The sequence below is a fragment of the Dendrobates tinctorius genome, unplaced genomic scaffold (assembly GCF_039654945.1).
Source record: "Dendrobates tinctorius isolate UK_male_01 unplaced genomic scaffold, ASM3965494v1 ptg000007l, whole genome shotgun sequence".
Taxonomy (NCBI): Eukaryota; Metazoa; Chordata; class Amphibia; order Anura; family Dendrobatidae; genus Dendrobates; species Dendrobates tinctorius.
The window spans coordinates 23,066,590-23,138,678 of NW_027361675.1; the positions used below are offsets into that span (position 1 = coordinate 23,066,590).

The 72,089-nt window shown below is 43.7% G+C and overlaps 1 protein-coding gene across 1 annotated transcript; it reads right to left on the reverse strand.

Annotated features, from left to right (window-relative positions):
* Nucleotides 1-1,692: 1,692 nt before the first annotated feature.
* On the reverse strand, nt 1,693-18,423 carry GRHL3 (grainyhead like transcription factor 3). The gene is made up of 16 exons (XM_073572605.1): nt 18,162-18,423; nt 12,698-12,884; nt 12,320-12,381; nt 11,460-11,793; nt 11,284-11,363; nt 10,818-10,971; nt 9,394-9,505; nt 9,162-9,256; nt 7,595-7,753; nt 7,343-7,418; nt 6,985-7,118; nt 6,190-6,221; nt 5,965-6,053; nt 5,459-5,544; nt 5,198-5,262; nt 1,693-2,770 (listed from the first exon to the last, which is right to left on the reverse strand). Exons 1-16 carry the CDS (start codon nt 18,176-18,178, stop codon nt 2,656-2,658), a joined length of 1,797 nt encoding a protein of 598 aa, XP_073428706.1. The 5' UTR covers nt 18,179-18,423; the 3' UTR covers nt 1,693-2,655.
* Between the last annotated feature and the right edge of the window lie 53,666 nt (nt 18,424-72,089).

Sequence of the window (72,089 nt, forward strand, 5' to 3'; positions counted from 1 at the left end):
CAATGATGAGTCGGCATGACAAACAGGTCTCCTGCAGACCTTTATGGCTGTTAATGCCAGATTGCTATGAGCACCGCCTGGTGGTTGACGCTGATAGCAAGTCAGCAATTCTGCTACATACAGGTGATCTGATCATCATTTGTATGTAGCAGAGCCTATCAGGTTATGGCAGCTTCTAATCTCCCATGTAGACTATTGAAGCATGCCAAAACTAAAAAAAAAATGTTATTTATAAATATTAAAAAAATAAAAATTCAAATCAACCCCCTTTCGCCCCATTAAAAAAAACAATAAAAAAAGTCAAACATACATATGTGTATCGCCACGTTCAGAATCGCCCAATCTATTGATACAAAAAAAGAATTAACCTGATCGCTAAACGGCGTAAGGAGAAAAAAAAATTCAAAACATCAGAATTACTCTTTTTGATCACCACAACATTGCATTAAAATACAATAATGGGTGATCAAAAGATTGTATCTGCACCAAAATGGTATAATTAAAAATGTCAGCTTGGCATACAAAAAATAAGTCCTCACCTAACCCGAGATCACGGAAAATGGAGACGCTATGGGTCTCGGAAAATGGCCCAATTTTTTTCTAACAAACTTTGTATTTTTTTCACCCCTTAAATATAAAAGAACCTAGATATGTTTGCTGTCTATGAACTCGTAATGACCTGGACAATCATAATGGCAGGTCTGTTTTAGCATTTGGTGAATTTGGTAAAAAAAACTCCCCAAAAAAGTAGTGGAATTGCACTTTTTTTGCAATTTCACAGCACTTGGAATTTGTTTCCTGTTTTTGAGTACACAATATGGTAAAACTAATGCTGTCGTTCAAGAGTACAACTTGTCCTGCAAAAAACAAGCCCTCGCATGGACATATTGTCGGAAAAATCAAAAAGTTATGGCTCTGGGAAAAAGATGAGTGATAAACAGAAGTGCAAAAATGAAAAACGGCTCTTTCATGAAGGGGTTTCATTCGAATGGAGAGCCAATGGCCAATGCACAACAGAAATCTGATTTATATCTGCAGATTTTATTTTATTTTCAAACTCCCTGGATGATTTGCTCAGGTTTAATTTCAGACCGTATAAACGTGTAGTGACCCCAAATAGTACATTGGCATCTCATTTGAGCCTACGGTAAGGCATGTGAATTTCTCTCTTATTGCTGTAAGAGAAATACTTGAAATTCCCCATCACATGTCACTGTTTTTCTTTTTTTATTCTGGTTTTATCAAAAATCTTGTGCTCTAAAATACCAGACATTGTGGCATTTTTGTGTATCATGAGACAATAATGCCACTGAACAACAGACAATTATACTGGCTGGGGAACTGTGCTATTCCGAACATAACTCATAACCTTATTTATGATGGATTCTCTTTCTCATGTACTTTGTATACCAATTTCAGGATTTCTAGATGCTGTCAGTGCATGGTAACTTTCCTGTTTGCAGCCACAAGTAGTTAGGTTACATAACTTTCCATGATGCAATTCACAGATAAAATTACACAAAACTTGAAAACCCCTATCCTTTCCTAGCATTTTTGACATCTCCCTCTTGACTGCACCGGCAACATGCATGTAACATGCAATTTATGCAATCATCCATAGACAGAACCTTGAGTGCATACCGTTTTTTTGGTATCTTCATGTTGTTCATGGACACATATGTTAAATGACACTACTTTCAAGGCATATTTATTTGCCCTTTTATCTAAATCTAAGTTATAAAATAGCTAGAACAAATATACAAAGACAGAGAAATGTGATAAGACATGGTGTTGAAATGGTAAAAATGCATTTCTGCATCTTAAAATACAAATAACATAAAACAGCAAATATATACATATATAGTCTTGTAAAAACAATATAAACCAGCAATGAGAAATGTATAAAACAGAATTTGTTTTTGATATTTGAAGGCCATTTAAGACAAAACTGGCAGCTGTTTAGCATATAAAAGTGGTAAAAATGTAATAATATTAATATCAGCAGCAAGGCAAAATGTAGACTGATGTAACAAATTGATGAGCTTCTTGACTTCTACATAAGCAGCAGTACGGTGTCAAATTAGTTTGTATGTGAACCCCAAAGTATTGAGTATGCACAAATATTGGAGTATCGCTGGTAGATCTGCTTAGATGAATAGCCAGGTGGCTTGTATAAAAGCAGCATATAGATGTAAATGGTATTGTTATCTGCTACCCAAGCAGGCGTACAATATGTTGTAAAGAGTTAAAAGACCACACCACAGTAGTGCCAGAGACTTGGCAGTTACTTAAAACTTTCTGTTCATGAGGCATCAACTAAAATAAGCATTCATCTCCATTCTCAATCTAGGTGCACATGTGGCCAAAGTCCATTCAGTTGTCTTTTCAAGCCTTAAATCCACCAGAGTTATGGATACCATAAATCAATATTTCCATATTTTACAAAGTCTAATGTCATAACACAGTATTTTTTTTTTTTTTTTACACAGAAGTCCCATGTCAATGTTCCCAAGAAGCGCTGGCTTCACAATACTTGGTGGTATGATGCACTGCTCACTTGGGTCTAGTGCAAGCATTGAGCAATGTTTTGAGGTTGGATTTGCTGAGGCCTTATCCCTTGGCTCACAAGTCTTTAATAAGTATCCAAAAAGAATGCTATAACTCTTTAAGCGTAACTTGAAAATTCCCATTTATGTCTACTAAGTCAAACAGGAAAGCCATATGGTTGCTATAATGCTGGATGATGTTATTGTCCATGTTCACCAGGATTCTAAAGGAGAAAAAAATTCGATAATTATTTAAAAATTCTAATCATTATAACAATTATCATAGTAATGTAACATCTAAAACATAAAAAATGAAGCCACAGAAGATTTAATAAGGGACATAACTATTGTGAGTGCAGAGGTTACAGAGGTTGCAACAGGGCTTAAAGGGAATCTTTCACCACATTTGACCTATCAAAAGTATTAATATGGGCTTACGGGTTATAGGCTGCTGAAAAAAGTCCTACCTGTGTTTCTCATATCAGATGTCTTGTTGTTTATAAATAATATTTTATCACTTTACAGGGATGACTTTTTTCATCATTCTATAATCAGTATGCCTATATCAATAGTTTAGGTATGTTAAATTTGGATACAGATTCCCTTTAAGGGGTCCAAAGAGTATCTTACGCCAACACAAGAAGTCCAGTAGTATTAAAGGGCATTGGTCAGTATGGTCAACCCTCTTAAGCTGTCTACATGGGCAAGCAGGTCATAGTAATATCTTATTCTAGAAAAATTGAAGGTTTTCTTATGGATAAATGAGCTTTCCAGGTTATGGACTGGACACTGATCCACATGACAATCAGCATCCAGAGCTTATTTTAAATAGAAGGGGGCATTACCAATGTGATGTGTAATGGCTGCTTTCTGCTCTCCTAATCTCACTGCAGAGCTGTGTGTGATTATAACGGACACATCTGCTGGTTCCTCTCAGTGCTTCAGCTTCCATCTCATAGGCAGACAGTGTTTTAATAGTATTAAAATACAGCAGTACTGTGAGAGCTGCAGCATATGTGTTTGTAAGACGACAAAGCTCAGTTCTACTGTTTCGTGTTAGTTACATGTTTCATACTGGTAACACCTCCTTTTATTAAAAAATAAGATCCTAAGGCAGATACTCATGCAGATTAATGTTCGACCCATAGTTCTGAACAGCTCATTTATGTATTAGAAAAATGTGGCTGTCTCTGGAATAAGACTTCAGATCACAGATATCACGGATATCATTTTATTCAGCTTTCTATGGCCTACATGCCAATATAGATGGCTTAGGAGGGTTGATCTTACTGACAGGTTCCGTTTAAAGAACCGTGATAGATGTTTCATGTTACGCCATTGGGTAAAATGTAAACTAAATAAAATCATTGACCTTAAAAAGACCATGCTAAAACCAAAATGACGCTTCATATTTAAAGAGAACCGGTGACCAGATCAAGAGGAGCCAGCTCTTAATTTATTTCCTCTGTTCCTTTGACTACTGAACTTCTTCTTTTTTTTTTATAACTCAGTCATACAGTTAATACAGAGATACGGACCTTTTAAATAGTAGTATTTTTTTGGCCATTACTAAGGGTTCATTGCTCACAGGTAATAATACAGAGCAGATCAAGGACACAATCCCAAAGAATTCTAGGAGTAATGCCCCCTTGGCAAAGAATAGATCATTAAAATTATGACTAACGGCTTATATCTCGAAAAACTTATGGCAATTATTATTATTTTTTTTTAAAACAAAAGACAAAAAGCAAAACCTTGAATATACAGCAGGAATATAAGAAGAAGAAAAGCTGGCCACTTCTGACCTGGTTACAGCCCCTCTTTAAGCTATCGCTAATCCTGTCTAGAAGAATGTAATGTCTTCAAGATATCTTTAGGATGCGTGACTTTTCTCGTGAAGCCAATTGTGTAACATAAGGAGCAAACTACTTTATTTCATCCGTCAATCTCATACTATTGGGAAGCAGACCTTTGGCTGGTGGCCAGTAACAACATTGCCTTAGCTGTTCTTACAAAGTCAGCAGGGCTTGCAACCCGATTATATCTTTAACAAATGTTCATATTTTTAAGAATTCTTTACTTCCTGGTGTTGCAATTTTTGGTAGTTAACCTTTGCTTTCCTGGATATTCATATTTGTCTACATCTTTCTATGTAGCATAAGAAATGATATCTTGATCCAATCTAGCTAACATATCATACAAACATATAATATTTTTATTAGTTTTGTGCATTTATAATAACTACACAGAAATAAATGTATTTGTCCCCTTTTAGTGCACATTTACAAGAAGCCGCTAAGTTAATATATTGCAGAAGGAATGACGTTCTCAAAGACAGTGCAATACTTGCCAGTACGATATGAGCTTTTTATGGGTTAAACATTCTTAAAACTCCACCTGACTCAAACATAACCTTTGATTTTCAAACACATATATCTCATCTGCCAAAAACATTGGCAATACAGTATTTCAGTTTATATAAAGTTTCCTTATTAAAGTTTGCTTGTTTCTACCTGCCCTTATCTGTTTGGAAGGTCTAAGCTGACAATTACAGAGTAGTTCTACTGAGAAAAAAAGTACAGCTTTCTAATAGGAAGCCACTATGTCTGTACAAGTAAGAGAAATGTGATGAAAGAAAAAAAAAGTCTTACCCTCGTTTACATCTCTTGTAGACCCTGGAAATCCTTTCTTCTGGTACACCGTACTTTTCTGAAATCTGTAAAAATTAATGGGGCAGTGCTTTCTTAAGACAGTAAAATAATCTATGGATGTTGTAGGGTAAGGGACAGGATTTAATATGTTTACTTAATAAAGTAATAGTAAAAGTGAAAATGACCTTCAAGACAAGACCAAGGCAACCAAATAGTCTTGATGATCTCTATTTAATGTCAGTTTAAAAAAAGTATGCTTACTGCTTTCCGTAAACCTGGGAGATCTGGCGTTTTCAACATAAGGGCATCAAAAACTTCTTCTGTTTCCCTTCGTACATATAATAACACTACACAAAGCATAAAAAAATACAATAAACTACAAAAGAAGGCAATTTTGTTGTTTTCATATCAGTTTACTGCAGTTATGGTTACTGTAAATTGGTATAAGACCATGTATTCTTTATAGAAAATAAAGAGAAAAAATATACTAAAATGTAATATATTATATACATATATTTCTTTGATCATCCAATGATGGCCAATTAATACATTATTGGTAAGGGTCCTAATTCTGGCATCATTGATCACCAGTACTGGACACAATCACACATATGGATGATCCCCTCTGAATAAACATTGCCTCTGCTGTCAGGTGAGGAACCAGGGGTAAAACCCTCAAAGATCCTAAAGTTATTCATTGAAAATCATTATGTTAACAAGGATGAAAAATTATTTTATGTATTTGGTCTAAAAAAAGATATATATACCTCTTTGAGAGTCCTCTGTTGCCTGCTGCTTGGAAGGTGGTACATCAAAAGCATCTGTGAATGACGGACAGCTTCTCTTCAATGCTAACCTTTAAAAGACAAGTCAACAGGAATTCTACTTTAGCTACTTGTTAGGTATCAATAACTCTAATAATTCCACTTTATAATTTAGTCTTAGAATTATTATAAATTGACAAGAAAAGTGACAGATGAAGAATTCCTTACCTGTCATTATTATCTGCAACAGTGGGAAGAACCTGTGGTCAATAGATAAGGAAAATGTGTCAACTCAAGTCACCTTTATGAAAATGTTGAAATAATCTGAGAATTATAACACATTCTCTAGTGCTTCCATGCTGTCTGTGTTTAAAAGGGCAGCCATTGTGTTTTGTCCATAACTCTCCTAGCTAAATCCTACATTGAAAGATGTGTTTGTCTTGTTGAATTCCTGTGACTGCTATTGACTTGGAAGATGGTTTAACACGAGTGGTCGACATTCTAAACATAACATAGATGAACGGACTAAAACTACCACAATTGAGAGAGCCTTCTGTCATGGCTGCATAAATGACACTAGTAACATTTCTATAGATATTACTAGTATAACAACTTTTATACAATCCCTATCAGGCAAAACAGTGGCTCAATGGTTTTACCTTTTGTTTTGCAGCGCTGGGGTCCTGGGTTCTGATCCCACCAAGGACAACATTTGCAATTTTCTAGCTTCTCAATGTTTCTGTGTGGGTTCTCCCACACTCAAAAGATATACTGATAGGGAATTTAGGTTTTGAACCCCAATAGGGTCATAATAATAATATTATCAGGTGTAACTTGTTCCTAGATCTTTTGTTCAAAATCTGTGATAGTACCCTGTATCCTGCACCTGGGCATAGTACATTTTTAATATTTATGTATAGCGGGTGCCTCAAGCTCCTTCTCTGATGGTAGTGCATAAAATTATAGCTATAACTCTAATACCTATGCAAAAAATATAAATTTTTGAAGCAGAAAGATACTTACAATTCCACATCTTTGAAGATTGGAAAAGTGAACATTTGGAATGAACAAGACTGGTTGGCTTTCCAATTCCGTCACCGGTCTGAAATATGTAATATCTGTCCCTCTATATCCAGGGAGCACATTTGTTTTAATATCTATAAAATTAAGGCAGTAATTAGTATTACAGCATGGCTCATATGGCAATATCATTGCACTCTCATTTATTAGTTATCGTGAAATTATCGGACTAATAAAAACTCTATATTTATTATGTTTCCATACATCTGGTTCTCACAGAACACTACTAATCCTATCACAATAAAAAATGTCAAGTTTTTAACACATTTTATTTGTATTTTCATTTTTTATGTGTATATACCTTTGTTTGCCTCTACACCCTTTCCTTTCCTTCTAAACTGCTTCCGCTCCTCATCCCGCATCTTTCGTTCAGCCCCCTGAAAAATTAAGGAGTAGGGATGACCTTTTCACTGAACTGCGAAACATCAGCATTTATTCTTACAGAGGTCACCAAATTATATTTTTAATTCTGGTGGACAGATCATCATTCTATTTGCATACCGTACTCGTGAACATAACTACTATTATAGGCTTCATTTGCTGCTAGTCATACCTTATCGCAGAATATTTTGATCTGGCAGACAGCCCGGTGAACGAGTCTCTTCACTCCAGTGTCGTAGTCATAAGTGTCAATCTGGAGGTTTAGAGGAACGCCCTTGACTCCCTTCTGAGATGAAAAGTCTGTACTTAGACAATTGATGCCAATAAATATCTGAAAGCAAGCATGAATTGACATGTTAATTCAATTTAATAAAGATTTATATATTTATATCATTATTTATTTTTCATGTCTTAGACATTTGGTAGCCAAATATATAGTTCGGCATTACTATTCCCAGACTTGATAGCCCGGGAATTACTCCTGCCTTGTTGCTAAGAGACGCTAAACACAGTTCACCTGTGCATATGCCAATGTTTCCAACTGTTTCCACCCTTAGAGATAATCCTGACGAATCCTAACAATTCTCTTTGCCTGAGGCATCAAACCCACCCAGAGAGAACCTCTCCCCACCGTGGGAACAAAGATTGTATGAAAAACGGTTTTCACTGATCTTTTTTCATCGCCAAGTAACTGTCTCTTTACCTTAACTTCAGAGTAAGTGCACCAACAACACCTTTCCTAGGACAAACAATATTCTAATATTGAAAGTGCAAGTCAGTGATGCATGAATCCTACATTTATCCAGATGCAATGAATGTAAATGCATTTGTTTTGGAAATTCGTTAGACTTAAAGAGGACCTGTTAGCAGGTCAAAAGTGGTTAGTTTTTCTCCTTTTTTTAATTCCTGAGAAATCAGTTTCTTGATTTTATTAAGATCCACTTTACAGCTTCATAGATATGGGCCTTTTTATGGTCTTTACCAAGTGGACGGCACTCATTGCATTCTCCAGGCAGCATTGCATATCTCTGCTCTGTGAGCAATGTACCCTTGCTAAACACAATAAAAATTAGCACTTAATAAAAAGATGCATAAAAATGCAATACCTAATGGCGCAGTGGAAATAAAATAAGTAAATAACAGCAAAAGCTGGACACTTTTGACCAGGTAGTATCTCCTTTACAGGCATATTGATAATGTAAGGCATTAACAGCATTTTTGAAGGCTTTCTAGTTAGTCTATTATGGTCAAAGGCTTCACCCCATTCATCAGACTTTCATAGACCATGGGCAGATCGGTGGCTTAGTGATTAACGATGAAGCTATGCAGTGCTGGGGTCTTGGGTTTAAATCCCGTCAAGAGCAATATCTGCAAGATATTTGTATGTTCTCCCCATGTTTGCATGGTTTTACGCCCACACTCCATAGACATTATGATAGGGAATTAAGATTGTGAGCCCCATTGGCACCATTGATGATGATGTCTGTAAAGTCCTATGGAATTAATGGTGCTATATAAACTTGTACATAAAATAAATTTGTATCATTAGAGTCTCCTTAATTGAGAAAAACATTTTGGTTTACTATGATATACCCTCAGTAACGTCATCTAAGCTTTTGATAGAATGTGTTTAGGCCTTTCATGAGTTTGCTATGCACTTATTTTACGAAACAATGGACACCTTTATTCAAATTTTAATGCTACTAATGGTTCTACTATAAACAAAACCATGGCTATACCTTAGCTTCTTCATTAATGTTCCACACAAAGGACAAAGCGTTGTATGCTACTTCTTCAATATTCTCTACAGTGTTGCAGTTTTCTTTGTAGTCAGCTGAAAGGAATACCATTTAACAGATGTCAGATGTCAATGCCGTATGTCCATACTATAGTATCATCAATCCAATACATTTGGAGGTATTTTGATCAGAAAGTGTATATATAACGTTACAAAATATTAGATTAACCTACCAACATCAATAACCCTTTGCTTAGCCGTTGGCTGCCTAGAATGCCAATGCTTCCAACGTTTTAGCTGTTCTTCTGGGTTCTTCTCATTGTCAAACACAATCATTACAACACTCTAATAAAAAAGGGATATGTTGTTAGCTACACAATAAACCATGTGATCTAAACAAATCATGTTATTTCTGTGACTAACTAACCCTGTTGGAAGGTGGAGGGGCATGTTTTGAAAAATTAACTGTGCGTCGGTGGATTTACTTGGTGTTTTCTACTATATTTGTAAAGTACATGTAAGCCGACTTATACATTTGTATGCTTTCCAAATTCTTAAGTGCTCAAGAAGTCGCCTACAATCTCCTTCCTGGCTTTCATTGGCATGTTAATAAAGAAAAAAAAGAACATTTTATGGGAGAAGGTTTATCATGAGCTGAGATTCAGATTCCGTAGTCAGATCCCACTTGGACAATATGCCTAGTTTGCTGGGTACATGTAAGTAGCGATTGATATTCATTAGTCTTTCTTTATAGATTGTTTTAACGTCTAAAAGGTTTTTTTACAGAGGCTGAAAAGCAAGTAGTTTGTCAGGGGAGACACGTCTGTGTATGTAAACGCCACTTGTGGACTCATTCTGTTTGCCTTGGAGAATAAAGCTTGTATTCTCAATGACTCATGTCATTTACTAGACTTTCAGAAATAGATGCATTTGTTCTATTCCATAATGTCTTTTTTGTCCCTCAGTTTGTTTATTGTGTGGTCCTATTTGTCAATGTCCACTATATTTCTACCCAAGCATTATACCTTCAATGTATTTTAATATATTTGCTTGAACTGTTTAGACTCATAGTATACCATCTAACATATATTCCCAGATGAACATCAGTATTAGGCCTCATACCCATTGGCGATTAAATCGGACGATTGCAATCAGATTTTTAATTGGATTGCACTCAGACCCATGTTAGTGAATGGGTGACATCTCACTTGCAATTTTTTTCTCAGCCAAAATCGGTCTGAGAAAAAATTGCAGCATGCAGCGATTTGCAGCGATTTTCCCCAATAGAAGTCAATGGGTGCGATTAAAAAAAGGACCAAAAATGGACCATCAGTTTTCCATCCGTTTTTAACGGATACATCACCATTCTGTGGTATAGAACACTGTTAATGCTCCTGTAAATGACTGTAGAAAAAGAGTGGCTGGGAAAAAAAACGGATGGAAAACGGATGGAAAACGGATGGAAAAATAAAAAATCGCATAGAAATCGCATGACACTGGCATAACACTCCACCCTTTTTTCCAGTCCAGAAATTGGACCTTTTTTTAATCGCCAATGGGTATGAGGCCTTAGCAGCGTCTTGCATCTTGAATTGTGAAATATCTTAAATTCTGAATTGATAACAGGCACTAACCCAAATTTGATCTGGAGACATACCTTGACTTTATTGGAAGACAACTGCAAACATTTCCTGGTGTCTTTCATTCTCAGGTTGACAGGGTAAAATTGACCTTTGTTGAGATATGCCATTGGAGAATCTCCAGACTTCACATGAATCGCTTTGGGGGATTCCAGTGTGTACTCAAAGTCACTGCAAAAATAACACAAGCATTCATACGTTCAATCAAGATGTCCATTTCTTAAGCAATATGAAGCTATAAAGGGTAAACAGAAGGTTCTTTTTCAAAATGTGAGCAGTCATATTATGCTTATTATTTACACAGATGGCTGGTGGCCATTCTCCAACCAACTGGACTTAGGAAATTGATTGGAAGATAAGTCACCTAAATGTCTGCACAATGGTTAGTTCTTACAGCATGTGCTCTGTAGAATCTGGGCAAAGTTGTCCAGATGGCATTTAGTTGTAATGCAGAGTAGTGGTATTCTAAAACTCGAGACTTACTGATTTGCTTCTCCAGGTAGGTAGTCTTCAGAGCAGGTGGACTCTGTTTGACTTCTAAGAATATCACTGAACATAAGAGGCTGGAAACGAAAAAGAAAGGATATTCCATAGAACAGATGAAGACTTTTATATTTGTTATATATAGCTCTATAATGAACATATCGTATTATATGTACCTCTGGTGAGTCCTCTTTGAAGGTGCTGTCTGGCTGCCATCTCTGTTGAGGTGGTGGTACATGTAGGGGTTCAAAAAGAGTGTTCAGTGGATTCTTTTCATACACGTCACATGATGTAGTCATAAAATTGTCATGTGTGCTGCTGGCTAGTTTGCTGCTATTTGCTGATACAGTCAGTTTGTTGGGGTTAATGAGACAGTCCAACGTTAGATAGTTGTTCTTTTTGTTCACTTCTGTATATTCTTGAGCAGAGGATGAACTGTCAGTTAGAAATTTCAGAAGCTGTGTGGAATTTTCAAAAGATGAAATGTCTGTATCATATTCAATGCAGTTCCTATGGAGAATAAGAAAAATATAAAATTAAGCTTTAATGTTTTAAGATACTTATAAATATTGTGCACATGGTCCAGGTCTATAGTCTCTGGTCATGGACAGGAGCTGTGCGTATCCTGAGCTTCCAAGTTTCCCAGCACAACATTTGATTTGCCAGCCTGGCATGAAGTCATTTGGCATCATGAGGCGCACAGGTCATGTGTCACCAGCCTGGCTAGTCACAAGCCAAGCCACGGATCATGGAGGGGTTGAAAAATCGCAGGGCTCCCATCCTTGGCCAGAGACTGCAGACATTGACCATGGATCAGAGTTGCACAAAGCAATCCGCTCATCTCCAACTACTATACTAAAAATGCCATCACTAAGAAAGATTCTTACAACTTGTTCCTGTAGCGAAACTGAATTTGTGATGACTGTTTAGTGCGTTTGAGACAAATGTGAGTCACAACTTCTGAGAATTCACATTAATGTATGCAAATGATGTTACGCTCAAGCTATTTATTATAATTATTATTATTTAGCCTCACCTTTTTACTTGTTCACAACGTTCTGTTGAACTGGGTGAAATTATTCTTTTTTCTTTTGGTACCTAGGAAATATAGTAATGATTAGTATATGATGCCAATGCTTTCAGGTACTAAATATTCTGCACTCATGATGTAAAATTTACCACCAATGAATAGTAACCATTATATAGCTCTTCTGTAGAAGATGTTTTAGATTAAAAAACAACTAAACGCGTCAGTAGCGCTACCAGACAAGACATGGATTAGACATGTCTCAGACTTATATACAGAAAGTAACAGAGCTTAAATGTTCTCTCAATCATGGATGAGCGTTCAGTCTAGCCAGAGGATAACAGGTTTTGTTCACACTGAATATAAAAGAACAATGAAACTAATTACCCTGTAGTAATCATAGAGAAGACTGAGTGCAGCAACTCCATCATCGTCCCCATTTGCTCTCATCATTGCTTTGGTAGCAGCTGTCATAGGGTTGTCCAAATACTTTGACCAAGCTTCGTCTTCACTAGAGTAGGGATACTTTTGAAGGTTTATGGTCTCATTCTGTAGAAGCATAACTGGCCGATAACTGATAACAAGAGACAAATAGTGTTGTTAATATTACAAATATGTTGTTATACATATTGTGAAAAATATATAACTGTATGCCATTACTTAGCCACGTTCAATCACGATGGAGCCTTCATGTCTCTGTTATACCTGATCCGCAGGAGGGGAATATGGTTACCACACACCCTCAAGTCAGACACTTGCTGATGAGGGTGACAGGCTAGCATTGTTACTAATTCTCCTTCTTTCAGACCACAAGCTGAAGCTTTATGATAAAGCAAACATAGGTTGCTCAGGGCTGCCAGCTCTGCTTAGGGAGGTTACAAGTTTAACCAAGTGGAAAGGCACCTGCCTGTGTTATTTTAATGCCTTAGCTTCAATCTTCAATCATTCTTCTTTTCATATGTGTTTTATAGATTGTTCTCGCCTGTCATTTCTGTACTTTTTGCCGCTCCTAACTTGCTCCCTTTGTTTTCCAGGAAAACACTATTTTCAGTCCCTCCAGCATAATGCATTGGATAAATATGTACTCTGTACACATGCCTATAGTTCAACCAACTTGGAAATCTGGAAATCATGATAAGCTTTAATGTACAGCATAACCATGCGAAGGTGGATACAGACAGAACAGAGCTCCCTGTGCAAGAACCGTGTATGGGCTCTTTGCAGTCCAATAGTTCATTATAATGGACCAATCTATGTGTCTGAAGCTGTTTGCCGATTAGGAGGTGGAAATGGACCTCCTGACCTCTTGACCACCAAGGTGCATCAATGCTATATCCACCTCTGTACCCATCCTTCTGCCCAGTGCACAGTTTAGTAAAAAAAACAAAAACTAAGTTTATTCAGTTAAATTAACATAGATATAAGCACATGTATTACCATTTATTCCTAATAAATAATCCAATCACTTGCATCACAGAGAATTAAACCCAAACCATACAATGGGTAAATACTGTAGGTATGATTATGCGTCGATAATTTGTTTTGTATTGTGATTGGGAGATACATATTTCGAGTCAGACTCAAAAGCAATATAATGCTATTTCCCACTAAATGGCCATCACTGGATCTAAAATAAGCCAAAATGTCATTTTATGGAACCTATATCATGCGCAGTTAGAAAGAGTTAGCAATCACACTTGTGTCTGGTGTCAACAAAGGCAGGCAATGAAGTCACTGAATATTTGATGGACTACTGAAGGTGTGGGCCAGGAGCTGAGGGTGTGTGTTCCCTCAAGAAAATTGTGTAGGTGGGCTAAACAACTGAAATGTTCATTTATGCAGGGCTGGGTGTATCTACTCTTTTCTCACTTGCGGAAGAAGCTCGCTATTCTTGGCTTACATGACTTAGTGTCAATCTACAGCTTACTTCTGTTAAACAAGCTACCTCCTGGGTATTTGAAAGGTTCTGAAGACCTTGTATTCCAGAAAGCCCTCAAGATAAAGACCTCTGTTTTTCAGAACCTCCATAGTCCATCAAATTTAGTTATTTTAGGCAGGTACTCACGCTTCTTAGTACTTGCTGAATCACATCATATGCTAAATCATGCAGAAATATTTATCACGTATGGCTCCACGAGTACATTTAATAGATAGTGACACATGATAAAACAATTGAAATAATAACTTTTAAAGTGACGCTGCTCTTTGGTTTTCACTTGGGTCCAGTTGTCTGTTACTAGGGAAACAATTCATGTCCATGCACTTGCCCGATCTGACAGGTGTTCTCTCATGGTATGCTTGCTGACCAAACATTAATTTCTGGATTAAGGTGATATGTAGGCTAGACTAGGTTAGAGCTACGCAGTGAGTTTTCTCACGAGACATTAAGTCTGAAGTTGAGCAACCAAAAAATTTGTTCTAGTTGTCTACAACTTGTTGTTGTCCGACTGTTACAGAGCTGTGATTCAGCTGTAAAAAAAGCCCAAACCAATTTGTAGTCAGGTTGCAAGCAAGTCACTGTCCCAAGTGACTTATGGCTTGTTTGCAGTGGTCGATGCCAGTAACAAACGCCGATGGGCAATGTGCAAGCTGTTTGTTGCTCATTTACCAGTCAGATTACATGGATGACAACCAAAGTTGAGGACAGAAAGATCACCAATATGATAGTTCTGTGCATGTTATTGGCCTATTTACAAGTGGTGATGCGCTGCCAATAACAGTGATTTTTTATGCCTACAAAACACCCATTCACTGATTATCGGCTAATCTAAAAAGGCCTTCACAGTGTGGTCTGTAGTTGCTGTGTAGCTCTAGTATAATATGTGCAGTATACAGTAGTTATAAGTGCAGTGATGTGACAAGCATTGCCTTCATGACTATTCTCACGAAATGGAAAATTCATCTATATCTCTGGTTGCATATTTACATGTTTTTTGTATATTTCCTACCCATACAAGTATAGACTAGCGCAGTCTTGGATCTTTATAAGCGATCACCACGTATATTTCTTTGTATCAATCATTATGAAGGTATGAGTTAGAACTACTTTGATAGTCTGGTCAGTAGTCCAGGTGTAAAGCATTGGTATACTACTGCAGTATATTAGCTCTTGCCTGCCTTGAATTTACAGTCCATGATAAAATATATGCAGACTTGCATCCCATTTTTTGTATTTCAAATTGATTACTAATTATCCTTAGTAAACTGACTACTTCCATGTGTTCAGTGGATTTTTTATTAATACCACATGTCACACTACTTTAATTGTATTTTATTTATCAATTTTTAATATTTTTCAGCTTTAGTCTTCCAACATATCATATTTTCCATATTTTCAGAATTTCCCCACTATTGCAGACATATTATAATTGTAAATGCACCAGGAATAGGTACTCTCCAATAGGGCTATGCTGAAATCATGACCTTTTTGAGGTACCTGAAGACTGGTTCAGTTACTCCAATCATTATACCAGTTTATAAATGGAGAAAAACTCGTCGCTCAGGGATTTAACAGTAGAATGGTGAAAAGCTTTTATTTAGACAATCCAATCGCAATATATATATATATATATATATATGTATTATATATATATATAACGTTTCGGTCTCCAGTTCCGGACCTTCATCAGAAAGCAACGGACTGCCATAGACAGGGTATTTCCATGAGACGTGGCGCACCTGCAGTGGCATTTTTTCTCTATGTTACGGATTGCGTCCCTACTCAGGCACTGCCACTCCAACAGAGTGACGTAGGGTACTATAAAATAACATTACACTAGTTTATTTATCCCAATCATAACGTATCTTATCTTACGCTAGGGATACACGGTGATGCGTCAACACTGAAATAGCCTTGCACAATTAGATGGAATTTTTTCCTATGGTGTCGTGTTGTAACCAGTCTCATATTTTTCCAAATAAGTTGGATTTTCTGTCGTTGGGCACAAGTCACAGATGACACACTTGCCACAGACTTTAATGCAAGTGGCCTATGACATGCAACTCTTGTGCGACCCCAAGCTGCAGATGAGTTACACAAGTCTTTGTGATGCAACCTTTCACAGCATTGCTGTCACGCGACACATAGCCCCAGTCTTAGTTGAAATATTTAGAACTGGAAATTTGGCAATAATATATATCATAGATGTCTTCTCTGTGAGGTGAGTGGACATGCATGTAAAAAAATAGGACACCACTAAGCAGCAAATGATCTAACTGGGGCCAATTATGGCCTTCCACGAGAACTGAGCAGTGATTCAGTCATGGTCCTATAATGCCACATTGATTCAAAAAGGGATCTGTGTTACGTTACAATAAAACCAATTAGAGCAACAAGGGACTAATTATACATGTATTGCACATTAAAGCCCCCTTAGAGGGGTTCCAGAAGTCACTTTTATCAGCATGTGAATGTACAAAGCTTTGTTAACATATGCAAATGAGCACAACCTTTATAATAATGGAAATAAAGGTAAAAAATTTGTAAGATGTTTAGAGTGAAACTCTGTTCAGCAAGACTGAAACATAGCACAGAGACACCCAAACTTTTGTATTCCTGGTGCCAGCTTGTCTCACACCTTCTAAATGCTTTTGTCTTAAGGACACACACATATGCCTACTAGAATCTTATTTTTTTTGTCTCTTGAAGTTCAGAAAATATTGAAAAAACACAAGTTAATTCCCTTCCAAAAGAGCCACGCCAAAGAGTTTAATTGTTGCATGCGTCCTTTTAAGAGGCTCCAATTAGATGGATTACGCTCTCTTTATTTTATTAGGATTTCTTTTATTGCTGGAATTCAAATAAATTTCCAGTTGAGTACAAGTAACTGCAAATAAAAATTCTTTGCAACGCAGGTCATCCTTTGAGCAATCTGTGTTATCAGCCATGGACATCACTTGGTCAATACTATCGCTAGACATCCAGCTTTTCCACTAGATTTTCCTGCACTCTGCTACAGTCCCAGGTACAGCAGACAGTCCAGTGGAACTACAGCTACAGATGTGGCAGCAGCGTACATTTTGACATTTTCCTGAATGGTACTGCCATTTTTGTGCCTAGATGAAGACTTACTTGCTTGCCTATATAAAATCACAAATAATACATTGGGAGGTAACATTCACGGTGTACATCGATAAACTGCAACATCTTATCACGTGCAGTGCAATAACATCCGAAAATGCATTTTTTAACCCCCCATATCTGTGTTCTATTCTTTTATAAAGCCCATATGCAGACTATATGACTCAAAATCATTTCATGCACACGAGGAACAATAATTATTTTTGACTACAACAATTTTACAAACACCAATTAACTCCAGCTACCGGAAAAAAAATGTAATTTTTTCTTTACTGCCAAACGTAGGAAAACCATATTACTGATATTTCCAATTATATTATTTATTCCCCACATTTTCAATACTCTCTTCTACTGTATACCTGATTTAAATAAAACACGATACACTTAATTTAGAGTACATAACACATTATATCAGTAGGTCACATTATGGTACATTGGGAGATGTGTATATGTATATATATATATATATTATGTATATATATTTATTTTACTCATGTATATAGCGCCATTAATATTATTGGTACTGTCCCCAATGGGGCTCACAATCTAAATTATATATATATACACATACACATACACATATATACACATACGTTGTGATTTCTTCTTTCTTCCCACACTCCAGTGACATACTGATGGGAAATTTGGATTGTTTAGATTGTTTTCAATGTCTGTAAAGTGCTGTGAAATATGATGGCGCTATACAAATAAGTAAAACATATCTATACACAGACACAAACATGTATATAGTGAGACAGGCACAATACTTACTCGAGTTCATTAGACATTGTCTCCCAAAGCTCAGCAGCGACAACGATACGAGTTCTTACGACTTGTAGACTCTCTTCTATCTAATAGTGCTTAGGCTTAGACATCCCCAGTAGAATGAAGTGTTGGATTTATGCTCCAGGATTTGTGTACAGGTATTTTCTTTAACAGGTGGGCTCTTGTACAGCGATGGACCTCATTGGCTGATGAAACAGGTGCCTTAAGACAGGCACACCTCAGCAGGTGCAGTGCTTAACTCTTTGGAAGCCAGGATACATATGAATGAACCATAGCTAAGCAAACACCTCCCCCAACACAGGTAGATAAAAAAAAGTCTTAAAGAAACTCAGCCTTCAGACGAAACTTAACCAAAACTCCAGGCATGTCTTTGCACGCTGTAGGCTTGTGGTTGAATAATAAAAAGATTTAGCAACAGCCGAATACTTACTCTCTGAGTTGGTGATCTATGAAAGCTTATGTTAAACTAAGAGGCATATATTCTTACAGTTTACTTACACATTGTAATACTGGGCAGAATAGGTTTAGTAATGTGGCATTGATTTTACAGCAGGGGCATAAGATATTAGTTTTCTCTCCCGGGATGACATAATTATGATCCTCCCTGTATGCGCATATTATGCACATTTACCAACTTATGATCCACTCAATTATTTGGCTTTGTTGAAAATAAATAGAAAATGGTGATTTTTATCAAATTGAAAATATAAATTATTTTCTCCAAAATAGATATTTTTTTGTTTAAATTTCAATAAAACAATCGCTGATGCTTAAAAAACAACACAGAGCCACCCCCCAATTCATTGAAACAAATATTAACAAAAAATGAATGCAAATGCAAAATGAGCCAATGACCCAGTTGTTTCATGTTCCATAAACATGCATTAACATGTTTTGCTTTTTATTTCATGAGTCTCTATTTGCATTAATCCATGTGTATGCAACTGGTCCATAAAAATACTGTATGTATAAATATACTGTGACATGGTGGTCCGACAGTTACCACATTATTCTGATCTCACTCAGTGTACTTTTGTTGGAAATTTGCACAATTTGTACAAAATTTGCAGAAAAACACATTGAAAAAGTCAATGGCCCAAAGACTGTTGTTCACGTACTGTACCCTGGCTTGGTAGGTTGCTTGACTAATTTTTAGGACAAGTAGATTATCTGTGTCATCACTAAGGTGATCTCGTTGCCCAGCATGAAATAAAACCTTACCAATTTGTTCACTTTATCCATAAAATTGTCACTTAGTCCATAAAATTGGAGCATGGCGAAAATGGGGCGGAACAGTTAATCCCTTCACACCATGTAAAAAGCAATATCTTTGATTTATTCGCTTGTTAGGTTAGCCAAGTCTTATTGTCACATTTTTTTTTTATTTTAAGGGTATATGCCTCAGCAAAACATAAGATTTGGACCAATGATATCAATGTAGTCAGTTTCAGGAAAATTATTAATATGCTTTATTTTTCTTTTTCATTAAATGTATTCATATCCGATATGAATACACCTTAGCTGGACAGAAGAGTAACTTCAGAAATAGGGAATATCTGTAATATAATGCCACTTTCTCTCTATGTCTGGTTGCATAACAAATATTCTGAGGAGTCATGACATGAAATAAAGTATTTTAAGATGAATAAATACTTTATTTTCTTGTTAGTAAAAGCTGCATACAAACTCTTGTCTGTAGTGCCCTAAGGTCCTATCACAACTTCTATTATGGAAAAGAAGGATTGTGTAAGCTACCTTTAACCTCTTGGATTCTGATTACCCTTCTAGAATTTCCTGGTAGAATTTTCCTTGCAGTGACAATTTGTATGGATGGCTTACCAATTATATTCAAGCAATCTAGTTATACCCAATCCAGATTATCACATATTAATGTCAGCCCCATAGGAATTAAATGATGAAGTGGCAGCACACGTGCAAGACATCTTCTCCATTCAAATTGAAGTTACAGTGGTTGGACCATTGTTATACAAAATTAAGGGTATGTGCACAAGTTGCGGATTTGCTGAGAATCCGCAGCGGATTTGACGATGCAGATCCGCTGCAGATTTCCTAGTGTCTTACTGTACAATGTAAATCTATGGGGAAAAAACACTGTGCACATGCTGCGGAAAAATCCGTCCGGAAACACAGCGGTTTATTTTTCATAGATTTACATTGTACAGTAAATCACTAGGATATCCGCTGCAGATCCGCGGCAAATCCGCAACGTGTGCACATACCCTAAGACTGGTGGGAAACTGGCTTTTTTGATCCCAAGATTCATAGAAACAAAAAGACTGGGATCAGAAAACTGCAACACAGCCATATTCAAGTCAATTGCTACGTAGTTCTGGGCAGAGGACAGGAGAAAGAGAATCTCTGTACAGGGAAATTTCTAGAAGGAACACAACACTTAACCACTGATGTAACACCAAAAATCCCATGATAATTAGGGACACAACTGTTGAAACCACTATCAGTAGATGATGTCATAACCTAGTGAAATACCATTGTTCCACAAAGGTATTTCACAGTAAATTCAGTTGCTTTTAAAAATGCAGCCCTGAAGCATATGATTGTTCAGTGCTTACTGTAAGTAGTGGGGGTTTCCTCGGAGGTAGGGCTAAGCGATGGTTGAATGGGAATCATTAACATAGAATGTAAGATTTTTCCTGACCTGTATTTTGTCATGATCAGAACACTTCTCCTGTGAAAACTCTTAGCTGCTTCTTGTGAGCTAAAGAAGAGGTTTGGATGGAGTACAAAATCCTACAAATGTCACCACCCTGCCCTTGGTTCTAAATATTCATTATAATAGTCAACCACTCTACCACTCCAAATCTGATCTAATTTAAAAAAAAAATCCATTCTTAAACTAAATGTTCGCCCCTGTTGAAATAATGATAATAAAGCCTATTCTTACCTCCCGTGCTGGTGACGTTCCAGCGGTGTTGGCACTTGCAGCCCCAGGGCTGTGATGTGGAATGACATGTGATGCCTGGAGCCCAATCAGGGCTGGCATCACTGTCTCTGCCTTCAGACAAACTGAACATAAAGAGGAAGTCCAGTTCAGTTCAGTTCAGTTCGTGCAAAGGCGGACTTAGTAATGCCAGCGCTGATTGGGCGCCGGTGTCATGTGTCACAACACCGCATCACAGCCCCGTGTGAACGGCTCTGGCACGAGAGATGAGTTTAGGCTTTAGTATTTTGTTGTCGCTGAACATTTAGTTTAAGAAAGGGTTGTCCTAGTGTAACGGGAAGGAACTAACTAGGCATGTCTCCTCCGTGAAGTGTCCGGAACCGTCGGGGCTGTCACCTATATTGCAGGGTAGAAAGCTTGAGACTCTAGACCGTACTCTGTTTGCGAAAAGGGGGCATGGCTAAGCGGACAGTGCTGCAGCGCGCGAGTGATCAGACAGTTTGGGCGGGAACTTCGGGTGCATGGGACACTTTTGAGGTAAAATCAGCTGAAAGGCGTCTGGGCAGAGCAGAGCCTGGGATGGCAGAGCGCTTTGACAGGAGACTGTCGACTGAGTACTGCTCAGACACCGCTGTCCCAGCTGACATCACTGCCCTCGCTGAGATAGCTGACACAGCCGACAACGCTGCAACAGCTGCCCCCGCTGACATTAATGACTGTAAAGACAAGGTCTGTGAACGGGACCTAGGCGTGTGTCGATTCGGCACAGTGAATTGGGATGACCATTGTAAGCTGTGTTTGGGCAGTGCTGCAAATCTCTGTAGTGTTGGGACACTCACTGCTGAGGATAAGGATGTATCCCTCTTCATCTCCTCATCTTCTGAACCTAAGACCCGCATCAGGATCCTGAGGATTCGCTGTCATTGACAGGACCACGGGAGGACACTGCCAATGTCAAAAGATACTACATCATTTACCTCAGGATTGTGACAGACCCCCACTGCAACACAATCTAGGCAGCACCAGTCACAGACAGAAGCTCAGCCGTGACTGGCGCCTGAGTGATAAGTTATATTTTATTGTAGTGTTGGCTTTACTTGTCCCTGTTCTTTAAGTTATCCCCATTAACCTTTTGCTGTGTTAGGGAATATTATCCCTCCGTATTCTCCCTGCATTTATTTCCTACTGTATAATAAACCCCTTTCACCCTTGGTCTGTGTATAGTCTGTCACTGCATCCTACGTGCCTGCAGTCTCCTCACACTTGGCGTAGTCGGAAGGATGCAGTCCACACGTACGGACATGGCAGACCAATCGTCTGGGGAGGGCCGTAGATCCAGTATCTCTTTGGGGGCAATATTAAATAACCTTCCAAAGTTTAAATGGGAATAACACCATGCTATGGAGCTGGACTGAGCGTATAAAGGAAATGATGAGAATTCACCCTATGGTACCCGCCTCGCAGGCAGAGGTCGTCGTGATGGCTTTAGACAGATTCAGTTATGTTGCGCCCCCCCCCGGGATCGAGATACCCTTGACAAAGTATTGCAAAAACTGGAGGAGACTCACGGGGACCACTACGGACGTAGGAGAATTACATAAGCATCTGTTCAGGCGTATTCAAAGAGAGGGGGAGACGGTGACCCAGTATATGACGCGCTGCATGAAATTCACACTGCCATAGTCAGAAAAGACGGCTTGGGAGTAGGGCCGACTGATGTGGTTTTACGAGACCAATCAGTGACCGGGATGAGAAATGCGTTTGATAACTCTCTTCTCGACCCTCTACAATCCGGTTTCTGCTCTTTACACTCTACTGAAACTGCCCTCACTAAAGTCTCTAATGATCTACTAACAGCTAAATCAAATGGTTATTACTCCATGCTAATTCTCTTGGATCTCTCTGCTGCATTCGACACTGTGGATCATCAGCTTCTCCTCACTATGCTCCGTTCCATTGGCCTTAAGGACACCGTTCTCTCCTGGTTTTCCTCTTATCTCTCTGACCGCTCCTTTACTGTATCTTTTGCCGGTTCCTCCTCCTCTCACCTTCCCCTTACTGTTGGGGTTCCTCAAGGATCGGTTCTAGGCCTCCTCCTCTTCTCCTTGTACACTGCCCCTATTGGTCAAACAATCAGTAGATTTGGTTTCCAGTACCATCTCTATGCTATTATACACTTCTTCTCCTGACATCACGCCAGCCTTTCTAGAAAACACCGGCGATTGTCTAAACGCTGTGTCTAACATTATGTCCTCACTATATCTGAAACTGATCCTGTCAAAGACTGAGCACCTTGTGTTTCCTCCCTCTACTAATGTACCTATACCCGACATTGCCATTTCTGTGTGTGGTTCCACTATTACTCCCCAGCAACATGCCTGCTGTCTTGGGGTCATACTTGACTTCGAGCTTTCCTTCGCCCACCACATTCGATCACTGGCTCGCTCTTGTCATCTGCATTTCAAAAACATTTCTAAAATTCGACCTTTTCTTACTTTTGACTCTGCAAAAACTCTTACTGTTTCTCTTATTCATTCTCGTCTCGACTATTGCAACTCTCTTCTAATTGGTCTCCCTCTTACCAAACTCTCCCCCCTCCAATCTGTCTTGAATGCTGCAGCCAGGATCATATTCCTCACCAATCGTTACATCGATGCCTCTACCTTGTGCCGGTCATTACACTGGCTACCCATCCACTCCAGAATTCAGTATAAAACTATTACTCTCACCCACAAAGCCCTCCATGGCTCAGCACCACCCTACATCTCCTCCCTTGTTTCAGTATACCACCCTACCCGCGCCCTCCGTTCTGCTGATGACCTGAGGTTAGCATCCTCAATAATCAGAACCTCCCACTCCCGTCTCCAAGACTTTACACGTGCTGCACCAATTCTTTGGAATGCACGTCTCAGGTCAATACGATTAGTTCCTAATCCCCACAATTTTAAGCGTGCCCTGAAAACGCATATATTCAACACATTAACCTAATCTATCCCTGTGTGGCACAGCCAAAAGTTTTACCATAACCAGGTTCCCCGCATCATGTTCTCACATGCTTTATGCATCCATTAGCCCTCTGTGTCTGTACTGTTACACACTTAACATTATGGCTGGTCCATACAATCAGGGCAACTGTTACCACCCACCTTTCGTGTCTACCTCTTTCCTCATAGACTGTAAGCTTGCGAGCAGGGCCCTCCTTCCTCTTGGTATCTGTTATGATGTATGTGTTTATTGTTATGCTGTAATGTCTATTGTCTGTACAAATCCCCTCTGAAATGTAAAGTGCTGCGGAATTTGTTGGCGCTATAGAAATTAAATTTATTATTATGCACTGCTTAAGCAGGCCCTGCGAGAACGTTTGCGAGTGAACCCACATATGACTTTTGCAGAGGTGGGAAGCGAGGTCCGGGCCTGCCGCAGTTTGGAAGTTTCCTTATTAACGAGTCTCCGAACGCGTTCCTGAAACAATGGAGCCCAAGTACGCCACAAAGGAGAGTGTTTCAGCAATTGATCTGGACGACCCAGGCACAAGAGGTCTCCTGTGAAGGAAAGGTATTGGAAAAAGTGATCTTTTTCCAGCTATAATCAAACTAGACTTACCTCCAGGTCAAAGTGTGCTGTCTTTACCTGTCCGAGCTTGCATCCCGCTGGAGGGGGTCGAAGTACAACAAGAACCAGCTACAGTGGAAAATCTACCATCAGGGCTCTTAGTAGCCAGGACGTTAGCTACAGTGCATGATGGAAAGATACCTGTTCGGTGTGTGAACTTAAGGGAAGACACTCTGACTCTTAACCCCAGAAGTGAAATCGGGCAAATTGTAGGCATGCCAGAGGAGTTGATACCCTCACAGGCCGTCCAATTAAAGGTAAAAAGGGAAGATCCTTGGACATTAGCTGTGGAGACAGCCCCTGTGTTCGAGCCCCAATCACAGAGAAAGGGGCATCACATCTTAGGACAAGCCCAGGCTGAGTTGATAGAGTTTACACCGCAGCAGGTGGAGCAGGGGAAGGCCTTACTGGGATATTACCAGGACGTGTTCACTCGACATGAGGATGATTGCGGCTGTACGATTGCCATCGCACATAAGATTCCAATGGGTAATGCTGCGCCTATGAGAGAGCGTTATCGACAGATTCCTCCGCAAATGTACCAGGAGGTAAAAGGAATGCTCACACAAATGCTCGGTGCCATCCGAGAGAACGAAAGCCCATGGGCTGAACCCATTGTCCTAGTGCGAAAAAAAGATGGTACGGTTCTGTGTGGACTATCGCAAATTAAATGTCTGCACGGTCCTAGATTCATATCCACTACCCCATATTGAAGAGACCTTGGACGCTCTGGGGAACGCAAGATACTTCTCCACTCTAGACCTGGCTAGCGGGTACGTGGTGTTCGGATTGGCTAATGCTCCCGGTACTTTTTAGCGACTCATGGAACGATGTTTGGAAGATCTAAACTTTGAGGCCACTCTCATCTACCTGGATGATATAATTGTGTTCGCTCCCACGTTCTAAGAGCACTTACTTTGCCTTGAGCAAGTACTCAGCCGACTCCAGAAACATGGGCTGCAAATGAAACCATCTAAATGTCACCTGTTCCTCCCCCAGATTGAATACCTGGGGCATGTGGTCTCTGCAGAAGGCGTACGTCCAACCCGTGAGAAGATTGCGGCAGTGCAATTCTGGCCTACCCCGAGAACCGAAAAAAAAGAACGTTTGAGCCTTCTTAGGGCTGACTGGGTATTAACGACGGTTCGTGAAAGACTTCACCTACATTGTGAATCCGTTATTAGAACTGTTGAAAGGAGTATCGGCAGGAGCAAAAACTCTGAAGATTCAGTGGGTAGAGTGCCAGGAGAAAGCATTCCAAGCCTTGAAAATGGCTCTGACAGAAGCCCCGTTCCTGGCCTATGCTGATTTTTCTCAACCCCTCATTCGCCATACAGATGGGAGCTTACAGGGCTCGGAGCCGTACTGTAGCAGATCCAAGGTGGAAAAGAGAGGGTGATTGCCTATGCGAGTCGTTCCCTCCATGACTCTGAATGGAATCCAAACAACTACAGCTCGTTCAAACTAGAATTGTTGGCACTGTTATGGGCCATGACAGAAAAGTTTGCGAAATACCTATCCAGGTCTGAGGTACTAGTGCGCACAGACAACAACCCACTGGCCCACTTGGAGAACATGAAGATAGGGGCTCTTGAGCAACACTGGGTCGCTAGAATGGCCAAATACCGGTACAAAATAGCCTGCAAATGGGGGGCTGAAAACACCCATGCAGATACGTTATCCAGGTTTCCATATAAGCAGCTCGGCCCTAACCGAGATGAAGAGCTGGAGGCCGATAAAGTGCCGGAGTTCCAAGGATCTGCCAGGATGTTGGCAGCTATGGGGGATCAAAATTGGGCAGAATCTCAGAAAGGTGTGCTGGGACAGCCTCATGATGAGTGGGTACGAATTCAGCAGGAGGATGGAGAGCTCTCCCGACTTCGGCAGTGGGTGGCCCTCAAACAACTGCCTAGCCGGGAGTAGAGAGAAAACCTATCTCCTGGTACGAAACAAATCCTACTGCAATGGGAGAGGCTCCACCTGAATGTCCATTCAGCCTGATTCTATTACTCAAGTAGAACCAACTGATATTCCCAGTTTATGATGTTCGGAACGTTCGACAGCAGGAAAACCCAATCACTGATTTGATCAGGATAGTTTAGTTTGGCAACAAGTTGATCGAAAGATAGAAGAATATCAACGCATACTTTATGAACTCTTACCCATGGAATGGCAAGCACAAAGAGAGGGGGAATGTAAGGGAAAGGAACTAACTAGGCATGTCTCCTCAATGAAGGGTCCGGAACCGTAGGGGCTGTCACCTATATTGCGGGGTAGAAAGCTTGAGACTTCAGACCGTACTCTGTGTTTGACAAAAGGGGCGTGGCTAAGAGGACAGAGCTGCAGCGCGCGAGTGACCAGACAGTTTGGGTGGGAACTTTGGGTGCACAGGACACCTTTGAGGTAAAATCAGCTGAGAGGCATCTGGGCAGAGCAGAGCCTTGGACGGCAGAGCGCTTTGACAGGAGACTATCAACTGAGTACCGCTCAGACACCTCTATCCCAGCCGAGATCACTGCCCTCGCTGACACCACTGACACAGCTGACAACGCTGCCACAGCTGCCCCCGCTGACAGTACTGACCATGAGAGACAAGGCCTGTGAACGGGACTTAGGCGTGTGTCAATTCGGTACAGCGAACCGGGCTGACCATTGTAAGCTGTGTTTGGGCAGTGCTGCAAATCTCCGTAGTGTTGGGACACTCACTGCTGAGGATAAGGACGTATCCCTCTTCATCACCTCATCTTCTGGACCCAAGACCTGCATCAGGATCCTGAGGATTCGCAGCCATCATGAGGACCACGGGAGGACACCGCCAACGTCAAAAGATACTACATCATTTACCTCAGGACTGTGACAGACCCCCACTGTGACACAATCTAGGCAGCACCAGTCACAGAAGTTCAACCGTGACTGGCGCCTGAGTGATAAGTTATATTTTATTGTATTGTCGGCTTTACTTGTCCCTGTTCCTTAAGTTATCCCCATTAGCCTTTTGCTGTATTAGGGAATATTATCCCTTCGTTTTCTCCCTGCGTGGAGTTTCTACTGTATAATAAACCCCTTTCACTCTTGGTCTGTGTAGAGTCCGCTACTGCATCCTACGTGCCTGCAGTCTCCTCACATTAGTTGATCAGCGGTTTTTTATTAACCTGTTTACACAGGCAGATCTTTCTTAATGATGCACACTAAAGGGCCTGTCACACTAAGTGATATCGCTAGCAATATCGCTATAACGTCACTGGTTTTTGTGACGTTATAGCAATATTGCTAGCGATATCGCTATGTCTGATACTTACCTCTGACCGCTCCCCCGCTGGTTTTCGCTGATCGCGCGAGAACGTCCTGGACCGTTTCTCGTCGTCAGCTTCCTGCTGGGCTTCCTGTGGCACCGACGAGCGACGCGTGGACGTGGGCGGGAGGACGTCAGGATCGCCTCGTCTGACAGGTAAGTAGCGACCCCCGACCCCTGCGATGTCGCTGGTGAGATCTGCCTGTGTGGCAGCTCACTAGCGACCACTTAGCGATGCACCAGCGATCCTGACCACGTCATATCGCTGGTTGGGATCGCTGGTGCATCGCTAAGTGTGACAGTACCTTAATGATCGGTAATAGATAGTTTGGTGCCATTGCTATCACCAAAACATGTCTTATTTAGACAGGATGATGTGCTGTCGGGAAACAATGATCTTTTGTCTAGCACAAAAGATAATTTCAATTGATGATCAAGCATTTGCTCCTTCATTGGGTGATCGGCAGCCTGTATAAACTGCAAGGTTATTGGGATAGGAGTATCCTAGTAATGCTTGGTCACAATAATCTTGCAGTATGAATCGACCCTAACTGTGAATTCACTTAGTGTGATGTAATATGGAATAGTCATAGTGAGAAGCAAGTGAAATGATAAAATTTAGCACATGAGCATAACTTGTACTCTGTGCTTGATGCAATAGAGAAGGGCAGAGTCTGTGAGTCAGCCAGCAGCTGGGTTATCTTGGGCAGGATGAGTTTCTGTAGGACACACAAGCTCAGGCTTGCAGTGAGTTTGTTGCACTGACTGTTCACCTGACCGATTTTTCTGTTCCTTTTTTCTCAGAATGTATTTTTCTGTTTTGATCGGGAAGATTTGTATACACAGTGGTCATCAAACAATGTGATGTGTATACATGTTTACTGATACACACAGCCTGCTGTCTATATACAGAGACCCTGGGACCAAATGACATTAACATATACAGTCTCACACTGGATTCACAGCAACTTGCATTTCTTTGCAGCGTTTTTCTTGAAAATGTTATGCTTTTTTTTTTTTTTATCAAAAATGCTGCGGCCAAGTGTTTTAGAGTGCACCATATATAAAGCATTTTTTGTGGCATTTTGGGTGAAAGTGTTATTATTTTAGAAACAGAACATGCAATGAGTATAATTTTATTCATGGCATTTCTTATATGGGCTTCTTCATAGGGCATGTCAGAAACAAATGCAGGAGTTAGAGCTTGGGGCAGAGGAGCGGCGCTGGTAAATATAGATTGAATAGACAGTGTAATATAGAGGCTACAGAAGGCAAACAGTGCATCACTTTTAATGAAGCCCAACTGCAAAAATGATTTTTACCCCAATTACATGCATTTAGGTAAGAAAAAAAGAATTTCGCATTGAGTTGAAGAGCTTATTATTTTGTTTTTCTTGAAGATAAGCGCCTGGCAGAGGTAAAAACATGTTCATACCCAGCGGAGTGCGCATTATACTGGTTCTTACTTCCAAAAGTGTTTTCTTCAATAGGTGCAGCTCCCCCTAGGGCCAGGGTACTCTGTACCAGGCCAGTCCGTTATTAAAGGGGATGTGTCACGGCATCAGTGACCCAGTCCATAGCCCTGGACGTGCAATGAAAAAGATGACAAAGGGATGATAAAGTTTATGAAAGATATAGTTTGTTACGCCACCTGTGGTATTCGGCAAGTAAAGGTGTTAGCCGACGCTGCAGGTTCAGTCTGCTGGGGTAGCTGTTAATGCAGCAGAGTTAGATCAGCTCTCCACTGGTAAAGCTATTTCCCCAGGGCAGTTATAGTGTAAGGGATGGTGATGATGGTGGTTGTAGTGCAGGGCATGTGACGAAGCAATAAATTGTAGGACACAGCAAAGTGCAGTCTTCACAAGTTTTATTCACAGTTCAGATGGTACAACCCCCCCAAGCCAGGGATGCTGTGTAGTGGTCCAGACAGCTCTCAGGTAGCTTGGGGTGCACGTTGCCAGGGCTCCCTTAGATGTTCCTTTCCTGGCCGTCTCACTATGCTGGCTACCACCTCTCCTGCCCTGCATCTTCATACACAGTGTCCTGAGCCAACAGACTCGTATCTTGCCATTGACATTGGTCAGACCCCTGGATCCTATATGTCTGCCTTTTCAGCAAATATGCATGGATGTGGCATGAAATTCCCACCACACAATCTGTAACAATCCGTTGAGGAAGGAAGTATTGTAAACATTTAAAGAGACCAGGCTGGATGAACACAGAACTTAATCACTTGTTTAAAAGGAAAAAAGCAAATGTGTATCAAATGGAAAGAGGGTGGCATATCTAAAGAAGAATATAATGCTGTTTTCAGGGAATGCAGGGCCAGAGTTAAAAAGCTAAAGCCAAAAATGAAGTAAGGCTTGCAAGGGAGACCAAAAGCAACGAAAAAGGATTTTGGAGGCATGTCAAAAAGGAAAAGAAAAGTCAAAGATGCTATAGAATTTTTACAGGATGAAAAGGGTGAAATGGTCAAAAATGATGTTGATAAGGGTAAACTTTGAAATACCTATTTTGCATCTGTGTTCTCTAAGAAAGCAAATGTAACATGAACTGAACTTCACGGTGCCATCAAAGGAATAAAAGAGAGATGGTGAGGGAACACTTAGCTAGTTAAATTAATTTAAAGCTCCTTGTCCAGATGAATTACATCCTAGGGTGCTGAAAGAGTTAGCAGAGGAAATTGCAGAACCACTAGCCAGAATCTTTGAAAAATCCTGGAAACAGGAGAAGTCCCATTCTCCCATTGGAGAAGGGCAAATGTCCCTATCTTCAAAAAAGGAAAGAAGACAGAGCCAGGAAATTACAGGCCAGTGAGCCTTACTGCTATACCAAGAAAGATATTTTAACAAATTATTAACCCCTTAATGACCTGGCCAAATTTTTTAAATCTGACCAGTGTCTCTTTATGTGGTAATAACTCTGGAACGCTTCAACATATCCCATTGACTTGGATATAGTTTTTTCGTGACACATTATACCTTATGATAATGGTAAACTTAGGTTGATATATTTTGTTTATTTATAAAAATATTTTTGACAAAAATATTAAAAAATAGCAATTTTCAAACTTTGAATGATTATCCCTTTAATCCAGGTGGTCATACCTCACAAAAACATTAATAAATAACATTTCCCTCATGTCTGTTTTACATCAGCATCATTTGTAAAAAAAATTTTATTTTGTTAACATTCTAGAACGTTTAAAAATCTAGCAGTAATTTTTCCATTTTTTTCAAGGAAATTTACAAAACTTGTTTTTTCAGGGACCAATTCAATTGTGAAGAGACTTTGGGGGTCCAATATATTGGAATCCCCCAAAAATGATACCATTTTAAAAACAGCGCCCCTCAACAAGTTCAAAATTGCCTTCACGTAATTTATTAACCTTTCAGGTGCTTTTCAGGAATTAATGAAAAGTGAAATTACAGGGATGAAAAAATGTATTTTTACCACCTAAATGTTTCTAACTTCTGAACAGGCCTCTATAGGTGAAAGACTTTAAGGCTGTTATTAGGCCATGAATTGCCATTGCAAACACCAGGGTCACATGATCAAGATCTCAGAGTGATGATGTGGTTAAAGAGGGAGCCCCCACACTCTGTGAATCATATAGATGCTGTAGTCACTGTTTACAGCAGTATTTAAGGGGTCAACTGGCCATGGTCGGTGCCAACACTGACCGTCGCTGATGCAGCAAGTTGTCAGCTATAGCAGCCAGCTGATAGCTGCTGAATTGTCACACGCAGGGGGTTTCTATTTTCTTATATCACAGGTCAGACTTAAGTTGTATTAGTGGTCATTAAGGGGTTAAGCAGCATGTATGTAAACACTTTGATAAGAATACAGTAAATAACCAGAGCCAGCATGGGTCTGTAGCAAACAAGTCATGCCAGACTAATCTAATTCCCTTCTATGATGGAATCACTGACTCAGTGGATCAGGGATATGCAGTAGATATAGTATATCTTGACTTCAGAAAAGCAATTGATAAAGTATCTCATACTATCCTTATTGAAAAAATGTCCAAGTATGGGATTGACAAGGCTACGGTTACATGAATTCATAGCTGGCTCAGTGATCACACTCAAAGAGTGGTAATAAATGGTTGCACATCCAATTGGGGTACCACTAGGCTCTGTCCTGACCCCGGTGTTGTTCAACATTTTTATAAATGATCTAGATAAGGGAACTGACAAATTTGCAGGAGATACAAAGTTAGGAGGGATGGTTAACACTAGTGAAGACAGAAAGAATACAGAAGGCTCTAGGTAAGCTTGAACAATGGGCAGCGACTAACTGAATGGTATTTAACAGGGAGAAATTCAAGATTCTACACGTGGGCAAGAAAAATGAAAATGACATCTATAGAATGGGAGGAATAGAACTAAGCAACAGCACATGTCGAAATGACTTGTGTATACTAATAAATCACATACTGCACATGAGTCACAACAATGTGATGCAGCAGCAAAAATGCATAGTTCTAGGATGTATTAAGAGAAGCATAGAGTCTAAATCATGTGAAATAATTATCCCCTTCTACTCCTCCTTGGTCAGGCCTCATCTGGAATACTGTGTCCATTTCTGTGCACCACATTTTAGAAAAGACATTGAAAAACTGGAGCAAGTTCAGAGAAGAGCTACTAGGATGGTAAGCGGACTATAAAGTATGTCCTACGAGGAACGGTTAAAGGAACTATGAATGTATAGACTGCACAAAAGAAGGCTAAAAGGAGACTTAATAGCTGTCTAGAAATAACTGAAGGGATGTCACCGCGTAGAGGGTTCATTATTCTTCTCATTTGCCCATGATAACACAACAAGCAATGGAATGAAGCTGAAAGAGAGAAGATACAGTTTAGATATTAGAGAAAACTTTTTGACCGTGAGACGGGTGATCAATGAGTGGAACAGGCTGCCACCAGAAGTGGTGAATTCTCTTTCCATGAGCCCTTAAAACAATGACTGGACAGACATTTGTCTGAAAAACCTAAAAACTGGGAGATGGTTCAAGAAAAAACTGGGAAATAAAATGCATCTATATATAAATAAATAAATAGATAAATATACAGACAGGGAAATTTGATTGATTAAAAAATGCCTTTATTGGAAGTATTGGCAGCAAAAAAGTGCTATAAAAAGGTACACCACACATATGACATAAAAATTCATAAAACACAGAAAAATAGATAAAATATAACCGGGACTAATATTAAAAATTCAAAATTAAATCTACAGTGGCGCATGCATGATTGGGAGAAAGCCGGGAGGACCTGCGACGCACGGCGTCATGTGGCCAATTACATAGGGATCAGCTAACCCGATGCATTAGACACATAGAGACGCCGGCGGTGGAGGAATCCCGGTCTCCAGACGGCGCATGCGCTCCAGCCTGAATGAGTGCATGGCATGTAGAAACGTCCCGAAAGAGTTCAAAATTGACAATGATGAAATGTGAACTCAACCCACAACAGAGAAATATACACTGCTCAAAAAAATAAAGGGAACACTTAAACAACAGAATATAACTCCAAGTAAATCAAACTTCTGTGAAATCAAACTGTCCACTTAGGAGGCAACACTGTTTGACAATCAATTTCACATGCTGTTGTGCAAATGGAATAGACAACATATAGAATCATAGAATAGAATCATAGAATCGTAGAGTTGGAAGGGACCTCCTGGGCCATCTGGTCCAACCCCCTGCTCAAAGCAGGAGTCACTAAATCATCCCAGACAGATGTCTGTCCAGCCTCTGTTTGAAGACTTCTATTGAAGGAGAACTCACCACCTCTTGTGGCAGCCTGTTCCACTCATTGATCACTCTAACTGTCAAAAAGTGTCAGGCGTCAGGTTTCTGCGTCTGCTCTGCAGGAATCCAGAGCCTCACATTCTGCGATCTCCTGCTGTCCATCTACTGCAGAGAAGATTACTTTGCAGCAGACCGCTCCAGTTCCTCTGTGCTCCTTCTGGGCATGCTCACGAGACAATCTCCCATTGGAAATCGGGAGTCATGTGCCCAGGTCCTGTTCAAGATCTCATTGGTCCATCTTGGAGATCTGGAAGGTCCCGCACGGCTATAAAAAGCGCAAAAAATAATAAGAAATAAATATTAACAAATATCCATGCACTGCAAACACCGCATCATAATTAAAACCATACGATTATAACTGCTTAAAGGAAAATGGACATGTCTATCTTTTCATTTAGACCTAACAGACCTGTGGCTTTTGTACGAAGGATCCATTTGGCTTCTACTTGTAGGAGACGTTTGCTATGATTCCCTCCATGCTGCGGTACAAAAACCCGTTCAATACCAGTAAACCGCAATGCCTCCGCATTCCCCCCATGAAATTTTCTCATATGTTCTATGAGTCTAGGGATGCCTTTTCGTGTATTAATGGAATTAAAGTGTTCCCTGAATCAAACATAAAGGGGTCGAATCGTTTTTCCGATGTAAACAAAGCCGCACGGACAAAACAGAGCATAGACTACAAAGGCAGTTTTACATGAAATAAATTCAGTAACTTCGTGAAGTATAGATCCAATTTTCACAGTTTTCCCACTTAATTTAAAAGGGCACCAGGGACAATTCTTACACGTATAGTTCTCTTTTGGGGTACTGAGTTCCAACCAATTATTTCGTTTACTCTGGTATCTATTCTTAACCAATAAATCTCGAAGATTAGTGCTTCGTTTACTGGCAAACAAAGAACCCCTATTAACCACATCTGCAAGGTCTCTGTCATTTTAATTATGATGCGGTGTTTGCAGTGCATGGATATTTGTTAATATTTTTTATTTCTTATTATTTTTTGTTGTTTTATTTTTCTGGGATAGAAGGGTCATAAGACACGCTCAGGTGAAGGGGTGGAGTTTTTACCTACACATGTGGTTTAAATAGATGTTTCCCGCAGTCTGAGCATAGGACCTGTTGAAGCGCATCGTGCGCGAAACGGCTGTTGTCCGCCTTTTATACATTGCTCCTATGCCGATGCCTATGCCTTATTTTAAGAAATAAAGTAATTGCTACATGACAATGGTGAGTGCCATCCGGCTTTCTTCTTTCATTATAATACATAAATATATAATTATAAATAAAATAAGCCATAAATAACCCAAGTGACAATAAAAGATATATAGTGTAAATGATGATAAATAATTAATTGTGCAAATACACCCTAACTATGAATGATATATACAGTATATCTTACTTAATATATAAAAAATATATATTTTAATATATAGGTGTAGAATAAGGAGTGAAAGGAATAAAACGCAAGTGCACAGTGTATGTGACACAAGAATAATATAAAATAGACTAAAAGGTGGTGATGAGAAAATGTGAGATAAACGTATAAATGAAAAGAAAAAGACAAGTTCACAGTGCAAGTAAAAATTTAATAATGACAATGAAAAACAAGGTGACACATGTGATAAAATATTAACAAAAAATGATAATAAGATAAATGTGCAAAAATAGCAGCAATCATAGTAAAAATCCAAGTAGGGTAATCAGGGCCGCCATCAGGGCATGACAGGCCTTACATGTGTATGGGGCCCGGTGATTAGGGGGGGCCCGACCATGCTGGCAGCCCGATCTGCGCTGGGGCCCCCCTACATTTTATACAGGCTTCTGCAGCCTTATTTTAAATTCAGACTCGGCGCCTGCCGGGCCCCCCGGGCCCCTCGGGCAGGCCCCCCCCGCACCATGGTCCAGCCAGCGCCGAAATCCCCCCCTTCACAATGGTCCAGCCACAGCTCCGCCCTCACCTGACGTCACACACTGCTCTGCTCCTCCACTTCCTCATTCAGTGTGCCACGTGGGACTAGGAGAGGGAGGGAGCCTCACCGCTGGAGCACAGCCAGATAACAAGGTAAGAAGAATTTTTTTTTTTTTTTTTTGAGAGCGGCTATCCAGGGGGCCTGGGGCAGAATGCTGGACGCTGGGGGCAGAATGCTGGATGCTGGGGGCAGAATGCTGGAGGCAGAATGCTGGATGCTGGGGGCAGAATGCTGGGGGCAGAATGCTGGACGCTGGGGGCAGAATGCTAGGGGCAGAATGCTGGATGCTGGGGGCAGAATGCTGGGGGCAGAATGCTGGATGCTGGGGGCAGAATGCTGGGGGCAGAATGCTGGACGCTGGGGGCAGAATGCTGGACATGGGGCAGGAATGCTGGGGGCAGAATGGACATGGGGCAGAATGCTGGACGCTGGGGCAGAATGCTGGACGCTGGGGGCAGAATTCTGGGGGCAGAATGCTGGACGCTGGGGGCTGAATGCTGGGGGCAGAATGCTGGATGCTGGGGGCAGAATGCTGGACGCTGGGGGCAGAATGCTGGACGCTGGGGGCAGAATGCTGGGGGCAGAATGCTGGACGCTGGGGGCAGAATGCTGGAGGCAGAATGCTGGACGCTGGGGGCAGAATGCGGGGGGCAGAATGCTGGACGCTGGGGGCAGAATGCTGGGGGCAGAATGCTGGACATGGGGCAGGAATGCTGGGGGCAGAATGGACATGGGGCAGAATGCTGGACGCTGGGGCAGAATGCTGGGGGCAGAATGCTGGATGCTGGGGGCAGAATGCTGGACGCTGGGGGCAGAATGCTGGGGGCAGAATGCTGGACGCTGGGGGCAGAATTCTGGGGGCAGAATGCTGGACGCTGGGGGCAAAATTCTGGGGGCAGAATGTTGGACGCTGGGGGCAGAATGCTGGGGGCAGAATGCTGGACGCTGGGGGCAGAATGCTGGACGCTGGGGCAGAATGCTGGACGCTAGGGGCAGAATGCTGGACGCTAGGGGCAGAATGCTGGGAGCAGAATGCTGGACGCTGGGGGCAGAATGCTGAACATGGGGCAGAATGCTGGGGGCAGAATGGACATGGGGCAGAATGCTGGACGCTGGGGCAGAATGCTGGACATGGGGCAGAATGCTGGACATGGGGCAGAATGCTGGACACTGGGGGCAGAATGGACATGGGGCAGAATGCTGGACACTGGGGGCAGAATGCTGGACATGGGGCATAATGCTGGACACTGGGGGCAGAATGGACATGGGGCAGAATGCTGGACGCTGGGGACAGAATGCTGGACGCTGGTGGCAGAATGCTGGATATGAGGGCAGACTGTGAGACGGGGCAGAATGCTGGACATGGGGCAGAAGAATGCTGGACGCTGGGGCAGAATTCTGGACATGGGGCAGAATGCTCGAAACTGGGGCAGAATGCTGGAGACTGAGGCAGAATGCTGGACGCTGGGGGCAGAATGGTGGACGCTGGGGGTAGAATGCAAGACACTGGGGCAGAATGCTGGACATGGGGGCAGAATGTGACAGTGAGACACAGGAGGGGGCAGAATGTGACAGTGAGACACAGGAGGGGGCAGAATGTGACAGTGAGACACAGGAGGGGGCAGAATGTGACAGTGAGACACAGGAGGGGGCAGAATGTGACAGTGAGACACAGGAGGGGGCAGAATGTGACAGTGAGACACAGGAGGGGGCAGAATGTGAGACACGGGGCATGATTGGAGATAGATGGAGCAGGGTCATGGGGCAGGATGGATACGATTTAGACAGATTGGTCAGGAGGGAGATCATATGGGGCAGAATGGATACTGATGAGGGTGGGATGGGAGAACATATGGCTGAAGCCAAAAATGAGACACACGGGAGTCAGGATGGGGGATATTATTACCATAGGGGCTAATTAAGGGATATTATTACTGCAGTGATGTATTTTAATTTCTTGAGGATACTGTTGTAAATGGGGGGGCGGTCCTGTTACTGTGTAGAGTGATACTATGTCGCCTTTTTTTCTTCATGTGGTGTAATGTAGAAGTTGGGAAAAAATAAGTAATGTGTTCTGCAAGCGGAGCTCTAGATAACTGTGTTATTTCCTGCAGAGACAAGTCCTGGCTGGAAGACGTGATGGCTATCTGTGCTGGATGAAAGATGAAAAACAAAGATGAAGGACTTCACCTAGAGACATCACTGGTGAGTTAGTGTGTTACCTGTACACTGACACTATGTACAGAGGTCCTGTGTATAATGTCACCGGTGATCACTGTGTTACCTGTACATTATATACAGAGCTCCTGTGTATAATGTCATTGATCACTATATTACCTGTACACAGACACTGCATACTAAGTACAGATCTTGTGTGTATAATGTCTCTTATGGTCATAGTATTATGTTTTTTTAATTAATGTCAGTATTGTAGTATTCAGTCTCCATGTGGTGGTAATATGTGGTCTGGGCGTGGTGCAGTGGTATTTGTCCCTTGTATATTCTATTATTTGGTCACTTTGTGGTGGTAATTTGCGGTCTGTTCATGGTGCGGTGGTATTTGTTCGTTGTATGTGATATTATTCGGTCACTATGGTAGTAATATGTGGTCTGGTCATGGTATGGCGGTATTTGTTCCTTGTATGTCTTATTATAGGTCACTATGTGGTGGTAATATGTGGTCTGGACATGGTGTAGCGGTATTTGTTCCTTGTATGTGGTGGTAAGTTGTGGTCTGGACATGGTGCGGTGGTATTTGTTCCTTGTATGTGATATTATTGGTCATTTTAAAAAATTGAAAAATAAATAAAAATATACCTAAATTGTATTGCATATTTTAACAAATATTTAATAGGTTACAGTAGAGTAGGGCCTGGCCAAAAGTGTCTACCCTGTTATGGTGGCGACTTAAAACAATCTTTTGGCCAAAGCAAAAGCTGCTGGCTATATGTGTGACCTGGTGATGGGAACTGTTAATGTGTGATAGGTGAGAAGTGGAGTTTATCCAAGAGAGAGCGGTGGGACTGTGGACAGTTCGCATGGTGGAGGCGGGGCTGGATGGAGCCTGGGCGGAGTCTAAAGGGGGCCCCGAAAATTTTGCCAGTATGGGGCCCCGAAATTCCTAGTGGCAGCCCTGAGGGTAATACTCCATTATGTCTTGAAGTTTTCTTTTTACTTTTTACTCTGATATAGTCCACATTATTCACTTGCTATTCATATACACCCGGGTTGGGATTACGGTTGGATCTCCAAGTCAGACAATCCCGAGGAGTACTTCGGTCAGTATACAGGTAGTAATAATCTAAATAATGAATACAAATATATATAATAAATAAAATAATCCTCGGGATTGTCTGACTTGGAGATCCAACCGTTATTCCAACCCGGGTGTATATTAATAGCAAGTGAATACTGTGGACTATATCAGAGTAAAAAGTAAAAAGAAGAATTCAAGACATAATGGAGTATTACCCTACTTGGATTTTTACTATTTGTTCTGCCCTCCAAATATAGGGCAAATGTGTTTGCGTTATGTGCTGGTTTAGTTAGCACCATCTAGTGGTGGCTGAATTTATAGCTGTGTCTTAAATAGCTTTACAGCCTGTGTCTTTAACAGAGTGATGCATTTTGGGATTGAAGCAATGTATTCTGGGATGGGGGAGATGCCATTTTCTTCTGTGTATATCATAGGACGCACGTTGTTTACTTGTCCTCCTGTAACTCCCCAACTTGAGTTCGTTATCCGGGTAAAGCATATCTGGTAAGATTAATGTCTTTTCTTGCAATGCAGTTTTGTTCAGAGATGTTATTAACTGTATAGTAGCCAGTGCACAGCAGATGTAATTAGAAACCTGTGTATTCCATGTGAAGTTTGCATCACACTGAATACTTCCTGTAATTGTGTTAGCTGTGTGATCATCTGCCCAATACGTACCCATACAAGGAGGAGGATTGGAGTCCAACTACATGCAAAATAATTTTATTATGTACAAAGACACACAAAGGAGCAGAACAAGATACACAGGTATAAAAACAGATGTACAAGACCAGTGTCATGAATAGACGGATACAAAAAGAGAACCCAGAGCGACACAATCAATAATTGCAAAAAATAGGTGAATACAAACAGTGTATGTCACAAAGGTAATGTTACCAAGAGGCATATAAGTGCTGTAAAGACTCTCTAGTATTCATATAAATAGGTTTGCAGGAGATATAACACTCCACAAGTAATAAGATGAATAGAGAAAAGAAATAATCTAATCAAATATTGCACAATTGCCCGATGTAAATATCATAAAAAGTTATAACATACCCATTATGTTAGCAAAAGAAGGTGCCGCTCAGGGAGACCCCAATGCGCATTTCGTGGTAAAACTGCTTCCTCAGGGGGCAACGCCCCCTGAGCGGCACCTTCTTTTGCTAACATAATGGGTATGTTATAACCTTTTATGATATTTACACCGGGCAATTGTGCAATATTTGATTAGATTATTTCATTACCTTTGTGACAAAATTTGCCTTATCTGAGTCTATCCTGCAGGCCGCAAGGACAAAGCCTTCAAGATATATGCAATCCTGGATGACCAAAGTAAGAGGTCTCTAGCCAGGTCCATCTTCTTTGACAACTTCAGCATTGTAGGCCGTTGTTCTCCTAACACCCTGAAGACGTGTTCAGGTACCATTGAGATGGCGGGGAGAAAAGCAACCAGATACAAAGTGGAGTCCATAGAGGGCCAAACCTGCCTATCGTTACCGACCATCCTGGAGTGCAATCAGATTCCTGACAACAGGTCAGAAATACCTTCACGGGAGGAGGCAACACATCACCCTCATCTAAAGCGTATAGATCACCTGATACCTGAGATGGATCCAGGATCTCCAATAGCTCTACCTCTGGGAAGAGATATACTACAAGTCCACAAGGTTAGAGAATGTATAAACGGCTCCAGGAACGCTCCGTACGCACAGAGGCATGACCTTGGATGGATCATCATAGGAGACGTCTGCCTAGGAGGAGCACACAAGCCGGCCTTAGTCGACAGCATGCTTACCAATACTCTTGAAAATGGACGTCTGTCTCTCTTCCAGCCATGTAAGAGTAGCTTCCTGGTAAAAGTGTTGCCACGTAATGCTCCTCTACCTTGTCCGTTAGCTGATCCTTCCTGTGAAGACCACACATGTGATGGCGACCAAGATCACATAGATTGCACAGTTTTCCACAGAACAAGAGAAGACAACAAGGTCCATAGAAGACAGACTGTTTTTGGACATCATGGATCGAGAGATGGTAAGAGATGAGTCAAAGAGTTGGATGGCCCCTCTTCCATTTAAACCCCAGAGGCAACGCTTACCCAACAATGGAGAACCTGTCTATGGTCGATTTGTCTGCCTCAAACGCAAATTTCAGAAGGCACCTGAAATGAGAGAACACTTCTTTGCCTTCATGGAGAGAATACTTCAGAATGGCCATGCCGAAATTGCACCTGTACTTCAAGATTCTGAGGAATGTTGGTGTCTACCCATTTTTGGCATGTATCATCCTAAGAAACCTGGTCAGATAAGAGTAGTATTTGACTCAAGCGTCAGATATGAAGGCGTCTCGCTAAACAATGTCTTTTTTGTCTTGCCCAGACCTCAACAACAGACTTCTAGGAGTAAGTCTTTGCTTCTGCAAAGATGCAGTGGCATTCATGGCTGACATACAACAGATGTTTCATTTCTTCCTTGTCAAAAAAGAACATAGAAACTATTTAAGGTCTTTCTGGTACCACGATAATGACCCCTACAAAGACATCGTGGAGTATCGGATGAAAGTACACATCTTCGGGAACAGCCCTTCCCCTGCTATCACCATCTATGATCTTAGACATTCAGCCAGAGAGGGCGAAGCAAAGTATGGGTCGGATGTTAGATCGTTTGTGGAGAAGGATTTCTATGTGGATGACTGCTTGAAATCCACACCCACAGATGAATCGGCAGTCAGTCTCCTAAAGAGGACACAAGAAATGCTCGCTTTGTCCAATTTGAGGCTGCACAAAATTACTTCCAACAGCCAAAAAATGATGGCAGCTTTTCCCTCTCAAGATTACTCAACTGATCTAAACAACTTGGATTTAGACATGGACTCCCTTCCCATGCAACAGAGCCTTGGTTTGCTCTGGGATTTGAAGAGAGATGCATTTACCTTTCGGATCAACTAAGAAGAAAAACCTTTAACACGTAGAGGCATCCTGTCCATGATAAACAGCCTGTACGATCCTCTAGGATTTGTAACCCCTGTAAATATCCAAGGTAAAATGATGTTGAGAGACTTCACCCAAGAGATGTTTGAATGGGATGATCCACTTCCCATGGAAAAGAGAGATTTGTGGGTAAGATGGAAGAAATCTTTAGAAGCCTTGTCAGATCTTTACGTGGCATGACCATACACTTCCGTGCCATCAACAGAAGTCAAGACGCAAAGGCTTTGTATCTTCTGCGATGCCTCAACCAAAGCGATTGCAGCAGTAGCATATCTGAAAATTACTGACATCAAAGAACAATGCCATGTAAGGCTTGTTATGAGCTGGGCAAAACTAACACCAGTCCAGGAGCAAACAATACCCAGACTGGAACTCTGTGCGGCTGTGCAAGCAGTAGAGTTAGCTGAACTTATCTAGACAGAAATTGACCTAGAAATCAAGGACATTGAGTTCTACTCAGACAGCAAGGTAGTGCTTGGGTACATTTGCAATGAAACTCGACGCCTTTATGTTTATGTCAGCAATCGGGTGCTAAGGATCAGGAGGTCCATTTGCCCTAAACAGTAGTGCTATGTGTCCACACACCACAATCCTGCGGACCACGCAACTAGATCTGTTGAATATAGACACCTTAAGGACACGACCTGGTTTACGGGCCCTGCATTCTTATACCGTTCAACGCCTTACAGTGATGAATCAGACACCTTTGAACTGGTAGATCCAGATGCAGATGAAATCCACCCTCAGGTATCCTCTCTAAGTATGGTGACTTCAGACAATCACCTCAAATCCCACAATTTCAACAGGTTTTTGTCACAGCCCCCACCGCGCGCCATGCCACGGCCCCCACCGCGTGCCAAGCCACGGCCCCCACCGCGCACCCTGCCGCACGCTCTCATACTTACCTGCCAGCACCGCAGCCCCTCTCACTCCAGCGTCGGCGTCATCGTCCTCTGACCGGCCCGCTGGCTCTCCATGCTGGATCTTATACTCCGGCGGTGCCCTAACCCGGTAGCACCGCCGGACCAATGAGGGCAGATCCTCGCCTATATCAGGCCACCCTCCCTTAGTGGAGGCGCCTGATCATTGATGTTATATCAGCACGCTGGGTCCCTGTGGTTTGCCCCGTATACGGCTTCCATCTCATTCTGCCTTGTGCTTCCTTGCAGTCCTACTCCAGTCCTGCCTAACCGTGTCTGTTCCTGCCTCCGAACCTGCCTACCCGTGTCTGTTCCTGCAGTCCTACTCCAGTCCTGCCTAACCGTGTCTGTTCCTGCCTCCGAACCTGCCTAACCGTGTCTGTTCCTGCATTCCTACTCCAGTCCTGCCTCCGAACCTGCCTACCCATGTCTGTTCCTGCATTCCTACTCCAGTCCTGCCAACCGTGTCTGTTCCCGCTCCGGTCCAGCCTAACCGTGTCCGTTCCTGCAGTCCTACTCCAGCTTTGCCTAACCGTGCCTGTTCCTGCTCCAGTCCTGCCTAACTGTGGTCTGTTCCTCTAGTTGACTCCGAGCCGCCCCTCTTGGTTCCGGCTGCCGTGGCATTCGAACCCCTGGACCTGCTCCTAACGATCTCTGTATAGGGGTCGGTTCCACCAGGTTGCTCATCCGGGGCCCCTCGGTGCCACGGTCAAGAGGGTCCACTCCGGGATTTCCACCTTGCCTAGCGTGTCCCTAACAGTACGATCAGGCCATGGATCCCTCTGGTACTTCTTCTCCCGCTCAAAAGGAGTTGCTCTTTTTGTGGGAGAACCAGGGGCGCATCATGTCCGTAATGAAGTCTATGGAGTCACGTCTGTCAGCTATTCAGGCCGCTGATCCGGGGAATGCTGCCCAACTGGCCAGTCTCCAGCAGGAGCTGGGCCAGCAACGTGATGCCCAGTCCCATATTCTGACCTATATGGCCTAAGTAGACAACCGTTTGGTGGCCCTCCAGTCCGCCGCTGTGGCTTCTGTCGCTCCCCCCGGTCCCACTTCGTTTCCCTCTCCTTGCCTTGCCAAACCACCCCGTTACAGTGGTGATCCCAAACAGTGTAGAGGGTTCTTAAACCAATGTAGCCTGCACTTCGAGCTTCTGCCTCACCAGTTTCCTTCCGATAGGGCCAAGGTGGCCTTTATCATGTCCCATCTAGAGGGAGAGGCCGTCTTGGGTCAATCCCCTCTGGGAGAGGGATGATCCCATGGTTTTATATATCCAGGTCTTTTTGGATACCTTTCGTAAGGTATTTGATGAGCCAGGACGGGTAGCCTCTCTTACCGAGTCACTTTTCAACCTCCACCAGGGCGCCCTGACGGTCGGTCAGTATGCCATCCGGTTCCGCACATTGTCTTCTGAATTGGGTTGGAATAATGCGGCATTGGTGGGAGCCTTTTGGCGTGGGCTGTTGGGCAGGATAAAGGATGAATTGGCGGGTTGGGATACTCCCTCCACTCTCGAGGACCTCATCTCCCTGGCTACTCGCATAGACCTCTGGTTCCAGGAGCGCGCGGGAGTCTGCTAGGGATAGGAGACCCACCTGGCCAGCTCCATCCACTGAGGTCCTTTAGTCCATGACCAGCAGGGTCTGCCCACACTCCTCCTCCTGAGCCCATGCAGGTAGACCGGGTCCGGATGGCTGAGACACGTCAGAGAGAGAGACGGTCGCAGGGTCTATGTCTTTAGTGTGGAGGAGCATCGCATTTCATCCGTTCTTGCCCTGAGAGACCGGGAAACTCTTCCACCTAGGCCAGGTAAGAGAGGCCTTCCTAAGTGATGATGATTCCTCTCAAGCCCTCACGTTATCTGTTCTTTTGCTTTCAGGGGAGGGGCGTAGGTCCGAGGTGGCCTACGTGGATTCGGGCTCTGCAGGCAACGTCATCCGGCGTGAAGTGGTGGACAAATATCGGATTCCCATGGTTGCTCTAAAGAATGCTAGGTGGATTGCCTCCGTTGACAGCAAACCGCTACAGGAACCCATTTCCATGGTCACAGAGGAGGTTGTTTTGCAAGTCGGCGCTCTCCACCGGGAAAAGGTGGCCTTTTACGTGTTGCCCGATTTGTCTCACGCTATTCTGCTCGGTCTTCCATGGCTACGGACTCATCAGCCGGTCCTCAACTTGTCGTCCGGGGAGGTTTTGCGCTGGGGTGACCCGTGTCAAGGCCGGTGTCTGAGCTCTATTCATCCTGTTGTCTCCGCATGCCCACCTCTAGAACTCTCGGGGCTTCCTTCGGCCTATTGGTCCTATGCGGACGTCTTTAACAAAAAGGAGGCGGAGATCCTTCCACCGCACCGGTCTTTCGATTGTCCAATCAAGTTAATCCCTGATTCCACCCCTCCTAGGGGTAGGATTTACCCACTGTCTCCCGCAGAGACCGCAGCTATGTCTGAGTATGTCCAGGAGAATCTCGCCAAAAGTTTTATTTGAAAGTCTTCCTCTCCGGCAGGAGCCGTTTTTTTCTTCGTTAAGAAGAAGGACGGTTCGCTGCACCCATGCATCGACTACAGGGGCTTAAACAACATCACTATCAAAAATCGGTACCCCCTTCCACTCATCCCGGGGCTGTTTGACCGCCTCAGAGGGGCACGGATCTTCTCCAAGTTGGATCTCTGGTGAGCTTACAATTTTATCCGCATCCGGGCCGGCGATGAATGGAAGACCGCCTTTAACACCCGTGACAGTCACTATAAGTACCTGGTTATGCCTTTTGGTCTGTGCAATGCTCCGGCTGTGTTTGAGGAATTCGTTAATGAGATCTTCCAGGACCTTTTGCACTCCAGTGTCGTGGTGTACTTGGATGACATCCTTGTCTTCTCCTCAGATCTTTCGTCTCATAGGAGGACTGTCCGCCTGGTTCTTCAGGTCTCCGGGAGAATCGTTTGTATGCCAAGATGGAGAAATGCCTGTTCGAGCAGACCTCATTACCATTTCTGGGCTACATCGTCTCCGACGCCGGGCTGCAGATGGATCCCGAGAAACTGTCCGCCATTCTTAAATGGCCCCGTCCCGTCGGCGTAAAGGCTATCCAGCGATTCCTCGGATTCGCCAACTATTACAGGCAGTTTATTCCGCACTTCTCGTCACTCTCCAAACCGATCTCCACCCTTACCCGTAAGGGGGTCAGTTCTAACTCCTGGCCACCAGAGGCTGAGGAGGCCTTCCAGTCACTAAAACGGGCTTTTTCCACGGCTCCAGTGTTGTCTCGTCCTGAGAGCAGCAAACCCTTCGTGTTGGAAGTGGATGCATCTTCGACAGGTGCTGGGGCTGTTTTGTCCCAAAAAACCCCTTCTGGTAGCCTACGCCCTTGTGGATTCTTTTCCAAAGCCTTCTCCGCATCTGAGTGCAATTACTCGATTGGCGACCGTGAGCTCTTGGCCATCAAGTTGGCATTGGAGGAGTGGCGTCATCTTCTGGAGGGAGCTGTCCACCCGTTTGTTATTTACTCGGACCACAAGAACCTGGCTTACCTGCAGACCGCTCAGAGACTTAATCCCCAACAGGCCAGGTGGTCTTTGTTCTTCGCTCGCTTCGACTTTGAGCTCCATTTTCGCCCTGGAGACAGAAACACCAAAGCCGATGCCCTGTCCCGAGCCTTTCAACCATCCGAGGCTAGGGAGGAACCGTCTCACATCATCGAGCCCACGAAGATGATCACCATGGCTCCGTTGAGTTTGCTTTCTCCACCGCTGGGCAAGACTCTCGTGCCAGAGAGTGCCAAAAGAAGAGTTCTGCTGTGGGGGCATTCCTCCAAATTGGCTGGCCATGCCGGAATATAGAAGACCCTTGCTCTCATATCCCGACACTATTGGTGGCCAACTATCCGCCAAGATGTAGCAGACTTCGTTGCCTCCTGTTCCTCCTGCGCTAGGAATAAAATACCACGTCGGCCTCTGTTTGGTCTGCTGCTTCCTTTGCCGGTGCCTACATCTCCTTGGGGAAGTATCGCCATGGACTTTATCACCGATTTGCCCCGCTCTTCCGGCTGTACGGTGATTCTAGTGGTAGTGGACCGCTTTTCCCAAATGGCACATTTTATTCCTCTGAGCGGCCTCCCCTCTGCACCTGAATTAGCCAAGATCTTCGTCCATCAAATTTTTAGGCTTCACGGCCTACCCCGTCGTATTGTGTCTGACCGAGGAGTCCAGTTTACGTACAAGTTTTGGAGAGCGCTGTGCAGGCTCCTAGATATATCCCTGGACTTCTCTTCTGCCTACCATCCGCAGACCAATGGGCAAGTAGAGCGAACTAACCAGACGGTGATTGCATTTCTTCACCATTTCTCCAACGCCCACCAGAATGACTGGGTGGACCTGCTTCCCTGGGCGGAGTTCGCCTACAACAATCATGCCGGCGAATCCTCAACCAAGTCGCCGTTTTTCGTGGTGTTTGGCAAACATCCTAGCATGCCTCTTCCAGTAGTCCCAGTTTCCAAGATACCTGCAGCCAACTTCTTGTCCCAAGAATTTTCTGAAATCTGGTCCGAGACCAACACGGCCCTCAAAAGGGCCAGTGAGTGGATGAAGAGACACACAGACAAGAGGAGGTTAGATCCCCCACCATTTCACATCGGGGACAAGGTCTGGCTCTCATCCAGGTATATCCGGTTAAAATTACCCTCTTACAAGCTGGGTCCCCGGTACATCGGCCCTTTTGAGATTTTGGAACGTGTCAATGAAGACGCCTACAAGCTGAGGTTGCCTGCTTCGCTCTGTATCCCGAACACCTTCCACGTCTCTCTCCTGAAACCTGTGATGCTAAATCAGTTCCATCCCTCACCATGTCCTGCTCCTCGGCCAGTGGGTTCTGACAACACCTTCGAGGTAAGAGATATTCTCGCCGTGAGAAAAGTTAGAGGAAGGACCTTTTTCCTTATTGACTGGAGGGGTTCTGGTCCTGAGGAGAGATCCTGGGAGCCCTGGGAGAACATCAACGCTCCCCGCATTCTCAGGAGATTTTTTGCCAATCGTAGTAGGGGGTGGCTTAAGGGGGAGGGTACTGTCACGGCCCCCACTGCGCGCCATGCCATGGCCCCCACCGCGCGCCATGCCACGGCTCCCACCGCGCACCCTGCCGCACGCTCTCATACTTACCTGCCAGCACCGCAGCCCCTCTCACTCCAGCATCGGTGGCGGTGTCCTCTGACCGGCCCGTGGCCTGTGACGTCACTGCGACTCCTGCGCATGCGCCATAGGCCGCGGCCGGCTCTCCCTGCTGGATCTTAAGCTCTGGCGGTGCCCTAACCCGGTATGGGGGCAGATCCTCGCCTATATCAGGCCGCCCTCTGTTGTGAGTTCATTTTCCCCTTCATTACTGAAGCCCGAGGAACTCCCTCTTCTGGTAAAGAAAGGTAGGGAGCCTGATTGTCAAACACCTGAGGCTGATAATGATGACTGGCTGAGTGGAGTTACGGACTGGATATAAGGCTGCCGACGCCCTTCTGCCCTGCGGGTGATTTCTCTGTGGGATCCTTGGAGACCAGTCTGAATTCCTGCTCCTCCAAAGCTAAGTTTGCTTCTCGACCTTTTGCTTTTGTGCTTGACTTTGTTTTTGCTTTGTTTTTCTGGATTTCTGCCATTCCCTGCTGGGGTGTGCTGAATTCATTTAGCTCTGTCTTCTGAAAATACCTGAGTGCTGATTTAGTTTTTGAAGCCTAGCTGCTTCAGGGCCTTTTTCATATCAGCTTGTTGGCTTATGTCTTTGATAGGGTTTTGGCAGATTGCAGACAGCAGCCTTCCTGTCCTTTCCTATCTAGATAGTTGCGGGCCCCGTCTTTGCTCAGTCTATCTTTCTGTCTGTGTTAGTATTTTCATCTTGCTTCACCGTCATTATATGTTGGGGGCTGCCTATTGCTTTGGGGTCTGCTCTGGGGCAGTTTAGATTTCCCCTTTCTTTCTTTAGGCCTATGTATTTCTCCAGCTGTGATCGAGGGGTCTAGGGCTTCGTAGGAACGGCTACTGCTAGTTGTGTTGATTGGTTCAGGGGTCTGCAATCTGATAGTTGCCAACTTCTCTGGTTTTCTGGACTTAGCTTGTATTTCTGCTTTTGCCTCCTACGGTGACTCATTCATAACAGAATCACCCGCCATACCGCAGATTCTAGGGTACTCAATAGCAGGAAAAAATTGTGAAAAAAAAAAAAAGGTGTATGTTTTTTCCTCTATATCTCTGAGGCCGTAGGGGGAATTTTTTTTTTTTCTCTCTCAATGGAGATAAAGCAATTGTCTGATCGTGTGGAGCAGCTCGCTGCGGAAGTGCGGGGAATTTCCACCTACCTTGCTCATTCACATGCTGCTGAACCAAAGATTCCTACACCTGATGTATTTTTTGGGGATCGGTCTAAATTTTTGAATTTCAAAAATAATTGTAAATTATTTTTTGCCTTGAAGCCTAACTCGTCAGGGAGCTCCGCGCAGCAGGTTAAAATTGTCATCTCTTTGCTGCGTGGCGATCCCCAGGATTGGGCGTTTTCTTTGAAACCAGATGATCCTATTCCGACTAATGTGAACGCATTCTTTCAAGCTTTGGGGTTGTTGTATGATGAACCTAATGCCATTGACCAGGCTGAAAAGACCCTGCTGGCATTGAGCCAGGGTCGTGATTCTGCAGAATTGTACTGTCAAAAATTCCGAAAGTGGGCAGTACTTACTACCTGGAATGATAATGCCTTGGCTGCTCTCTTTCGGAAGGGGTTGTCAGAAGCCGTAAAAGATACTATGGTGGGATTTCCTGTTCCCTCTGGTCTTAACGATTCTATGTCATTAGCCATTCAGGTTGATCGGCGTTTGCGCGAACGCAAAGCTGCACCTGTTGAACTAATGTCTGAACCTATGCAATGTGATAGAGTTTTTTCCAGAGAGCAGTGTCAGGAGTTCAGAAGGCGTAATAAGTTGTGTTTTTTCTGTGGAGATGCCTCGCACATTATTTCTGTCTGTCACAAACGAGAGAAACGCTTTGCACACACGTTTTCTGTTGGGGGTGTTCAACCTAAGTTTCTTCTGGCTATTACTCTGATCTGCTCCCTGTCCACATTTTCCGCCAAGGCGTTTGTGGATTCGGGAGCAGCCCTAAACCTTATGGACTTGGATTTTGCTAAACGTTGTGGATTTCCGATGACGCCTCTGCAGACGCCTATCCCTTTGAGGGGAATTGATGCTACTCCTTTGGCTAAAAATAAACCCCAGTTTTGGACCCAGGTGGTAATGCGGGTCGCCCCAGACCATCAAGAAAATTGCAGATTTCTGGTGTTGCATAATCTGCATGATACTGTTGTTCTGGGGTTTCCCTGGTTACAGATTCATAATCCAGTTTTGGATTGGAAATCTGTGTCTGTGGTGAGTTGGGGTTGTCGGTGTGCCTTTAGTGAGGCTCCGGTGTTTTCCACCTCTCCTCAGTCGCATGATGTTCCTGATTATTTGGCGGACTTTTATGATGTATTTAGTGAGAATGAGTCTGCGTCTCTGCCTCCTCATAGGAGTTATGACTGTGCAATTGAACTGAGCCCGGGGTGTAAATTTCCCAAGGGACGGCTCTTCAATTTATCTGTACCCGAGCACGAGGCTATGCGATCCTATATTAAGGAGGCATTGGAGAAGGGTCATATTAGACCATCCTCTTCACCCTTGGGTGCCGGTTTTTTTTTTGTAGCCAAAAAGGATGGATCATTAAGACCTTGTATTGATTATCGTGCCCTCAACAAAATTACTGTTAAATATCAGTATCCGTTACCCCTGATTTCTGATCTATTCTCCAGAGTTAAGGGTGCTTGCTGGTTTGCCAAGCTTGACCTCAGGGGGCGTATAATCTTATTCGCATTAAGCATGGGGATGAATGGAAGATGGCGTTTAATACTCCGGAGGGACATTTTGAGTACCTGGTGATGCCTTTTGGGCTCACTAATGCCCCTTCTGTCTTCCAGTGCTTCATGAACGATATTTTCCGAGATTTTGTCGAAAAATTTTTGATTATCTATCTGGATGATATTTTGATCTTCTCCAAGGATTGGGATTCTCATATGGAACATATTCGGACTGTCTTCCGGATCTTGAGGGAGAATTCCCTGTATGTTAAGGGATCTAAATGCCTTTTTGGAGTACAGAGGATTTCTTTTTTAGGATTTATTTTGTCCCCGTCAACTATTGAAATGGACCTGGCCAAGGTAGAGGCCATTCACGATTGGGTTCAGCCCACTTCTTTGAAGGCCCTCCAGAAGTTTTTGGGTTTTTGGGTTTTGCTAATTTTTATCGGAAATTTATAGCAAAATTTTCTAGTATTGCCAAGCCATTGACTGATTTGACTAAAAAGGGTGCTGATGTGTTAAATTGGTCTCCGGAGGCTGTTTCTTCCTTTCAGGAGTTGAAGCGAAGATTCACCTCCGCCCCGGTTTTGCGGCAACCTGATGTCTCACTTCCATTCCAGGTAGAGGTGGATGCTTCTGAGATTGGTGCAGGAGCTGTTTTGTCCCAAAAGGATCCTGTAACATCTAAAATGAATCCCTGTGCTTTCTTTTCCCGAAAGTTCTCTCCATCTGAACGTAACTATGATGTGGGGAATAGGGAACTGTTGGCCATGAAATGGGCATTTGAGGAGTGGAGACATTGGTTGGAGGGAGCTAAGCATCAAGTCGTGGTCCTCACTGACCACAAGAATTTGATTTACCTAGAGTCGGCTAAGCGCTTGAACCCTAGACAGGCTAGGTGGGCCTTGTTTTTTACACGTTTTGATTTTGAGCGTTGTCCCAGTGGAAAGTTGTATGTTCCTGACCAGTGGAAGAAGAGAGTGATGTCTGAAGTTCATTGCTCTGCTTTGGCTGGTCATCCAGGTATTTTTGGTACTAGAGAGCTGGTGAGTCGTTTTTTTTGGTGGCCCTCCTTGTCTCGTGATGTCAGGAATTTTGTGCAGTCCTGTGGGACGTGCTCCCGGTCTAAATCGTGTTCTCGCTCTAGTGGGTTGTTGATGCCTTTGCCTGTCCCCAAGAGGCCATGGACCCATATTTCAATGGATTTAATCTCTGATATGCCTGTCTCTCAGAGGATGACTGTTATTTGGGTGATTTGTGATAGGTTCTCTAAGATGGTTCATCTTGTACCACTCCCTAAGTTGCCGTCTTCCTCTGAGTTGGTGCCCCTGTTTTTACAACAGGTGGTTCGTTTGCACGGGATTCCTGAGAACATTGTATCTGACAGAGGAGTCCAGTTTGTGTCTAGATTTTGGAGAACTTTCTGTTCCAGGCTGGGAATTCAGTTGTCCTTCTCCTCTGCTTTTCACCCTCAGACCAATGGGCAGACAGAGAGAACAAACCAGACCTTGGAGTCATATTTGAGATGTTTTATTTCTGCTGATCAGGATGATTGGGTTTCATTTTTGCCCTTTGCCGAATTTGCTTTGAATAATAGAGCTAGTTCTGCCACTTTGATGTCACCTTTTTTTTGTAACTTTGGGTTTCATCCTCGATTTTCTTCAGGGCAGGTGGAGCCCTCTGCCTCCCCAGGTGTTGACACTGTGGTGGAGAGAATGCACCAGATCTGGGACCAAGTGGTGGATAAGTTATCTCTCTCCCAGGAGAAGGCCCAGCGGTTTTCCAACCGACATAGGACCATTGGTCCCCAGTAGAGTTGAGCGAAACGGGTCGAAAAATTTCAAAAGTCGCCGACTTTTGGCAAAGTCGGGTTTCATGAAACGAAACCCGACCCTAGGATGAGGTCGGCCACGAGGTCGGCGACTTACGCGCCAAAGTCGCGTTTCAAAAGTTTGCTTTGCGCTCTTTTTCAGCCAATCAGGATCCACGGACACTGTGGGCAACGTGATGACATAGGCACGGGTCACCACCATCTTTCAGAAGGGCATGCAAGTGATTGGCTTGCTTTGTTGGGCGTCACAGGGGGTATAAAAGGGCGTGCATGCCGACCGCCATCTTACTTCTGCCGATCTTAGCATAGGGAGAGGTTGCTGCTGATTCTGTAGGGAGAGCGTTAGGCAGGGAAGAAGAAAAAAAAACTGCTTCTGCTGCTAGCGATTGTGCCTGTACAACACACCAGTCACTGTGTGTGCAGTGCAAGGGGAGGCTATATTGTGGTGTATCAGTGGTGTTGGTTGTTGGGCTGCCTTCTAAGGCTTCCTGACAGCTGCATTGCTGTTTACCCACTGCTCTGCAAACTGCTTTTTTAAAAGCAATCCCAATTTTTTTTTTTTGTCCTGCTAAGGTACTGAGCTGCAAATTGCTTTTTTAAAAGCAATCCCAAATTTTTTTTTTTGTCCTGCTGAGGTACTGAGCGTGCATTTTTTCACACCATACAGCGGTGTACGCTCCTCACACAGTACCGTGTAACGGCTGTTATCACAGCCACAGTGAAGCTATCTGTGTCACTCTGTGAGAATAAGTCGAGGACATGTTCCGTTCTTACAGACCTGCACTCTAGGGAGATTCCTATTCTGCCCAATTCTACATACACCTTGTAGTTTGTGATACACTAGCCAATTTCTGCCTGTGACATAGCGCTGTCATATTCAGTGGGCCTCACACAATCCAAAAGTGTCCAGTGTCCACAAGTGTCTGCAGAAATTCAAAATCTCCCTTATCCTCTAGTCACTTTTGTCACAGCTGTGCCATCGAGCCTGTGACATAGCTCTCAGATATTCAGTGGGCCTCACACAATCCAAGAGTGTCCACAAGTGTCTGCAGAAATTCAAAATCTCCCTTATCCTCTAGTCACTTTTGTCACAGCTGTGCCATCGAGCCTGTGACATAGCACTCAGATATTCAGTGGGCCTCACACAATCCAAGAGTGTCCAGTGTCCACAAGTGTCTGCAGAAATTCAAAATCTCCCTTATCCTCTAGTCACTTTTGTCACAGCTGTGCCATCGAGCCTGTGACATAGCGGTCAGATATTCAGTGGGCCTCACACAATCCAAAAGTGTCCAGTGTCCACTAGTGTGTGCAGAAATTCAAAATCTCACTTATCCTCTAGTCACTTTTGTCACAGCTGTGCCATCGAGCCTGTGACATAGCGCTCAGATATTCAGTGGGCCTCACACAATCCAAGAGTGTCCAGTGTCCACAAGTGTCTGCAGAAATTCAAAATCTCCCTTATCCTCTAGTCACTTTTGTCACAGCTGTGCCATCGAGCCTGTGACATAGCGCTCAGATATTCAGTGGGCCTCACACAATCCAAAAGTGTCCAGTGTCCACTAGTGTGTGCAGAAATTCAAAATCTCACTTATCCTCTAGTCACTTTTGTCACAGCTGTGCCATCGAGCCTGTGACATAGCGCTCAGATATTCAGTGGGCCTCACACAATCCAAAAGTGTCCAGTGTCCACTAGTGTGTGCAGAAATTCAAAATCTCACTTATCCTCTAGTCACTTTTGTCACAGCTGTGCCATCGAGCCTGTGACATAGCGCTCAGATATTCAGTGGGCCTCACACAATCCAAGAGTGTCCAGTGTCCACAAGTGTCTGCAGAAATTCAAAATCTCCCTTATCCTCTAGTCACTTTTGTCACAGCTGTGCCATCGAGCCTGTGACATAGCGCTCAGATATTCAATGGGCCTCACACAATCCAAAAGTGTCCAGTGTCCACTAGTGTGTGCAGAAATTCAAAATCTCACTTATCCTCTAGTCACTTTTGTCACAGCTGTGCCATCGAGCCTGTGACATAGCGCTCAGATATTCAGTGGGCCTCACACAATCCAAAAGTGTCCAGTGTCCACTAGTGTGTGCAGAAATTCAAAATCTCACTTATCCTCTAGTCACTTTTGTCACAGCTGTGCCATCGAACCTGTGACATAGCGCTCAGATATTCAGTGGGCCTCACACAATCCAAGAGTGTCCAGTGTCCACAAGTGTCTGCAGAAATTCAAAATCTCCCTTATCCTCTAGTCACTTTTGTCACAGCTGTGCCATCGAGCCTGTTACATAGCGCTCAGATATTCAGTGGGCCTCACACAATCCAAAAGTGTCCAGTGTCCACTAGTGTGTGCAGAAATTCAAAATCTCCCTTATCCTCTAGTCACTTTTGTCACAGCTGTGCCATCGAGCCTGTGACATAGCGCTCAGATATTCAGTGGGCCTCACACAATCCAAAAGTGTCCAGTGTCCACTAGTGTGTGCAGAAATTCAAAATCTCACTTATCCTCTAGTCACTTTTGTCACAGCTGTGCCATCGAGCCTGTGACATAGCGCTCAGATATTCAGTGGGCCTCACACAATCCAAAAGTGTCCAGTGTCCACTAGTGTGTGCAGAAATTCAAAATCTCACTTATGCTCTAGTCACTTTTGTCACAGCTGTGCCATCGAGCCTGTGACATAGCGCTCAGATATTCAGTGGGCCTCACACAATCCAAGAGTGTCCCGTGTCCACAAGTGTCTGCAGAAATTCAAAATCTCCCTTATCCTCTAGTCACTTTTGTCACAGCTGTGCCATCGAGCCTGTGACATAGCGCTCAGATATTCAGTGGGCCTCACACAATCCAAAAGTGTCCAGTGTCCACTAGTGTGTGCAGAAATTCAAAATCTCACTTATCCTCTAGTCACTTTTGTCACAGCTGTGCCATCGAGCCTGTGACATAGCGCTCAGATATTCAGTGGGCCTCACACAATCCAAAAGTGTCCAGTGTCCACAAGTGTCTGCAGAAATTCAAAATCTCCCTTATCCTCTAGTCACTTTTGTCACAGCTGTGCCATCGAGCCTGTGACATAGCGCTCAGATATTCAGTGGGCCTCACACAATCCAAAAGTGTCCAGTGTCCACTAGTGTGTGCAGAAATTCAAAATCTCCCCTGTCCTATAGACACCTTGTACCTTGTTTTACATTACTATATAGTTTGTTGGATTTTGTCTACATTTCTACAAAAAATGAGGAAGTCTGGTGGAAGAGGCCATGGAATTGGGCGGGGGTTGGCAGCTGGTAATGATGGTGTTGGTGGTGGATCTGATGGTAGTGGCAAGAGCAAAATAGGACCGAATGCAGGAGGTGTTGAGCCTGCGTCATCGTCTGGCTCCATAAGGCTTCGAAGGCTTAGTTTTCTAGGAGTTGGCAAACCGCTTTTAAAGCCAGAGCATCAGGAAAAAGTTTTGTCTTACATTGCTGACTCAGCCTCCAGCTCTATCGCCTCCTCTTCTTCAGTTGTAAAAAGTAAAAGCACTGAGTCGTCATTGGAGGCTTATGTTCATGAACCACACCTTTCCTTGTGTCCTTCACCCCAACCAAGATTGAAGGATGACGCAGGCCATACTACTGATTACTCCATGGAGCTGTTTTCACATACCATGCCTGGATTATCAAGTGAAATGGTGAATTACCCAGGCCAAGATGAATCTGACATGGAGTGCACTGATGCACAGCCGCTGATGGATGATTCTGCTGGTACATTCACTCAGAGCACTACATTGTCCTCGCAGTGTACAGAGCCAGATTCTGACCCTGATGAGGCTCAGGTGCCCCTTCCCGCACACTATACCACCATACACGGTGACACAGAGGAAGGTGCACATGACATTGAAGAGGAGGTGATGGATGACCCAGTTGTTGACCCAGATTGGCATCCATTGGGGGAAGAGGGTGCTGCTTCCAATAGCTCAGATGAGGAGCATCCACAGCAGGCATCGACATCGCAACAGCTGTTATCTGGCAGGCCCGGAGCACTCCAAAGACAGGTTCCAAAAATCAAAAGAGTTGCTGGACAGCTTGTCCAGAGGGTCAAAAGATCACAGCGTGCTAGGCCGCAAAATGTCTGCCAAAGTAGGAAGAGTGCAGTGTGGCACTTTTTTGAACAAAATCCTCATGATCAGGCCAAGGTTATCTGTAAGAAGTGCGCAAAGACCTTTAGCCGAGGGAAAAATCTGAAAAATTTGAATATCAGTTGCATGCTTAGACATTTAACCACCATGCACTTGCAAGCGTGGACACAACACCAAACCTCAAGTGCCACATGTGCAACTGATCACAACGAAGGTAGTCAGCAACGCTACATTGTTTCCCCCACTGTAAGCCCACCAGTTGGCACAGCAGCAAATGTAGAGGTGTCGTTGCAAGGCCACAGCAGTCAGGGAATCCCACTGTTATATCAACGAAAGACTGATTCTAGGCCATCAGAAAGAACAACAACTCCATCACCATCATCAACCCTCTCTCAGTCCGCCCTGTCCACCGCTACTTCCACCATATGCAGCTCTCAAGTCCAGCTCACCCTCCCAGACACTATGAGTAGGTCAAGAAAGTACTCAGTCTCTCATCCACGTACACTGGGTTTGAACGCCCACATTGCCAAACTAATCTCGTTTGAGATGATGCCCTTTTGGTTGGTGGAAAGCGCAGCTTTCCGCGAACTCATGGCCTATGCAGTACCACGCTATGAATGTACCTACCCAGTCACCACTTCTTCTCTCACAAAGTCATCCCAGCCCTCCACCATCATGTGAAAGACCGCATTGTCCATGCACTCAAGCAGTCAGTGAGCGGAAAGGTGCACCTCACAACTGATGCATGGTCCAGTCGGCATGGCCAGGGCCGTTACGTGTCCATCACTGCGCACTGGGTTAATGTGGTGGATGCAGGGTCCACAGGGGACAGCGGTGGTGGGACAGTGCTGCCTAGCCCACGGTATAGGAAACAGTTGGCTGTAGGCGTTCGACCCTCCTCCTCCTCCTCCTCCTCCTCCTCCTCCTCCAGAAGCGAAAGCTCGTCCACAGAGCGCAGTCGTACGAGCACTCCATCTGCAGCTGCCACTGTTGCACATGAGGTGTCCCCCTATCGAGCAGCTAGTGGAAAGCGTCATCAGGCTGTGTTGCAGATGATGTGTTTGGGCGACAGACACACCGCCGAGGTGCTGGCCGAGTACTTGAAGCGACAAACTGAGTCATGCCTGGGCAGTGTACATCTTGAGGCAGGCAAGGTAGTTAGTGATAACGGCCGTAATTTTGTGGCAGCCATAGCCCTTTCAAAACTCAGCCATATAGCTTGCTTGGCTCACACCTTGAACCTGGTGGTGCAGTGCTTCCTCAAAAATTATCCGGAGTTAACAGCCCTGCTCCAGAAGGTGCGAAGACTGTGGGCGCACATCCGCCGGTCGCCTGTACACTCCGTTCGTATGCAGAAGCTGCAGCGATTGCTCCACCTTCCCAACCACCGCCTCATTATCGACATTGCAACAAGGTGGAACTCCACCCTGCACATGGTGGAGCGGCTGTGCGAGCAGAGGCAGGCCATAATGCATTTGTGGGAGGATACACGGCCAGGCACTTTGAGAGCAGACATGGAGTTGACAGGTGTGCAGTGGTCGAAGCTGAAAGACCTCTGTAAAGTCCTTCAGTGTTTTGAGGAATGCACACGGCTGGTAAGCGCAGACGACGCCATCCTAAGCATGAGCATCCCACTTATGCATCTGCTCATGCAAACTTTGACGCACCTTAAGGAGCAGGCTTCTGCAGCCAATGTTGATGAGGAGGAAGAGGAGGAGGGAATCCTTGATGACATTCAGCCATTGTCTGCTCAGGGACCTCTCCTGGACGAGGTGGAGGAAGAAGAGGAGGAGGAGGAGGAGGATGATGGGGATGATTACTTAGGGGAGGAGGATGCATCTCGTGGGGCAAGTGAAAATGTTGGCGTGGCAAGGTCTGGTACAGGGTTTGGGCGTGACTGGAGGGATGTGGATTTGCCAGAAAGTGCTCCTCCAACCAGCACTCGCAGTGCATCATTGACACCGGGAACATTGGCCCACATGTCAGATTATGCCTTGCAGATCCTAAAAAAGGACCCCCGCATTGCCAAAATGATGAACGATGACGACTACTGGTTGGCCAGCATCCTGGATCCACGCTATAAAGGCAAATTACAAAACATCATGCCACAGGACAACCTTGACCTAATATTGGCTAATAAACAAGCAACTCTGGTAAATCGGTTGCTTGAGGCATTCCCAGCACACAGCAGCGGTGATGATTCTCACACGAGCCGTACGGGCCGGGGGCAGCTTGGCAGAGGTGTTCGTGGTGCACACAGCAGAAGTGGCGTTGGAGACAGGGGTTTCATGACAATGTTGTGGACTGATTTTTCAAGTACCGCTCACACAACTGGTAATACTGCATCGATGGAAAGTGACAGGAGACAGCAGTTGTCAACTATGGTTACAAACTACTTTTCCTCCCATATCGATGTTCTACCACACAGGTCATTCCCCTTTGACTATTGGGCTGCTAAACTGGACACCTGGCCTGAATTGGCACAATATGCCTTACAGGAGCTCGCTTGCCCAGCTGCAAGTGTGCTATCGGAAAGAGTCTTCAGTGCAGCTGGATCAATCCTGACAGAAAAAAGGACCCGTCTGTCAACCCAAAATGTGGATGATCTAACCTTCATTAAAATGAACCACGCATGGGTTTCCAAGGATTTTGTCCCACCTTCCCCTGATGACACATAGGGTGACAGAAAAATGGCTTGCTTTGGTCCACCTCTTCCTGGGACTTGACCTATTTCACCTTTTCCATCAGCTGAATGTCCAACATCAACATATGCCACTTTCTAAAACTCTCTAACTGTGCTGCCTCCCCCCCCATGGCCGGGGTCACCACCTAGCGCACGACACCGTGCGAGTGCCGTTGCCCTGGACAGGTGGGTAGGCCGACTCTTGGGCGCGGGCACTGGCACAGGGTCCCTCATAGTGCAATCAAGTGTCTCTGATGGTGGTGGTGCACACCCGCCGTCAGACACACCGCTGTACTATGAGGGGCCCAGTGCCAGTACCGAGGCCCACGAGTGGGCCCCCCTTGCTTGGGCAGGGCCCCAGCATTTGCAATCTTTACCTCTCCCTGCTCCTCCGCTGTGTAGTCTGGGCCGTCAAATCCATACTGTGCCTGACACCGTTTGAGCCTGCCTCCTGATGTATAGACATATACAGTATTTTGAATGTGTACACTATGCTATCCATACATGTTATCCGGGGATACGGTACCCTTTCTAACCTTTGTGCAATCACGTGCAATCCATACTGGGCCTAACACCGTCTGAGCCTGCCTCCTGATGTATAGACATATATTTTGAATGTGTACGCTATCCATACATGTTATCTGGGGATACGGTACCCTTTCTAACCTTTGTGCAATCACGTTCAATCCATACTGGGCCTAACACCGTCTGAGCCTGCCTCCTGATGTATAGACATATATTTTGAATGTGTACGCTATCCATACATGTTATCTGGGGATACGGTACCCTTTCTAACTTTTGTGCAATCACGTGCAATCCATACTGGGACTAACACCGTCTGAGCCTGCCTCCTGATGTATAGACATATATTTTGAATGTGTACGCTATCCATACATGTTATCCGGGGATACGGTACCCTTTCTAACCTTTGTGCAATCACGTGCAATCCATACTGGGCCTAACACCGTCTGAGCCTGCCTCCTGATGTATAGACATATATTTTGAATGTGTAAGCTATCCATACATGTTATCTGGGGATACGGTACCCTTTCTAACCTTTGTGCAATCATGTGCAATCTATACTGGGCCTAACACCGTCTGAGCCTGCCTCCTGATGTATAGACATATATTTTGAATGTGTACGCTATCCATACATGTTATCTGGGGATACGGAACCCTTTCTAACCTTTGTGCAATCATGTGCAATCCATACTGGGCCTAACACCGTCTGAGCCTGCCTCCTGATGTATAGACATATATTTTGAATGTGTACACTATCCATACATGTTATCCGGGGATACGGTACCCTTTCTAACCTTTGTGCAATCATGTGCAATCCATACTGGGCCTAACACTGTCTGAGCCTGCCTCCTGATGTATAGACATATATTTTGAAGGTGTACGCTATCCATACATGTTATCCGGGGATACGGTACCCTTTCTAACCTTTGTGCAATCATGTGCAATCCATACTGGGCCTAACACCGTCTGAGCCTGCCTCCTGATATATAGACATATATTTTGAATGTGTACACTATGCTATCCATACATGTTATCCGGGGATACGGTACCCTTTCTAACCTTTGTGCAATCACGTGCAATCCATACTATGCCTAACACCGTCTGAGCCTGCCTCCTGATGTATAGACATATATTTTGAATGTGTACGCTATCCATACATGTTATCCAGGGATACGGTACCCTTTCTAACCTTTGTGCAATCACGTGCAATCCATACTGGGCCTAACACCGTCTGAGCCTGCCTCCTGATGTATAGACATATATTTTGAATGTGTACGCTATCCATACATGTTATCTGGGGATACGGTACCCTTTCTAATCTTTGTGCAATCACGTGCAATCCATACTGGGCCTAACACCGTCTGAGCCTGCCTCCTGATGTATAGACATATATTTTGAATGTGTACGCTATCCATACATGTTATCTGGGGATACGGTACCCTTTCTAACCTTGGTGCAATCATGTGCAATCCATACTGGGCCTAACACCGTCTGAGCCTGCCTCCTGATGTATAGACATATATTTTGAATGTGTACGCTATCCATACATGTTATCCGGGGATACGGTACCCTTTCTAACCTTTGTGCAATCACGTGCAATCCATACTGGGCCTAACACCGTCTGAGCCTGCCTCCTGATGTATAGACATATATTTTGAATGTGTACGCTATCCATACATGTTATCTGGGGATACGGTACCCTTTCAAACTTTTGTGCAATCACGTGCAATCCATACTGGGCCTAACACCGTCTGAGCCTGCCTCCTGATGTATAGACATATATTTTGAATGTGTACGCTATCCATACATGTTATCCGGGGATACGGTACCCTTTCTAACCTTTGTGCAATCACGTGCAATCCATACTGGGCCTAACACCGTCTGAGCCTGCCTCCTGATGTATAGACATATATTTTGAATGTGTACGCTATCCATACATGTTATCTGGGGATACGGAACCCTTTCTAACTTTTGTGCAATCATGTGCAATCCATACTGGGCCTAACACCGTCTGAGCCTGCCTCCTGATGTATAGACATATATTTTGAATGTGTACGCTATCCATACATGTTATCCGGGAATACGGTACCCTTTCTAACCTTTGTGCAATCACGTGCAATCCATACTGGGCCTAACACCGTCTGAGCCTGCCTCCTGATGTATAGACATATATTTTGAATGTGTACGCTATCCATACATGTTATCCGGGAATACGGTACCCTTTCTAACCTTTGTGCAATCACGTGCAATCCATACTGGGCCTAACACCGTCTGAGCCTGCCTCCTGATGTATAGACATATATTTTGAATGTGTACGCTATCCATACATGTTATCTGGGGATACGGTACCCTTTCTAACCTTTGTGCAATCACGTTCAATCCATACTGGGCCTAACACCGTCTGAGCCTGCCTCCTGATGTATAGACATATATTTTGAATGTGTACGCTATCCATACATGTTATCCGGGGATACGGTACCCTTTCTAACCTTTGTGCAATCATGTGCAATCCATACTGGGCCTAACACCGTCTGAGCCTGCCTCCTGATGTATAGACATATATTTTGAATGTGTACGCTATCCATACATGTTATCCGGGGATACGGTACCCTTTCTAACCTTTGTGCAATCATGTGCAATCCATACTGGGCCTAACACCGTCTGAGCCTGCCTCCTGATATATAGACATATATTTTGAATGTGTACACTATGCTATCCATACATGTTATCCGGGGATACGGTACCCTTTCTAACCTTTGTGCAATCACGTGCAATCCATACTATGCCTAACACCGTCTGAGCCTGCCTCCTGATGTATAGACATATATTTTGAATGTGTACGCTATCCATACATGTTATCCAGGGATACGGTACCCTTTCTAACCTTTGTGCAATCACGTGCAATCCATACTGGGCCTAACACCGTCTGAGCCTGCCTCCTGATGTATAGACATATATTTTGAATGTGTACGCTATCCATACATGTTATCTGGGGATACGGTACCCTTTCTAACCTTTGTGCAATCACGTGCAATCCATACTGGGCCTAACACCATCTGAGCCTGCCTCCTGATGTATAGACATATATTTTGAATGTGTACGCTATCCATACATGTTATCTGGGGATACGGTACCCTTTCTAACCTTTGTGCAATCATGTGCAATCCATACTGGGCCTAACACCGTCTGAGCCTGCCTCCTGATATATAGACATATATTTTGAATGTGTACGCTATCCATACATGTTATCCGGGGATACGGTACCCTTTCTAACCTTTGTGCAATCACGTGCAATCCATACTGGGCCTAACACCGTCTGAGCCTGCCTCCTGATGTATAGACATATATTTTGAATGTGTACGCTATCCATACATGTTATCTGGGGATACGGTACCCTTTCAAACTTTTGTGCAATCACGTGCAATCCATACTGGGCCTAACACCGTCTGAGCCTGCCTCCTGATGTATAGACATATATTTTGAATGTGTACGCTATCCATACATGTTATCCGGGGATACGGTACCCTTTCTAACCTTTGTGCAATCACGTGCAATCCATACTGGGCCTAACACCGTCTGAGCCTGCCTCCTGATGTATAGACATATATTTTGAATGTGTACGCTATCCATACATGTTATCTGGGGATACGGAACCCTTTCTAACTTTTGTGCAATCATGTGCAATCCATACTGGGCCTAACACCGTCTGAGCCTGCCTCCTGATGTATAGACATATATTTTGAATGTGTACGCTATCCATACATGTTATCCGGGAATACGGTACCCTTTCTAACCTTTGTGCAATCACGTGCAATCCATACTGGGCCTAACACCGTCTGAGCCTGCCTCCTGATGTATAGACATATATTTTGAATGTGTACGCTATCCATACATGTTATCCGGGAATACGGTACCCTTTCTAACCTTTGTGCAATCACGTGCAATCCATACTGGGCCTAACACCGTCTGAGCCTGCCTCCTGATGTATAGACATATATTTTGAATGTGTACGCTATCCATACATGTTATCTGGGGATACGGTACCCTTTCTAACCTTTGTGCAATCACGTTCAATCCATACTGGGCCTAACACCGTCTGTGCCTGCCTCCTGATGTATAGACATATATTTTGAATGTGTACGCTATCCATACATGTTATCTGGGGATACGGTACCCTTTCTAACTTTTGTGCAATCACGTGCAATCCATACTGGGACTAACACCGTCTGAGCCTGCCTCCTGATGTATAGACATATATTTTGAATGTGTACGCTATCCATACATGTTATCCGGGGATATGGTACCCTTTCTAACCTTTGTGCAATCACGTGCAATCCATACTGGGCCTAACACCGTCTGAGCCTGCCTCCTGATGTATAGACATATATTTTGAATGTGTAAGCTATCCATACATGTTATCTGGGGATACGGTACCCTTTCTAACCTTTGTGCAATCATGTGCAATCTATACTGGGCCTAACACCGTCTGAGCCTGCCTCCTGATGTATAGACATATATTTTGAATGTGTACGCTATCCATACATGTTATCTGGGGATACGGAACCCTTTCTAACCTTTGTGCAATCATGTGCAATCCATACTGGGCCTAACACCGTCTGAGCCTGCCTCCTGATGTATAGACATATATTTTGAATGTGTACACTATCCATACATGTTATCCGGGGATACGGTACCCTTTCTAACCTTTGTGCAATCATGTGCAATCCATACTGGGCCTAACACCGTCTGAGCCTGCCTCCTGATGTATAGACATATATTTTGAATGTGTACGCTATCCATACATGTTATCCGGGGATACGGTACCCTTTCTAACCTTTGTGCAATCATGTGCAATCCATACTGGGCCTAACACCGTCTGAGCCTGCCTCCTGATATATAGACATATATTTTGAATGTGTACACTATGCTATCCATACATGTTATCCGGGGATACGGTACCCTTTCTAACCTTTGTGCAATCACGTGCAATCCATACTATGCCTAACACCGTCTGAGCCTGCCTCCTGATGTATAGACATATATTTTGAATGTGTACGCTATCCATACATGTTATCCAGGGATACGGTACCCTTTCTAACCTTTGTGCAATCACGTGCAATCCATACTGGGCCTAACACCGTCTGAGCCTGCCTCCTGATGTATAGACATATATTTTGAATGTGTACGCTATCCATACATGTTATCTGGGGATACGGTACCCTTTCTAACCTTTGTGCAATCACGTGCAATCCATACTGGGCCTAACACCGTCTGAGCCTGCCTCCTGATGTATAGACATATATTTTGAATGTGTACGCTATCCATACATGTTATCTGGGGATACGGTACCCTTTCTAACCTTTGTGCAATCATGTGCAATCCATACTGGGCCTAACACCGTCTGAGCCTGCCTCCTGATGTATAGACATATATTTTGAATGTGTACGCTATCCATACATGTTATCCGGGGATACGGTACCCTTTCTAACCTTTGTGCAATCACGTGCAATCCATACTGGGCCTAACACCGTCTGAGCCTGCCTCCTGATGTATAGACATATATTTTGAATGTGTACGCTATCCATACATGTTATCTGGGGATACGGTACCCTTTCTAACCTTTGTGCAATCACGTGCAATCCATACTGGGCCTAACACCGTCTGAGCCTGCCTCCTGATGTATAGACATATATTTTGAATGTGTACGCTATCCATACATGTTATCTGGGGATACGGTACCCTTTCTAACCTTTGTGCAATCATGTGCAATCCATACTGGGCCTAACACCGTCTGAGCCTGCCTCCTGATGTATAGACATATATTTTGAATGTGTACGCTATCCATACATGTTATCCGGGGATACGGTACCCTTTCTAACCTTTGTGCAATCACGTGCAATCCATACTGGGCCTAACACCGTCTGAGCCTGCCTCCTGATGTATAGACATATATTTTGAATGTGTACGCTATCCATACATGTTATCTGGGGATACGGTACCCTTTCAAACTTTTGTGCAATCACGTGCAATCCATACTGGGCCTAACACCGTCTGAGCCTGCCTCCTGATGTATAGACATATATTTTGAATGTGTACGCTATCCATACATGTTATCCGGGGATACGGTACCCTTTCTAACCTTTGTGCAATCACGTGCAATCCATACTGGGCCTAACACCGTCTGAGCCTGCCTCCTGATGTATAGACATATATTTTGAATGTGTACGCTATCCATACATGTTATCTGGGGATACGGAACCCTTTCTAACTTTTGTGCAATCATGTGCAATCCATACTGGGCCTAACACCGTCTGAGCCTGCCTCCTGATGTATAGACATATATTTTGAATGTGTACGCTATCCATACATGTTATCCGGGAATACGGTACCCTTTCTAACCTTTGTGCAATCACGTGCAATCCATACTGGGCCTAACACCGTCTGAGCCTGCCTCCTGATGTATAGACATATATTTTGAATGTGTACGCTATCCATACATGTTATCTGGGGATACGGTACCCTTTCTAACTTTTGTGCAATCACGTGCAATCCATACTGGGCCTAACACCGTCTGAGCCCGCCTCCTGATGTATAGACATATATTTTGAATGTGGACGCTATCCATACATGTTATCCGGGGATACGGTGCCCTTTCTAACCTTTGTGCAATCACGTGCAATCCATACTGGGCCTAACACCGTCTGAGCCTGCCTCCTGATGTATAGACATATATTTTGAATGTGTACGCTATCCATACATGTTATCTGGGGATTCGGTACCCTTTCTAACCTTTGTGCAATCATGTGCAATCCATACTGGGCCTAACACCGTCTGAGCCTGCCTCCTGATGTATAGACATATAATTTTGAATGTGTACGCTATCCATACATGTTATCTGGGGATACGGAACCCTTTCTAACCTTTGTGCAATCATGTGCAATCCATACTGGGCCTAACACCGTCTGAGCCTGCCTCCTGATGTATAGACATATATTTTGAATGTGTACACTATCCATACATGTTATCCGGGGATACGGTACCCTTTCTAACCTTTGTGCAATCATGTGCAATCCATACTGGGCCTAACACCGTCTGAGCCTGCCTCCTGATGTATAGACATATATTTTGAATGTGTACGCTATCCATACATGTTATCCGGGGATACGGTACCCTTTCTAACCTTTGTGCAATCATGTGCAATCCATACTGGGCCTAACACCGTCTGAGCCTGCCTCCTGATGTATAGACATATATTTTGAATGTGTACACTATGCTATCCATACATGTTATCCGGGGATACGGTACCCTTTCTAACCTTTGTGCAATCACGTGCAATCCATACTATGCCTAACACCGTCTGAGCCTGCCTCCTGATGTATAGACATATATTTTGAATGTGTACGCTATCCATACATGTTATCCAGGGATACGGTACCCTTTCTAACCTTTGTGCAATCACGTGCAATCCATACTGGGCCTAACACCATCTGAGCCTGCCTCCTGATGTATAGACATATATTTTGAATGTGTACGCTATCCATACATGTTATCTGGGGATACGGTACCCTTTCTAACCTTTGTGCAATCACGTGCAATCCATACTGGGCCTAACACCGTCTGAGCCTGCCTCCTGATGTATAGACATATATTTTGAATGTGTACACTATCCATACATGTTATCTGGGGATACGGTACCCTTTCTAACCTTTGTGCAATCATGTGCAATCCATACTGGGCCTAACACCGTCTGAGCCTGCCTCCTGATGTATAGACATATATTTTGAATGTGTACGCTATCCATACATGTTATCCGGGGATACGGTACCCTTTCTAACCTTTGTGCAATCATGTGCAATCCATACTGGGCCTAACACCGTCTGAGCCTGCCTCCTGATGTATAGACATATATTTTGAATGTGTACGCTATCCATACATGTAATCCGGGGATACGGTACCCTTTCTAACCTTTGTGCAATCACGTGCAATCCATACTGGGCCTAACACCGTCTGAGCCTGCCTCCTGATGTATAGACATATATTTTGAATGTGTATGCTATCCATACATGTTATCTGGGGATACGGTACCCTTTCTCACCTTTGTGCAATCACGTCTAATCCATACTGGGCGTGAGAACGGCTGGCGAGCTGTTAAGCAAGCTACAGCACCTGTGGTTTGCACACGTAAGTTTTTCATTTTTTCAGGAATGACGGTTAGGCCTAATTCCGGAACTGCGGTTGACCTGCACTTACTGGGAAATCATTGTTCGCGGGTAATAATTGTAATCAGTGATCTCCATCACTAACGTTGTTCAGCGGGTTATCTGCACCTGTAAGCGACAAACGCTGGCCTTTTCATTTGATTGTTTTTAATGTTGGGACAGCAATTTTTGGGGAGCACTATACTCTGGAGAATGATAGATGGGGCCCACCATACACTGGAACATTCCAAAGGTGGACATCAGACACTGGAGCAGCATTTACAGGGCCCATTATACACTAGAGCATTAGAAATGGGGCCCATTATGTTTGGAGTATTATTTGGGCCCATAAGACAGTGGAGCTTCATCCATGGGGACCAACATATACTGTAGCATTATGTGGAGCTCATCATATACTGTTTCAAACATTATATGGGACCAATGATTCTGTATGGAGAAATAGATGGGCCTCGTCATGAGATGTAAAAAGTGAAGTATTTTTCATTGTACTATACCGCTATTTCTCTGCCGTATCGGAGCATGATGAGTTGTGGCATGTGTTAAAGGGGCGCTCTTTCGCCCAGGGCACATGAAAACCTGCAGCCAGCCCTCCCCCCCCACAACTTTAGCCAAATAACCCCCATTTTTCAGTGCGTAACTTGTATTATGAAGTTAATTAAGGTTGACAAGCTTAAGTAAGAAGAATTGATGCTTTTGGCATTCAAACGGGCACTGTAGGTGTGTTTCCTGTCCTCCTCTCACTGCCGACTTTTATTCCCCATTGACTTACATTGGGTTTCGTGTTTTGGGACGACCCCGACTTTTCCCTATAATCGGACGATCTTGCTCGACCCGACTTTTGGAAAAGTCGGGTTTCACGAAACGAAACTCGACCCTAAAAAACCAAAAATCGCTCAACTCTAGTCCCCAGTTTAAGGTTGGTGATATGGTGTGGTTATCATCAAAAAATATTGCTATGAAGGTGTCTTCTACTAAGTTTAAGCCTAGATTTATTGGACCTTACAAGATTGTGGAGATTATTAATCCGGTCTCTTTTCGTTTGGCTCTTCCTGTCACATTTAAAATCCATAATGTGTTCCATAAATCTTTGTTGAAGAGGTTTGTTGAACCTGTTGTTCCGGGGGTGGCACCTCCAGACCCTGTATTGGTTGAAGGTAACATGGAGTATGAGGTAGAGAAAGTACTGGATTCCTGTCTGGCTAGACGGAGACTCCAGTATTTGGTTAAGTGGAAGGGTTATGGTCAGGAGGATAATTCCTGGGTCTCCGCCTCTGATATTCATGCCAAACGATTGGTGCGTGCCTTTCATCGGGCTCACCCTGATCGCCCTGGTGGCATAGTTGAGGGTTCGGTGACCCCCTCCTCAAGGGGGAGGTACTGTTGTGAGTTCATTTTCCCCTTCATTACTGAGGCCCGAGGAACTCCCTCTTCTGGTAAAGAAAGGTAGGGAGCCTGATTGTCAAACACCTGAGGCTGATAATGATGACTGGCTGAGTGGAGTTACGGACTGGATATAAGGCTGCCGACGCCCTTCTGCCCTGCGGGTGATTTCTCTGTGGGATCCTTGGAGACCAGTCTGAATTCCTGCTCCTCCAAAGCTAAGTTTGCTTCTCGACCTTTTGCTTTTGTGCTTGATTTTGTTTTTGCTTTGTTTTTCTGGATTTCTGCCATTCCCTGCTGGGGTGTGCTGAATTCATTTAGCTCTGTCTTCTGAAAATACCTGAGTGCTGATTTAGTTTTTGAAGCCTAGCTGCTTCAGGGCCTTTTTCATATCAGCTTGTTGGCTTATGTCTTTGATAGGGTTTTGGCAGATTGCAGACAGCAGCCTTCCTGTCCTTTCCTATCTAGATAGTTGCGGGCCCTGTCTTTGCTCAGTCTATCTTTCTGTCTGTGTTAGTATTTTCATCTTGCTTCACCGTCATTATATGTTGGGGGCTGCCTATGGCTTTGGGGTCTGCTTTGGGGCAGTTTAGATTTCCCCTTTCTTTCTTTAGGCCTATGTATTTCTCCGGCTGTGATCGAGTGGTCTAGGGCTTCGTAGGAACCCCCCACGGCTACTGCTAGTTGTGTTGATAGGTTCAGGGGTCTGCAATCTGATAGTTGCCAACTTCTCTGGTTTTCTGGACTTAGCTTGTATTTCTGCTTTTGCCTCCTACGGTGACTCATTCATAACAGCCCTCCCTTAGTGGAGGCGCCTGATCGTTGATGTTATATCAGCACTCTGGGTGCCTGTGGTTTGCCCTGTATACGGCTTCCATTCTCACTCTGCATTGTGCTTCCTTGCAGTCCTACTCCAATCCTGCCTAACCGTGTCTGTTCCTGCCTCCGAACCTGCCTACCCGTGTCTGTTCCTGCATTCCTACTCCAGTCCGGCCTAACCGTGTCTGTTCTTGCCTCCAAATCTGCCTACCCATGTCTGTTCCTGCATTCCTACTCCAGTCCTGCCAACCGTGTCTGTTCCCGCTCTGATCCTGCCTAAACGTGTCCGTTCCTGCAGTCCTACTCGAGCTTTGCCTAACTGTGCCTGTTCCTGCTCCAGTCCTGCCTAACCATGTCTGTTTCTGTAGTTCACTCCGAGCCACCCCTCTTGGTTCCGACTGCCGTGGCATTCGAACCCCTGGACCTGCTCCTAACGATCCCTGTATAGGGGTCGGTTCCACCAGGTTGCTCGTCCGGGGCCCCTCGGTGCCACGGTCCAGAGGGTCCACTCCGGGATTTCCACCTTGCCTAGCGTGTCCCTAACAGTTTTCAACCTGGAACTCGCTTGTTCATGCCATTGCTTGTTTAATTCATGTGGCTCAATCTTACAAGTCAACATCACCCACCAGTCAGAAGTCTTGTAAAGGTTGGCACCACTGAAAGCACGCATGTACCACTCCGAACTTGGACAATGTATGTGGCATCAGTTGATGCCAAGCGGGGAGTGTTCTGCCCTCATAATATAGTGCAAATGTGTTTGCATTATGTGCTAGTTTAGTTAGCACGATTTAGTGGTGGCTGAACTTATAGCTGTGTCTTAAATAGCTTTACATCCTGTGTCTTTAACAGAGTGATGCATTTTGGGATTGAAGCAATGTATTCTGGGATGAGGGAGATGCCATTTTCTTCTGTGTATATCATAGGACGCACGTTGTTTACTTGTCCTCCTGTAACTCCCCAACTTGAGTTCGTTATCCGGGTAAAGCATATCTGGTAAGATTAATGTCTTTTCTTACAATGCAGTTTTGTTCAGAGATGTTATTAACTGTGTAGTAGCCAGTGCACAGCAGATGTAATTAGACTCCTGTGTATTCCATGTGAAGTTTGCATCACACTGAATACCCTGATATCCCTGAGGAAGGTGCCAGGAAGGGCGCCGAAACGCGTAGGAGGAAATAAAGGAGTACACTGCTACAACATCTTGTATCCCAGGTGATTTGTGAATCTCGGCAGCGCGGACTGCAACACACCCTGCTTCCCACAACTTTCTGAAAGTTATTTTCATTATCACTTCTTGGTTTGGGTAACCTACTTGTGCACCCTGCAGCAGTGCCACGCTATACTTCACAACCTTGTTTTTCATTGTCATTTCATTGTCATTATTAAATTTTGACTTGCACTGTGCACTTGTCTTTTTCTTTTTCTTTATACGGTTATCTCACATTTACTCATCACCACGCTTTACTCTTTTTTATATTATTCTTGTGTCACTTGCACTGTGCACTTGCGTTTTATTCCTTTCACTCCTTATTCTACACCTATGTATTAAAATATATATATTTTTTATATATTAACTAAGATATATATATCATTCATAGTTACGGTGTATTTGCACAATTATTTAACATCATTTACACTATATATCTTTTATTGTCACTTGGGTTATTTATTGCTTATTTTATTCATAATTATATATTTATGTGTTACTTATCAATTCCTATT

Coding starts and splice junctions, on each gene's coding strand:
- GRHL3 (XM_073572605.1), bottom strand. Junction 11,364..11,459: donor TCAAAGAGGACTCACCAGAG/GTACATATAATA, acceptor TTTCGTTTCCAG/CCTCTTATGTTCAGTGATAT. Junction 7,754..9,161: donor ACATTAATGAAGAAGCTAAG/GTATAGCCATGG, acceptor GCTTGCTTTCAG/ATATTTATTGGCATCAATTG.